Raw genomic sequence first — 72,089 nt, forward strand, 5'->3', positions numbered from 1 at the left:
AGTGTTTAGAGAGTGTGATAAACTCATCTTCCTGGTTTCAAATCTGGCCTCTGACACTTACTAGGGACAAGTCACTTCACCCAGTCTGCCTCAGTTTCCTCATTTGTCAAAGTGATGAGTTTAAACTCGCAGGATGGAGGTTTGACCTCTAGGACATCACTATAATCTCATCACTTTTACCACATCAATTTTCTCGATGGTAAAGAATACTCAAAGACAGTAAGAATAATGAAGGAAGAAACAGGATGAGCCTGAGGGTCAGATGGATCACATAGTTTTAATTTTGGGGAGGAGTGATGCTTGTCCCTGATTAGTTTGGGAAGTTCCTTCTTAGGAGATAGGTAGTACAATGATAAAATACTGGGAGCCCTGAGTTCAAATCTAGCCTCTGACACTATGTGGGTGACCCTGAGTGAGTCCTTTAAACTCTGCCTCATTTTTCTTACCTATAAAATAGAGATAAGAACAGCATCTACATTATCATGAGGATCAAATGAGATGATATTTGTAAAAAGTGTTTAGCCCAGTATCTGGTATATAGTTGGTACTATATAAATGCTTATTCCCATCCCCCCGAGACTAATTTCCACTCTTCTTGGGGTGCTAGTTGGGTTGAGGGAGAATGCCTGTTATCCCCGCCCCGTTTATCTTGTTCCAATGACCTTGTGATGGAGAGAGCCATCTGCACCCAGAGAGAGACTGTGGGGACTGAGTGGGGACCACAACGTGGTGTTTTCATTCTTTTTGTTGTTGTTTGCTGGGATTTTATTTTCTTTCTCATTTTTCCCTTTTTGATCTGATTTTTCTTGTGCAGCAGGATAACTGTATAAATACATAGGCATCTATTGGATTTAACATTTTTTTTTACCATGTTTAACACATATTGGATTACTTGCCAACTAGGGGAGAGGGTGGGGGAAGGAGAGGAAATTTGGAACACAAGGTTTCACCAGGGTCGGTGGCAAAAAGTGATCCTTGCATATGTTTTGAAAATAAAAACTTCAATTAAAAAAAAAAAAAGAAATCTTGCTTGAAGTTCCATCTCTGCCAGAAAGTAAGACCAGAGGGAGCTAGAAGCTCAAGCATTTGCTTAAGGGGGTAAATCATGGGAAAGAGAGGCAAGTGAATAGCTGCCCTCCCTCTCTCCTTAACCTGGGTCCCGAGGGCCCTCCCCTCTCTTGCTGGAGATTTCTCCTTCTCCATGACTAGGCCCAAGCAAAGCACTAGGCTGAGGCACCACTTGGCACTTTTCTTCCATCCCCCCACCCCATCCCCTACCCCTGAGGCTGAGGAAGGTCCAAGAATGGACTTGCAGATGGGGTGGAAGGAGCTGTGGAGTTTCCCTCCATGCATCTTGCCAGGAAAATGTAAGCTCTGGGAGATAGTCTCAGGAGCAAGTGAGCCCCAGAGATCCTACAGTCTAGGGTGGTGGGGACCAGAGGGTGCAGGGTGCTTTCCTGGGTCCCCCCAGCACACTAGATAAAGAGACCTCAAAGATGTGCTAATGCAACCTCTCATCTAAAGCGAAAATCCCCCTTTTATTGTCATCCATTTTGTTTGAATACTTCCAGGGATGGGGAGCTCACTACTTCTCCCCACTCTTGGCAGCTAGTTCAGTTGTTAGGTCTAAGTCGATCAGTCAGTCAGTCAATAAACAGTTACTAAGAGCCTGCTCTGGATCAATAAATTCCTTCAGCACTGAACTGATCTTTGCTCGAGTCCCTTGGAAATCCCAGCAGGAAACAGGGGAAGGGGCTTCTCCTGCTCGCTGGCCACCTTCCTAGGTTCTATCCACCTGTCACGGTCCTAGATGGGAGGGGGATGTCGGTACAAGTCTAGCTGGGGGCAGACAGGCCCTTCAAAGGATTTCTGGTCCCGGTGCCCGCTTTATTGCCGGACTAATGATGGTGATTAGCACAGCAGGTGCTGCTGCTGCTGCTGCTGAGGAGGCTGTTTTCTGAATGGCTGGGTGAGCCCCGGCAGCCCGAGCCCAGGAGGATCCGCAGGGCCAGTCACCCTGATCTAAGCGGGCCCGGGCTGCGGCCACCATAGCCACAGATCTCTCAACAAAGGAGGAAGGGAAGAGCCGGAGGTCCCAGGCTGGCGTCCACCTTCCTCCCCTGCCTCCAGGAACAAGCCTCTCTTCCCTGAGGATCTCCTTGTGTTCTCCCTCCCCCACCCAATCCCATCGCATTTTGTCTTGGGACAAGGGAAAGGGAGAGATAAGCAGATGGACTCCTGCAGAGAAGAGCAATTTTGTAGTGCTTCTGAGACCAGATCCCAGAGGGACTGGGGACAATGGGCAGGAATTGGGAGGACCCACATTTACAAGAGAACCCCTTTTATTGGTCCAATGCTAGGCGAACTGATTTTAGCCTCATTTGGGATGGGAGAGCATTACTTTTTCAAACACAGGGATATGATAGAGTTTGGGGCTGCTCCTAAGGAGACCCCAGAGTTGGGGTAGCCCATTGCATTGTGAGCTTATGGGTAAGTTTTCCTTTTGGGAATAACGGGGGGAACAAGGCAGGGGGACTGAGTGAAAATGGAAAGCCCAAATCTGAGAATGGCGAGGGTGGGGATCCCATATCCCTAGCATGGGGGCTGTCCCCTACGGGGGTAGGGTTCCCAGGTGTGGCTGTGTCTCTGAGGAGGTGGGGGGAGTGATTTATATCCTTGTACTTCATGGGTGAGGAATGCCAGCCCCCAGGGACCGAGGACAGCTGGCTCCAGAGATCTCACTTCTCTGGGAATCTTGTGGCAAGTGCTGTCAGGATACACCCCCTTCACCCTCAGGGGACAGCAGCATTCTCCCCCATCTCAGCAGCCCCCTCCCTTCTCACCTCTTCTGTCTCCTCTCCCCCCCACCCCGCCCTGCCATGTCTCCTCCTCCGTCCAGTCCCCACTTCTGCTGGAAGTGATTGAAGCTGTGGTAGGCTGTGGAAGGCACAACAGGCTGGCTCTCTCAGATTGCAGCGATTTGGGGGCTCGTCTGCTTTCCTATCCATCCCCGTTTCCCTTCCTCGCCCCATCACCCCCAGGGAACAGCAGGAAGGACAATAAGATGGGAAGCTTTGGAGGCTCCTGCAAAGGGAAATGTGCTTCAAATGACATTGAGTGGCAAAATACAGGAGGTGAGAAGTAAAGTAGAAGAAGGGACTTCCAGAGGGCAAGAGATAATAAGAGTGACAGATGATAAAAGGGAAGTAATCCGGGAGGCCAAGCAGGGGAGAAGGGATTATGTGATCTGGCTGCCGGGCTTTGTTCTGAGACAGTTTTATAGACTCCTGGATCTAGGGATGGAAGGGACTTCAGAGGCCATAGTCCAACCCTCTAATTTTATACAGCAGGAAACTGAGGCTTAAGGAGGCAAAGTAACATCTGAAGGTCGCAAAAATGAGATTTGGAGTCCAGAGTCAATGTTCTTTCCATTGTGATGCATCAAGTCTGGACTGTAGCACCCCAGCTTCAAATCCTTCTGTACCTTAGTTTCCTCATCTGTCATCTGGCAGGGGTAGACGGACCAGGAGACTCTTAAGATTTTCCTTGTTTTAAAATCTCCGAGTTTAATCTGCACCCGGAGAGAGGACTGTGGGAACTGAGTGTGGCTCACAGCATAGCATTTTCACTCTTTTTGTTGTTTGCTGGCACTTTCTTTTTTCTCATTTTTTTAATCTGCTTTTTCTTGTGCAACATGATATTTTTGGAAATATGTACAGAAGAACTGCACATGTTTAACATAGATTGGATTACTTGCCATCTAGGAATTGGGGTGGGGGAAGGGAGGGAAAAAATTGGAACACAAAGTTTTGCAAGGGTCAATGTTGAAAAATTATCTATATATGTGTAATAAAATAGTATAAAAAAACTCTAGTTTAGATTGAGCCTCAGTTTTCTCTTCTGTAAAATGGACATAATTCAGATCCCAGGCTACTGGACAGGCTCGCTGCTAGGGAAGTCCTTATTAAACCTCAAAGGGTCTGATAAAATGTTTACTCTAACCTGATCCTTCCTTTTCCTGTTCCTGTGCAGAGAAGCAGGAAAGGGGCTGCCTTGTAAACCATCATGCCCCTTTCTTTTGGGTGGCACTACCTCCCCTCCCTGCCCAGGACCGGTTTTACCAGCCTGAGAAAGGGTCCGGATGACGGCGCTCGCTGGAGCTGGCAGGGATGGCGGGTTTTATGTAAATGGTGAGGGAGTGCTCTGGGAAGGGGTAGGCTGGTTTTCCCAAAGACAGGCAGGGACCGGCAGCTCCCAATTAGCCTGGCTGTGGTGATGTCAGCCCTGCTTTTCTTGGGTGGCTGCACCTACTCTGGTCGGCCCTGGCAGTAGTGCCAGGGCTTACCTTCTCTCTGTGCTATGGATGCCGGGGGAAAGGCTGGCATGGGGGCAGGGGGAGGGGCTGCACCCCCCCCCCCAGAGTTGGCCCACTGGTGTCCAAGGGTTCAGATCTGCTACTCTGAGCTCCCCCATTCCCAACAAGGCAAGTGAATCCTCCCCATCTCCCTTGGCTTCCCTTGGGCCATTTTTCTCTGGGGCAGCCGCCTGGGACGGTGGGTTCTTTGGAAAGCTGAACTGATTTTTAGAACCTTAATGCAGTTGAGAAAAGTTCTAGCTTTGGAGGCAGAGAACCTGCTTTTGAATCCTGCCATTTACTAGCTGTGTGATGTTGGGCAAGCTATTTCTCTCTGAACTTCATCTGTAAAATGGGGGTGCATGTAGGCCAGGTGACTTCTAAAGGCCTTTCATTCCTTAAGCCTATGAGCCTGTGACTGAGAACAAGCACTCAGAACATCACCTTCTCCTCCAAGCTTTCTTCCTTCCCTCCAGCTCTTATCTTTCCCCTCTTGCCTCAAGTTCTAGAATAGATTTTTAGATCTAGAAGGAACCTTAGAACACATCAAGTCCATGGCTCTTTTCAACAATGCGGGTGATTCAAGGCAATTCCATTAGCCTTGGGAAGGAAAACACCGTTTATATCCGGAGAGAAAATGATGGAGACCAAATGTGGATCGAAGCATAATATTTTTACCTTTTTGTTGTTGTTTGTTTGTTTTATCTTTTTTTTTTTATTTTGATCTGATTTTTCTCGCACAACACGACAAACATGGAAATATGTTCAAAAAAATTGTACACATGTTTAACCTATATTGGATTACTTGCTGTCTAGGTGAGGACGGAGGCAGGGGGGGGGGGAAATAGGGAATATAAGGTTTTGCAGGGTGAATGATGAATACTATCTTTGCATGTATTTTAAAAAATAAAAAGCTATTATATCTATATACATATATAATGGCTTTTATATAGATATAAAAAAAATCACACATATTTAACCTATATCAGATCATTGCAGTTTTAGGGAGGAAGGGAGAAGGGAGGGAAGAAGAAAAAGTTTTACAAAAAATGAATGTTGAGAACTATATATTTACATGTATTTGGAAAAATAAAATACTATTAAAAAAACTCATTAAATTCAATCTCCTGAGATTAAAAAAAAGGTAAGATAAAAGAAATTAAGGGACCTCGAGGGCCATCTAGGAGATAAACTGACACCCGGAGAAGTGGTGGTTTGCTTCAATTGCCCCAGGGATTAAATGGCAAAGGCAAGATATGAATCCAGATCCTTCGAGGGGAGCCAGAATCTTCCCAGTGATCTCTGCTGTCTCCTAAAAGTCTCCTGACTAGAATAAGGATGTCTCCAGCCGCAGGACAAAGTGCTCCCTCTCCCCTCCTCCCCAGCCGTCCGAGCTCCCAGAACTCCGGGGCCGAACTCTGGTCGGAGAGAGATGCTGAGGTAGTCTCCTACTCCAGCACAAACAATCTACAACACAGAAAAGTCTTTAATGTGGCGAATCCTCTCTCCCACCCCACCCCACCCCCAGACTCTTCAAGGGAGGAGCTGTCCAGCCGGGTGCTGGAATTGCTTAACTCCTTCCAGAGGGGCTGAAATTCAAGTCCCTCAGCAGCCTGGGAACTTCCCACCAGACCCTCCCCAGAGTCAATAAATATAGTCCAAAGGGGCCGTGGCCATGTCTTTTGAGACTGACACAAATACCCTCATTTGGCTATCTCACACACTCACACTCACACACACTCACACTCACACTCACATTCACACTCTCATACTCACACTCTCTCTCACACACACGCACACTCATATGTACACTACACACTAACGCTGGGACGACTTCTTTGCCCTCTCCAGCCCTGCCCAGGCACACCTAGGTCGAAAGGACCTGGAGTCTGTGTCCAGCCAAGATCCCCCTTGTTTCTCAGAGCCGACTCCTTCCCCGGGGAGGTTTAAGGGGAGAAACCGCTTGAGTTGAACTGGCCATTGACTTGGCAAGAGGTAATGTTGGGGTGGGCCCAGCTCGGGAATTGGTCCAGTTTGAAGATGGGGTAGGCCCATGTGTTGATGGCCAGGGAGATGGTCAGCACGCCGATGATATTGAGAAGGAATCCTGCTTTAGCCTGGAAGAGGGGAGAAAGATGGTGGTCAAGAAGGCTCAGTGGGATTCCCACTCCAATTAGAATCTTTTCTTGGTATCCTTAACTTGTAACTTATTGATTCATTGATTGAATAGAGTTGGACCCAGCAATACAGTGGTCATAGATTCAGAATTGGAAAGGATCTTAGAACAGCAATATGTGGAGCCCAGAGGCAGCTAGTTGGGCTGGATAGAGAGCTGGGACAGGGGTCAGGAAAATGGGAATTTAAATCTGGCCTTACTAGTTAAGTGACCCTAGCCAAGTTATTTCACTGTTTGCCTCAGTTTCCTCATCTGTAAAATGAGCTGGAGAAGAAAATGATAAACCACTCTAGTATCTCTGCCAAGAAATGGGGTCATGAAGAGTGAGACACAATTGAAAAACAACAGAGAGAACTCTAGCCTGACAGTCTGGAAGACCCGAGTTCAAGTTCAGCCCCAGATATTCACTTGCTTATTAATTACCATATTGCTTAATATCTGTTTGCCTTAGTTTCCCGAACTGTAAAATGGGAATAAAAATGGTCCCTACTTAACAAGGTTGTTGTGAAGATCAAATGAAATAATATTTATATAGTACCTGGTGCTATATTTATACAGTACCAAATAATATTTATATAGTGTCTGGCACACAGCAGGCACCCCATAAATGCTTGTTTCCTTCCTTCCTTAGAGGCCAGCCCCTACTCCATTTTTGTAGACACAGAAAATGAGGCGCAGAGATGTTAAATGATCTGTCTTGGGTTTGAAAACCAATAGGTATCTGAGGCAAAATTTGAATCCAGTTCCCCTCACTTCAAGTTCAGCAGAGGAATAAAATGTTAGGAATGAAAAGGCAGCTGGGCCACAGGAAAGGCGGGTGCTGCTGGTCATGTCGTCCCCCTCTCCCCCACTCCCCCCATCCTCCCACCCCCACGGAAAGGGGAGCAGATTCTTCCCTGAGACTTCCCTGTACCTCTGGGAGAGAAGTTGCTTAGAGTCTGTTCCATTGACTCTGGAGACAAGGGAGGTCATGTTGGAAAACTGCCCTTTCAGTTCTGTCTGTTCTAGGGCAAATTCCACAACCAAATAACTAACAACTAACCTTTGGATAGCACTTTATGATTTCCAAAGCATTCTACATGTTATCTCCCTTGAGCCTCACAACAACACCTTAGGATGAAGTAGATGCTATTATTATGCCCATTTTACAGATGAGAAAATAGAGGCTAAGAAAAGTGAAATGACATGCTCAGGACCACGCAGCCAATAAGGATCTGAGGCAGCCTCTAATTTCCTGACTCCACATCCTTCTCTTCTCTGAGATAAGTAATCCCAGAAATATGATGTTTTCATTGGGAATGGTAGTCTATACCCCATCTATATTTGTATATGCTTCCTCTGAACTCTTTCCAAATACCCCAAATCCCTCTCAGTCAAGAGAGTCAAGATGGAGGCAGAAGTAGGGGTCCTTAATCATGACCTGAGGAGAAAACTCTCTTGCCTGGGAATAGGTTCAGGATAGAGAGTTTGTACTTTGCAGAATGCTTTCCTATAGGAAACCTTCCCCCCCCCCCCATCCCAATCCATTTTTTTCTCCTCTTCCTATTCCATTTCTGTTATATTTTATTATTTCCCTCCTCATCCCATCCTATCCCATCCCATTCTATTCTATCCTATCTCATCTCTTCTCTTTTCATCCCAACCTATCCTATCCTATCTCTTCTCTTCTATTCCTATCCCATTCCATCTTTTCTCATCTTTCCATCCCATCCCATCCTATCCCATCCCATCCCATCTTTCTCTTCTATTCCCATCCCATTCCATCTCATCCCATCCCATCCCTTCTCTTCTATTACATCCTATCCCATTGCTTCTCTTCCATTCCCATCCTATCCCATCCCATTCCATCCCATCCCATTTCATCTCATCCCATCCCATTGCTTCTCTTCTATTCCCATCCCATTTCATCTTTTCTCATCTTCCCATCCCATCCATACTAAGGTATGGACCCTGAGAATGGGTCTTTTCATGTCTTCTGTCAATCATTCAACCAGAGTTTCTTAAGTATGTGTACCAGACATCCTGTTAAAAGTTGAGGACACAAATAAAGGCAAAAATAGCAAATCCCTCCCCACCAAGTAGTTTTCACTCTAACGGGGGAGACAATATGCACATGAACTGGTATAGACAAGAAGTAGATGGAAGACAGAGGAGAGCATATGAGCTAAATCTTGTAGCCAGCTACTACTAGGACCCTTTGCTTCCACCTCTAGGCTGTTCCTCGGAGGAGGATACAAGAGGTGATGTGTGTGTATGTTTGTGGGATGGGGACGAGGGGGAGGGGCACCTTCGCCACTTTGGTTTTTCCCTACTCACCATATCACACACTTTGAGCTGCCCGAAGGAGAAGACAATCGCATTAGGCGGTGTGGCCACAGGAAGCATAAAGGCCAGAGAGGCTGCCATGGTACAGGGGAGCATAACATAGAGTGGGTTGAGGCAGATGGCCTGGGCCTGGCAAGGAAAACAAAAGGAAGGAGAGGTCAGAACATTCAGGGAATGGTAAGAGGGAAATACAAGAATTCCAGCCTTGGGATCATGAAGAAAAGGTGGGGAGGGGGAAGAAAGGGGAAAGGGGGCCATCCAGACCACCTGCTGCCATCCCTTCATTTCACAGGTAACAGGAGACTGATGGGGAATCCTAGAAAGTGACAGCAAGGTGGGGGTGGAGCCCATGTTCTCTGCCTGTGGGGAGCAGAGCCCCTCTAGTCAGGAGTGAAGCTCTCAGGAGGGTTCTAGGGATTGTTCCCCACTTGAGAAGGTGCTTCATGGCCCAAGAGGGGCCCTTCACTTCTTTGGGCCTTAGATCTCCTCAAGAGGATGACTATGCTGACCTGCCCTTCAGGTGTGGAGAGGGGAGGGGCCCATAAAACTGAACTCAAAGGGACCACAGGGATTCCATCAAAGGGTTGTGGGAACGCTCCCTGAAAGGGTTGGGGCCCAGGGACGCCCCTGATGAGAAATCTCGCCTGGTCACTTTGGGGGTGACCATATTGGGAGGGGTTGGGGGGAAATGACAGAACAACCAACTGGATTCTCATCTGGTGATGTCAGCCAGAACAGGGAATGGGGTGGGAGGGTAGGGGGTGGAGGTGAGTCAGGGGCCAAAGAGCCAGGCGGACAGAGGTCACTGAGGGCTGGCAGCTCAAGGAGTCTGGGAATTCCCTGCTCTCTTCCCCAAATTGCAGCTGTGGTAGGGTCCTACCCCTCAGTTCAAACACTCAGAGATCCAGGCCAGCTTGGGGTGAGGGGATGTGAGGGAAGTGGGGCTTCTAAAAGGCAGGAAAGGAAGACATGGGGAGGACGGGGTCTTACCATGGAAGCAAGGATGGGCAGAAAGAGGGTGGTGGTGGCCACATTGCTGGTGCATTCGGTGAAGGTGGCCACAAGGAGACTGAGGATGAAGGCAATGGCCGGAGAAGGGATGCTGTTTAGAGGCGTCAGCTTATCTCCCAACCATTTGGACAGACCTGATTTCTATGGAGAACAAGGAATGGGAAAAGAGAAATGGGAACATCATTAATTCACCCTGAAGCCCTGGGGAACCCTCTGAACTTTGGCATAATAAAGCCTCATTTCCCTTTTCTGTTTCTCCCCAAGGAAAATGGGTAATGGGAACTTGATTGGATTTTGGCAGGTCAGTGCAAGGCCCAGTGATTTGAGTAAGAAGAGAGAACACACCTGGATTCCAGGTCCCCCTTTCTCCTTGTCCCTTCCTTGATCTTGAGGAGAAATTGGGACGGGGAGATCAAAACATTATTGGAGGTCAGAATCCCTTGGCTCCCTATTTTCTGGTGCTGGAAAGATTTCTTGAGCCAATGGGAAACATTTCAGTGAGGGTGGAAGAGATGGGGAAAAGAGAATTCTTTAAAAGGGGGATCATGAGTTTGTCTCTGTCCCTACTCCCTGCTTTTATCCCTGAGCTAGTAGGGACTTCTCTTCCCAGCATCCCTTTGTCTTTGGGCACACAGAGCATGGAGCCTGAGGGGCTGAGCTGGAGGAGAAGGGGAGTATAATTTGGCCCCTTAAGCAGGAAGGGATGGGACCCCATCCTTCAGGTCAAGACCTTCTCGATCTATTCTTGCCATTTCTTCTCAGCCCCCCGACCCTATAACCCATTCCAGCCATCTCCCTGCCACCTAGAACTCGGAGAAAAAGGAATGGTTGGGACCACTGAAAATTGGGTCCACTCCTTGAGGTCGGTGACTAGGAAATACTCCCTTCTCCCATCAAACACACAGACTCCCCAACTATATTTAAGTGGGGGGAGCTGTCTAAGGTTCTTCCAGCACAAAATTCCTAGGCATGTGTCTCCTTTGCCCCGGTGCATGGTGGGAACGACAAGGAGCTCTGGGCTTAGGGGGAGTCAGTTCCGGGGGTCCCTCGAAGAAAAGTAGGGGACAGGGGGAATCCCCGGGGCCATATAGGACTGGTGCAGCTGGGACACACTGGGCTGAGTGTGATTTTGTCGCCCCCTCGTGGCTATAACAGGCAACGTGGAAGCTCCAACTCGACCAGATAGCAGTCTTTTTGAGGTGGATTAAGCTGAGCAAGAGGTACCTGAACCTGACCTTCTGACCAAATAACAAGCTCATGCTTTCTTTTCCTGGAGGCAACTGGGTGGTGCAATGGATAGAGCACAAAATGCAGAGTCAGGAAGAACTGAATTCAAATTCTGTCTCAGACTCTATTCAGGTGACTCTGGGCAAGTGACTTCATCTTTACGGGCCTCAGTTTCCTCATCTGTAAAATGGGAATAAAAATAGCACCTACTTCCTAAGGACCAGAGGAGCACTATAAAAGTACTTTGGAAACCTTTGAGAACCATGCAAATGCTTGTTGTTCAACTCTTTGTGACCTGCTTTGGGCTTTTTTTGGCCAAGATACTGGAGGGGTCTGAGATTTTCCTTTCTAGCTCATTTTATGGATCAGGAAACTGAGGCAAAAAGAGTGAAGTGATTTATCCAGGGAAACATAGCTAGCAAACGTCTGAGGCTGAATTTTATGAAGAGCCGATGAAAAAGGAATATATTTGAAGCACAAGGCCATTGTTATGTTATTTAGCCATATCTGATTGGTCATGACCCCATTTGGGGTTTTCTTGGCAAAGATACTGGAATGGTTTTACCATTTCTTTCTCCAGCTCATTGTACAGATGAGGAAACTGAGGCAAGCAGGTTAAATGGCATGCCCAGCGACACACAGCTAAGAAGTATCAGATCTGAACTAAGGATGATGAGTCTTTCTCACTCTACTTCACCCCCCGCTGCCTTAATATAAAGGGGATTTCGAGTGGATGCCCATCAATTGGAGAATGGCTGAGTAAATTGTGGTATATGAATGTTACGGAATATTATTGTTCTGTAAGAAATGATCAGCAGGAGGATTTCAGAAAGGCCTGGAGAGACTCACATGAACTGATGCTGAGTGAAACGAGCAGAGCCAGGAAATCATTATATACTTCAACAACAACACTATGTGATGATCAATTCTGAAGGACGTGGCCATCCTCAGCAATGAGATGAACCAAATCAGTTCCAATAGCGCAGTAATGAACTGAACCAGCCACACCCAGCAAAAGAACTCTGGGAGATGACTAAGAACCATAAGAACCATTACATTGAATTCCCAATCCCTATATTTTTGCTCGCCAGCATTTTGGATTTCCTTCACAGGCTAATTGTATAATATTTCCGAGTCAGATTCTTTTTGTACAGCAAAGTAACGGTTTGGTCATGTATACTTATTGTGTATCTAATTTATACTTTAATATATTTAACATCTACTGGTCATCCTGCCATCTGGGGGAGAGGGTAGGGGGAAGGAGGGGAAAAATTGGAACAAAAGGTTTGGCAATTGTCAATGCTGTAAAGTTACCCATGTATATAACTTGTAAATAAAAAGCTATTTTAAAAAAATATAAAGGGGATTTCCTAACTAGAAGTTCCCTCATTGATGAAATCACAAGTTTGGACGTTATCTCCCCCCACACATATAATACAAATGCGTACATGTAATATATTGCATCCATCACATATACAGTATATTATCATTGTCGTCCCTTAGACTACAATCAAATTCCTTCTTGTCATCTTCTCCCGCAGATTCTAACCTCTGACCAGAAGTTAGTTCTTCCTCTGTAGTAGGTGGGCTTCCCCACCCAGTTAATTTCTCATTCCCCCAAGTTCTGTCTGAGAGCGGGACAGAGCTGATGGGGGGTAGGGGTGAGGGGTACGTACCTCACTGCCTTTGGCCAGGGCGAAGCCTCCGCCCAGCAGGAAGACAATATTCCAGGGCATTTTCTTATGCACGGTATTCCAGTCGAGGAGGGCAGGTGGGGCCTTGAACTTCCCCTCAGCATCTGGAAGGCCAAGGAGAGAAGCTGGGTCACTGAGAGAACCCGGGATGACATGTTCTCTTCTCCCTCAACCCTGTTTTGCTCAGTCTGTTCAGGTCTTGGGAAGAGCACCAGACTTTAATTCCCTCCATTGTAAGGAAAAGGAACACAGAATCAGGACCTAGAAGACCTAGAACCTGAGTTCTGGACCTTCCCACCTAAAATCAACCATGTGACACTTGGTCTTTTCTTACCACTTCTATAAAATGGACTTAAAATTGGGAGGAAGGATAGGGGATGAAGATCAGATAGCTGAAGTTTCTCTCTTCTCTAGAGTTTGCTGATTTCTGCCCCATCTCTCCTTCCCCACCATCCTCCTTTCTTCCTCAATCCTCCACCATCAAATGCTTACTTGTTTCCAGGGAGAGGCTAGGATTCTCCGAGGGCATCATAAACAGGATGATGCCGATGAAGAAGGCCACGGTACCGTCTGAGACCATGCTGCAAAAGGCAGTGGGAGAAAGGGGTAGACAATGAGAGCAAAGGCATGCTGGAGGGGCTTCTTTCCCAGCTCTAGCCTTTCTGCCTTTTTCTCTCCTTCCAACCCATCCTTCCTGAAAACATGCTATTTTCAACCCTTCCCTAGCCTTCCTCTACATGAGATTTCTCCAGTGCTTACTGTGTATAGTAACCATGTACCTCCTCATCTCCACAGCTAGACTGTAAACTTGTAGAAGGCAGGAAGCACACCTGGGACCTGGGCAACCTTTAATTGCCTAGGAGGATGGTGTGATATAGTGTAATGTAGCAAAGGTTAGATCTTGAGCCGGAAGATTTGAATTTGAACATTTACCAGCTGTGTGGCCAACCTCTATCTCAGTTTTCTTCATCTGTAAAAGGGGATAACAATGCTCACTTTACAGGGCCAGGAGATCACTATATACTTCAACAACAATACTATATGATGATCAATTCTGATGGATGTGGCTCTTTTCAGTAATGAGATGAACCAAATCAGTTCCAATGGAGCAGGAATGAACTGAACCAGCTACACCCAGCGAAAGAACTCTGGGAGATGACTAAGAACCATAATATTGAATTCCCAATCCCTCGATTTTTGTCTGCCTGCATTTTGGATTTCCTTCACAGGCTAATTGTACACTATTTCAGAGTCTGATTCTTTTTGTACAGCAAAATAACGGTTTGGTCATGTATACTTATTTTGTATTTAATTTGTACTTTAATATATTTAACATGTATTGGTCATCCTGCCATCAAGGGGAAGGGGTGGGGGGAAGGAGGGGAAAAATTGGAACAAAAGGTTTGGCAATTGCCCATGCTGTAAAATTACCCGTGCATATAACTTGTAAATAAAAAGCTATTAAAAAAAAAAAAGGGTAGTTCAACTTGTACAAGGAACAAAAAAATCATTTAAAAGATAATTTCATATCGCCATAAGTTTTTAAGTCATTAAAACATCGAAATGTTTAAAGGACTAAAAGATAAAAAAAAATTCCCATGCATATAATTTGTAAATAAAAAGCTACTTAAAAAAAACAAACAAACAAACAATAATGCCCCTTTACAAGTTCGTTGTAAAATTTAAATCCCTTTAGACATGTGAGATTCCTGTTGTCTATGGGATGGGAGGTTGATTAACTGATTGACTCAGTCCCAGCCTCACTTCCTCCAGGGAAGTTTGAGCCCCACCACAAGGTCTCCTCTCTCACCTCGGACCTCCTCAGAAGCTGGGGCTTTAGTGGGTGGGACATTAATTCTGACCTATTGATCTGCAGTTCTATACTTGTGGTTTTCCATGTGAATGTTATCATCCCCCTGGGATGGCCCGATACTGGGTCTGTCTCCTCCTTTATTATCCCTTCCTAGTATGTTGAACCAGTTTATAGCAACCCCTTGGTATCTTAAGTGTCAGTCAACATTTATTAAGCATCTATTAGGTGCAGACATGACATCAGAGAGATGACATGCAAGTGAATTGGATTTAAGGGAGGGGCTGTACAAAATCACTTGCTTCATTTTCTTCTTCAGAACCATCTCAGTCCAGTGGCAAGATATAGATCTTTAACAGGTCTGTTTGATTGAGGCAACACCCATTCAGTGAGTGGGTAAGTAGTCCAAATCTGGGAGAGGAAGACTCTCAGGGTTTTTGGCTAAAACCAAAATAATCACTATTAATATTCACTAAGCGATACAAGGACACTCTCAAGGTCTCGCTTAAGAATTTTTAGAATAGATTATATGACACTGGAAACACTGGCACAGATCCACCCATGAGCAAAGCAGAATTAAAGTAAAGAAACACGAATTACCCATACATATAACTTGTAAATAAAAAGCTATTAAAAAAAATTTAGAGAGTCTACCCTAATGTTCGTAGGGACTATTTGTGTTCAACCTGTGGCAGAGCATTCTGAGCTCGTGTTGGTCTGATCAGTTGGACACAAGACAACTCGACTCTCACATAGTGATGCCATTTTGCTCGTCTTTGAGAATGAAGGACAACAACTAACCAACCAAATATGACCAAGTAGGGCTTGCTCTGGTACCTATTATTGGCGAATCACTGAAGACCAGAGGGATTTGGGTTTAAGACATGGTCTTCAAGAAAGAAATCTAGTACTCCTTGTAAACCCTTAGATATCTTATGAGATTTCAGAGATCAGAGTTTATATTTCTTTAGGGAGAACACCTGTAAGTAAGGGTGTCCTATGTAGACAGAAGGAAGAGAAGGGAAAGAAGAAGAGAAAGAAAGGAAGGAAGGAAAGAAGGAAGGAAGGAAGGAAGGAAGGAAGGAAGGAAGGAAGGAAGGAAGGAAGGAAGGAAGGAAGGAAGGAAGGGAGAGAGAAAGAAAGAAAGAAAGAAAGAAAGAAAGAAAGAAAGAAAGAAAGAAAGAAAGAAAGAGAGAGAAAGAAAGGAAGGAAGGAAGGAAGAAAGGAAGAAAGAAAGGAAGAAAGGGAGAAAGACTGCTATACTTAAATATAGTTATCAAAATATCAATTAAAAAATCATTCAGTAGTAATATTAAAGTATTAAAAATCAAATATTAAGGAAAAAAGCCAAATATTAAGACAAAAACCAAGTTAATCCCAGAACAAGAATCCTGGAACTGGATGATATACAAAGCCATAGTCTTCTCATCCTGTTCCATCTCTTTCAAGCCTTCTTCAGTCTCCATAAGGATCACTTCTGGGCAGTTCTTCCCCGTGTCTGACATCCCTCCTTCCTTTCCTGCAGTAGAGGCGCCTCAAGCCTGGCAGGATCTACCCACTCCCCCTCAGGAAGCGCTGTTGTCACCCTCTTTCCTGACCCACCCGTGTCTCACCTTTCTCCCTTGCTGTTAGGAAAAGCCACGTTGCCCCAGCCTTTGAAGAAGCCCGGCTCTCGGGTGAACCACAGCACTACTAGGAGGAAGAACAGGATGGTGACGGCACCCTCGGCAAAGCTCAGGGGGCCCAAGTTCCTGTGCTCAGTCTGGATGATGCGGTAGGCTGCTCGCTGCTGTTCCCGACCCTTCCCTCCACAGTTGAAGTTCTTCCGGAAGCTACAAGCAAAAGGACATATTCATACTTATACATCCTTACTCAGAACTGCTCCAACAGCAAGAATGGGTTGATCTTGTTAATGTTCCCATTTTACAGACTGGTGAAGCTGAAGAAGGGAAATGACTCCCTTAAGATCACACAGCAAATCGCTTGTCTCCCAGTGTTTTCTCTTTCTTAAAGGAGGTCAAATTATTATTATTATTTGGTGTCCTGGACATCTAGAATAGACTGTCTGGTGAAGCCCATGGCCTTCTTCTCAAAACCATGTTTTTAAATGAATGAAATAAAATGTATAGGGTTACAAAGGAAGATAATTATATTGGTTATCAAATTGCATAGTTTTACTAGAATTACAATACAAGTAAATAGGATCGCAGAGGAAATCATTAACAGATCTATCTTTAAAAAAATAGACTCAATCATGAACTATTATTATCTAATAGAAATGTCATAGGATTCAAAGGTGGATCGTTCTAGAACAAGGGAAATGATTTGTCCACCATCACACAGCTAGCAAGTCGTACAGTCAGCATTTGAATTCAAGACCTCTTACTCCAAATTGAATATTCTTTTCACTAGTACCGCTGCACAAAGTGAGCTTGTCCTTAACAGTGCAAGGCAGGCTGAAATCTCCTGGGGAGGTTGCAAGGGGAGGAGAATGAAGGAAGGCTTTTTGATGAATAGACTCATATTTGGGGATTCTCAAAGTCCCTCTTTTTTTCCTGCCTCCCTCCTTCTCTTCCTCCCTTTTCCTTCCTTCCTTTCTTTTCTCCTGAGAGACCCATGCCACATAATAAAATATTGGCTGCTGTTTGTTTTTGTTTCTTTGTTCCTCTCTTTCTTTCCTTCCTTCTTTTTTTTTTCCAATCCTTCTTCTTTCTCAATATAACAAAATATTGGCTACTGTTTCCTCCCTTCCCTTCCCTTCCTTTCCTTTCCTTCCTTTTCCTTCCCTTTCTTTCCCTTTCATTCCCTTCCCTTCCCTTCCTTCCCTTTCCTTCCCTTTTCTTCACTTTCTTTTCCTTTTCATTCCCTTCCCTTCCCTTTTCTTCCTTCCTTCCTACCCTTTGTATAGGACCTTCCTTTCTATTCCCTTCTTAAGTTCATAAAATTTTAGGACTATATAGTTAGAATTGGAAGGGAATCTCAGAGATCATCCATCAACCTCCTCCATGGCCGCTAGGTGGCATGATAGTGCATCATGTGTGGGACCTAGTGTGAAGACCTAATTTCAAATATGGCCTCAGACACTGACTGTGTGACCCTGGGCATGTCACTTTACTCTTCTTGCCCCAATTTCTTCACCTGTTACATGAGCTGGAGAAGAAAATAGCGAACGAGCCCAATGTCTCTGCCAAGAAACTTCCTAATAGGATCACGAATTGGAAATGACTGAACAACAATCACCATCCCTTTCATTTCCAAGAGCCTGATGTCAAATACTGCTTCGTGCAAATGCAGACCTATTTTTATTATTTATTATATTTTAATTATAATGATATTTATTATATGATGGGAAGATCTACTACACTCATAAAGTAGAATGAACAGTCCAGTTGGGTGCTTCCTATTACTGACTTGGGGATTTTTAAGGATGGAAGAGCCTGTTTTCATTTGAAATCATAAGACAGCTGCAATTTCCAGCTCTGGGAAGATTACAATGGGTCAAGCTAGAGCAGGGAAACCATAGCTACAAAAAAAATTTAGAAGTTACAAATGATCTGTTCTGGGACTGGGTAATTTTCTTCTAGGATGTTATTTAATCCAATACTATCTAATGCAATAAGTATATTTTATCATTTATTTCATATTGTATATTTGTTATGCATTTTTTGAACCTATTGTTTTACATTATATCTTTATATAAAATTCTTATTTTATGCTATAAATTCATATGTATCATAAATTCAGTATATCTTTATTCAGACAATATCTTATAGTATACCTTTTATATAAAATTCTTATTTTATGCTGTATATTCATATAACACCATGATTTTATATAATATATTTGGTATATCTTTAGACAATATCTTATATTATATATTTATATAAAGTTTTTATTTTATATTGTATGTCGTGTAAAATTATTTTATATCACATAATTAGTTTATATTTATTCAAATCCATTATATTACATATTTATATAAAATCATTATATGCACTTTTATAAAAAATTCTTATTTTGTATTGTGTATTCATATAAATGCATTATTTTATGCCATGTTATTTATTCAAAGCATATCTTATAGTATGTATTTATATGAAAGTATTATCATATATTTATATAAAATTCTTATTTTATATTATATATTTATATAATATATAATATATATTTATAATATATAATATGTTATATATTATATATTATATATATTATATAATTTATATATTATTATATTATATATTTATAATATATATTTTCATATATTATATAAATATATAATATATATTTATTATATTATTTTTATATATAATTTATACAATATATTATATATTTTATATTATATATAATATATTATATTATATATATTTATAATATATATTAAAATATATTTGTTTATATTATATATATATATATGTTATATATTATTATAAATATATTATATATTTAATATATAAAATATATGTTATATATATTAAAATATATATTTATTATAATATTTATATATATATTGTATATTATCTATATATAATGATAATATATCATTAAAAATGATTGTTATATATTAACTATTTATATGAAACTATTGTTTTTACTGTATATTTATTCCATATTTACAAAAAATAAATTATTTTACTTTTAATTTTCTTCTATTCATCTTACCCTAGAGTATTTATAGCTACCTGGATGGTACAGTGGAGAGAGGGCTATGTATGGAGCTAGGAAGTCTCAGACACTTATTAGCTGTGGGACTCTGAACAAGTCACTTAACCTGCTTGCCTCGGTTTCCTCATATATAAAACAAGGATAATAAGTGCTTCCCTCCCAGGTTTGTCTGAGGAGAGAAATGGATAATAATAGCAAAATGCTTTGCCAGAAAACTATTACTATTATGACTAATTTTTTACTATTTTTTTAAAAAAATAAGTTTTCATGGCTATCTTTTGTTTTCTCTCTCTGTATTCCTTTCCTTCTCATTTCTGAGAGACCCATCCCACATAACAAAAGATTGGCTTCTATTTTGTTATTTTTTTTAATAAGACCTTATTTAGTTTTAGAAATAGGAATGACCTTAAAGATCATCTATTTCAGTGGTTCTCAAACTTTCATTCTCAGTGTCTTTAGTCTATTAAAAACGACTGAGGATCTGTCCAAAGAGGTTTTGTGTATGTGGGTTATATTTACAAATCTTTGCCATATTAGAGAGAACATCTCATTTTGAATTTGTAGACGGGATGCTCTGGACCACACTTTGAGAACCACTGATCTAGTTCATCCCAACTTTTAGAGAAGGGAACTGAGACACAGTGTATTAAGTATCTTGCCTAATATCATACAGATAATTATAATAAAGACACAATTTGAACTCAGACTCTCTGATTCCAAGACAATGTTCCTTCTGGCTTCTTATGTTCCTACTTGCTCTTAAGTCTGTAGTGTATGGGGGCAGAGGGAAGAAGATGCAGGAGTGCTTACGACCCAAGAAGATGACAGCTGCCCAGAAACAGGGCCCGTCCTGTCGAGGTGGGGCAGGCTTGTGAAGTCCTAGTATGGAGGAAGGTGGAAGCTGATGGATTTTTTGAGTTTAGGGGTTCTGACCACACTCAATCTGGCACTAATATGGTGAGTCCTGGGGAATTCTGGAGCCTCCGGATTGCCTGAAGAGGTATGGTTTGGTCCAGAAGAGAGGAAAAAAATGGGCTCAAGTTTCCCTGCTGATTAATCAGCATTGGGGCCTAGGCTCATAGGTGGCCTAGGTGAGATAGAAGACTCAGTCTCAAAAAAGTGGGGGAGGAGAGGAAGAAGAAAATGATGGGTAATTATAATCAAGCAAAGCAGGTTTTCAAATTCAGGTAATAAAAATGTGTTCTGGGAGTTCAATGAGCAGGGGAGTTAAGTGAGAAAACTTTGGGCATCAAAGACAAAGATCTTCTGTAGGACTCCAAGAAAGAGCACCATCCTAGGCCAGAGGCCCAGCCACAGCTTTCAAAGCCAGTTTGCAATTTGGCTTGAGAAAGGCGGCGGAGGTGGAAACTCTTCCCAGACTTCATCTGTGCCCCTTGTGGAAAGGGAGCTGGATCCCCTTGGATCTGACTTTTTCCAGGGGTTTCCCCAGAAGGGAAAGGCTGGATGAGCTAATCTCTCACTCCCTGAGACCCCCTTCCAGGTCAAGGAATAGTGGGATGGAAATAGGAACGAATGACCTAGCCTTGTTTCTCAGCCTGTACCCAACCCTAATGTTGTAAGACTTGAATTCCACCATTCCCTTTGTACAGAAGGACCCTCTGCCTTAGAGCTGGAAAGGATCCTCGAGGTCAGCTAGTATCCTCAAATCTGAGATTGGGGTTACAAGGGACCATAGGGCTCACTGAGGCAAAATATCTCATTTCACAGATAAAGAAACTAAAGTCCAGAGAGGGAAAGTGATCCGCTTTCAGCCATCAGTGGAAAAGGCAATGACTGGAGTCAGTGGATCTGGATTCAAATCCTATCTGTGTGAAGTGAAAAAAATCCCTTAAATTCTCTGGGCCTCAGTTTCTCCTTTGTAAAATGAAAGGGTTGGACTAGGGGATCTCTGAGGTTCTTTCCAGCTCTAACTTCATGATCCCATGATTCACAGAATGTTTGCATCGAGACTTCCTTCTGCAGAGATTGTTCTCCCTGTCCCTCATATGGGACCTTGCCCATCAACCTTGTGTTGGGTGCTCCAAGGCTCACTGCTTTATCATCGTTTTCATGGCAATTAACCACATGCTGTCTTGGGAATCTCTTATAAGGCCTTTTTAAAAAAATTTTTTTTCTATTGATATTTAATTTTTTGTATATTTGTGCCTTATTTCTCTGGTTAGATTAGAAGTCCCTTGAGGGATCATAGCATCTACCTCTTTGTATACCCAAGGAACAGACTTCTCATAATAGAAGGAACACTTTTAAATGAAATTAAAAAAAAAAAAAAAGAAAAAGAAAAAGAAAAGAAATCCAGGAGACCTGTTTCAATCAGGCCCCGATATCCAGTGGAAAATGGAGGATATGTTGATTAAGAGGGTCAGAGTGTCCACAAGTACAGCCTCTGAACCCAGATTCCAATGATTAAACTTACACTCAAGATTGATCTATCTGTAAGGGGTCCCATCTCTCTTTGTTTAACTTATAAAACCCCACAGCCCCTAAGTTCCGATGGTCACTTATGTATATAAACTTGTATATGATTACATCAAAAAATTATCCTTTACCAAGATCCAATCTTGTGGGACCACTTACATGTGGAACCTTTTTACCCTGGATTAAACTGAGATGGGGATCCAGCAGAAGGCAGAAAAGTAGCACAAATACGCACACATGCACGTGTGGTACAAGGTATGTCCGTGTCAATAAATAGAATTTATTGAATTCTATTCAGTTATGAGCTTTAGGGCAAGGACTGACCTTTGCCTCTTTTTGTACGTTGCCTGGCACATAACGGGTGTTTAATACGTACATATTGACCGACTGACTAATCAGGTCAACTTAGTGTAAGATACGGTCATTGTTTGGCAGCATAGCAGAAGTGGGAATTTAGGATGAAGGAATTCGGTTTTGAATTTCAGCTTGGCCATTTACCAAGTCATTTTTAACCCATCCTGGACTTATTTTTTCACTTTTAAAGGGGGAAAGGAATTAGACTGAATGATCTATAATTCAGGGGTCCTCAAACTTTTAAAATAGGGCGCCAGTTCACTGTCCCTCAGACTGTTGGGGGGCCGGACTATAGTAAAAACAAAAACTTTGTTTTGTGGGCCTTTAAATAAAGAAACTTCATAGCCCTGGGTGAGGGGGATAAACGTCCTCAGCTGCCGCATCTGGCCTATGGGCCATAGTTTGAGGACCCCTGAATTCTATATGGTCCCGCCTGGCTCTAAATCCCGTGGTTCTGTCACACTCCAAAATTGATTGCCACATGGGCATCTGAAATCCTGGCTAGACCATAAAAATGATCTGTTTATACTTTAACAAACTATCAGCTCTCTGTGCTAATCTCCTCACCTGTAAAATAGGTAGGATGATATTTGCGCTTCCTACCTCATTTGTGACAGTCCATTGTGAAGACTACATGAAATAAGAAGATCCAGAATTCTTTGTATCTACTTGAGTATTCCAATGATGCTATCTACAAATGTCAGGGATGGTTATCTCTCGTCTCTTCCAGGAGGGTGTAAGCTCCTTGAGGGCTGGAAGAGTTTCATGGAGGTCTTTGTATCCCGGACATCAATCACAGTGCTTGACACGAATAAATGCTTATTGATTGATTGATCCCTGACCTGCTTGTTTCATGAAGTTTAGCCCTTTTGACGGTATCTCTGGAAGCTTTGCACTAGTTCCCAAACTTACTTAAATCCCAAGAACAGGATCTGGAGCCATACCCAGGATAGCAGCAGTAGAATGATCATGGTTGGGAAGGCAAAACCGAACCAGGAAGCGAAGTTCACCACGCTGGGGTTATCTGGGAAGAGCCTGTAGGGTTGGAGATGTGACAGTGATTATTTCTATGGCAAGAAGGTCTTGTTTTCCCTGCCCACTTAAGTGAGATTTTGACTGTAGAGGGCATGAAGGGCACAGGAATGTAGCAGGGGCTACAGAATGTCAACTATCAGACCTAGGAGGCACTTTATTTATTCATTCATCCATCCATCCATTTATTTATTTACTGCTGAGGCAATTGGGGTGGAAGACTTGCCCAGGGTCACATAGCTAGAAAGTGTTATATCTGGGGTCACATTTGAACTCAGATCTCCTGACTTCAGGGCTGATGCTCTATCCACTGCACCACCTAGCTGCCCCTTAGAGAGCACTTTAGAACATAGCACATAAAAGAATTAAAGCCAGAAAAAACCTCAGAGACCATCTGGTTAAGACCACAACCACATTCTTAACTTTATCTTAGATTCCTTTGGCAGGCAGCCTTGGGCTCCTCATAATATGATTTTCTAAATAACTGAAAAAAAAAAGTTAAATTCTAGTTTGATGTGAGTGAAAATAAAGATGGAATTTTTATTCTTATTTTCTTTCTCAAAAATCTATCCCCAGACCTTGATTTATGGGCTCCACGTTAAGAACTCCTGATCTAATGTGCAAAAATGTTTGTAGCAGCTCTTTTTGAGGTGGCAAGGAATTGGAAATCAAGTGAATGCTCACCAATTGAGGAATGGATGAAGAAGTTATATGAATTATGGGATATCATTGTTTTATAAAAAATGATCAGCAAGCTGATTTCAGAAAAACCTGAAAAGACTTATATGAACTAGAGCTGAGTGAAGTGAGTAGAACCAAGAGAACATTGTACACAGTAATAAGATTATGTGATGGTTATCTGGAGTGGACTTGGCTCTTTTCAATAGTGAGGAGATTCAAGATAATTCCAGTAAACTTGGGATAGAAAATGCCATTCACATCCAGAGAGAGAACTATGGAGACTGAATGTGGATCGAAATATAGTATTTTCACTTTTTTGGTTTGTTTGTTTTCTCTTTTTTGGTTTTTTTTCTCTCGCTTTTCCTTTCCCAACATGACTAATATGAAATATGTTAAAAAATAATCATATATGTATATTCTACAGGAGATTATTTGCTTTCTTGGGAAGGTAAGGATCAGATGGAGAAAAAATATTTGGAACTTAAAAATCTTAAAACGGAATTTCTTTTTGTAACTCTAACTGTTGGGTTTTGTTAGTGATATATAAGAATGCTGATGACTTATGTGGGTTTATTTTGTATCCTGCAACTTTGCTGAAGGTGTGGGTTGTTTCTAATAACTTTTTGGTAGAGTCTCTGGGGTATACCATCATATCATCAACAAAGAGTGATAGTTTGGTTTCCTCACTGCCTATTCTTATTCCTTTAATCTCTTTCTCAACTCTTATTGCCAAAGCTAGCATTTCTAATACAATATTAAATAGTAATGGTGATAGTGGGCAGCCTTGTTTTACTCCTGATCTTATTGGGAATGGTTGCAGTTTGTCCCCGTTACATATATTTACTACTGGTTTTAAATAGATGCTCCTGATTATTTTAAGGAAAAGTCCATTTATTCCTATACTCTCAAGAGTTTTTAATAGGAATAGATGTTGGATTTTATCAAATGATTTTTCTGCATCTATTGAGATGATCATATGGTTTTTGTTAATTTGATTATTAATATGGCCAATTATACTGATAGTTTTCCTAATATTGAACCAGCCCTGCATTCCTGGTATAAATCCTACTTGATCATGGTGTATTATCCTGGGGATGATTTTCTGTAGTCTTTTTGCTAATATCTTATTTAAGATTTTAGCATCAATATTCATTAGGGAGATTGGTCTATAATTTTCTTTCTCTGTTTTCAACCTACCTGATTTAGGTATCAGTACCATGTCTGTGTCATAAAAGGAGTTTGGTAGGACTCCTTCATTCCCTATTTTTTCAAATAGTTTATAAAGCATTGGGGCTAATTGTTCTTTGAATGTTTGGTAGAATTCACATGTAAATCCATCTGGTCCTGGGGATTTTTTTTTAGGGAGTTGATTAATAGCTTGGAACTTTAAAATCTTACAAAAAATGAATGCTGAAAATTATCTTTACATGTATTTGGAAAAATAAAATACTATTAGAATAAAAAAAGGAAGAACCCCTGATCTAGTCCAATTCCCTCATTTTCCAGGATCGGAAAGGATCGTAGAGCATAAAATCCATAATATACTAGACAGAGAATGGGTGGGAGCATCAGGAGTGGAAAGGACCTTAGACAAAGAATGCTGATTATCAGGGCCGGGAGGGTGTTGGGAGATAAAGAGACATTTGAACTTGGAACACTGAATCTTAAGGTGGAGAGGACCTTGGAACAAAGAATTGAACATCAGAGCTGGGAGGGACCTGAGGACCCAGAACACTGTGTATCATAGAGCTGGGAGGCTTGGTCATAGGACACTTCGATTAGAATTATTGGCCCCACAAGGACATCCTAGCCCAAGAGGACAGCTGGCTTGGAAGGGATGGGGCTGGGGGCCCCTACTCACGAGTTGACTTGTCCCTGTAACACTAAGTTGGGAGTGGTGCCAGTCAGTGTGGCGATGCCCCCGATGCTGGCAGCATAGCAGACACAAAGGCTCATGCCTTGGGACAATCTGAGCTGCTCCCTCTTCTTCTGCTCGTTTTCTGCTGCCCCTGGGGGTGGGATAGGACTGCTGTCTGTGGGGTGGAGGAGAAGGAAGGGGGTTAGGGTGGCTGAGATGGGAGGGAAAGAGAGGTCACTTGTCAACAGTCACACTTTTCTGAATCTCGGTTTTCTCAGTTTTACAATAATGAGGGTAAAAAGAGCTAAATTTTCCAGCTTGGGGCAGAGAGAATGGGCCCAACTGGCCTTTTCAAGGGGAAAGGGAAAAAATTAGTTTGAGATCTGTTCAGAAATCGCTGGCTGCCTCTTCAGAGAGGGAATTGAGGGAATTAAGACAATAAGTGGTTAATTATGGGGAGTGAGTAAATCATACCAACCCTATCTTGTGACTCAATTCTGAGCTAACTCTATTCTCTTTCTACTCAGTCAGGGATTTAGTCCAACTTCCTTCCTGTGGACAAAACTTAATTTAGTGAGAAATCAGAAGACTTTGTTGTTTGAATCTTGCCCTGTGTATTATTTTATTTTAAATAATTAGCATTATTTGATTGCCTTTAATATATAAAATAACATCTCCCCCTGTAATTGGGGTCCAAGTCTAAGCTGAGGAGTCTGGTCCCATTTTGTTTGGCACTTGGCAATTAATTAATCGATATGCTCAGAAGCCTGAGCCTTGGCCATTTCATCCTCCACCTGCCACACGAGGCCTAATGGAGGCTGCTGGCCAATGGACCTCATGGAAGGAGGAAGGCTCCTTTTCCTTTGCTGCCCCCAAAGAGAGCCAGGAGCTCCTAGCTCAGAGGGGAATCCCACTTTGGGTTCAGAACGCCCAGGGAAGACTTGGTAGAATGACCTTGGAGTCACAGATGTAGAAACAGGATAGACCAGAGAACCAGAGTCCAATCTGGCAGTAAAAAGCTTGAAAGTGCCAGGTGGGTCTGGTTCCGGGCCTCCCGTCTCCCATCCCCCATTAGGGCACTGCCCTTTGCCCCCTCTCCTTCCCCCGAGGGTCACACCAGCTGCCCTTCTCTTGGATGGCCTTGGGAAGTCTTCCTCCGGCTCGTAGGGAGCCAATACGAGAAATCAAAGGCATTTAGGAAGGGGATCCCTGTCCAAGGCTCCCCCGGCCCTTCTCACCCAGCTGAGGGATTCCTTTTGTGACGATGGTGCCATCGGGCTCCTGCAGCTCAAATGCCATGTTGTTGCTGCCCGCCTCCACATCCTTCTGCTCTGGGGTTTTGTGCAGCTGCTCCAGGACGGCATGGGCAATGGGCACCATCATGGCCGTGGTGGCGGTGTTGCTGATCCACATGGAGAGGAACGCCGTCACGACCATGAAGCCCAGCATCAGACTGGGGAGAAGCACAGAGTTAGGTGGCTTGGGCCCCTCCCCATCTCTGGAGAACAGAAGCCCAGGGCAAGCCCAGCCCCATCCCCGTAATCTGGTCTAACTAGCAGTGACCCTGGAGTTCTCATTGTTGCTCGTTCCTTGTGGGGAGAAGTTGTGTGTGGGAGTCCCACCATCAGGTCTCCGGCCAAACCCCAAAATCCAACAAAGGCGGGAGAGTCGGGGGTCTCACTGTTTGCTCTCACCCTGAAGCACCCCCAAGTAATGTGGAGCTCACCACTCCCAGAGTGGCTTCCAATTCCTCCCTGCAGTGCTCCCTGTCTCCCTGACACCCTGAGAACACCCCTGTAGAACTGCCAAAATTAGCTACTATATTATGTGTGTGTATGTGTGTGTGTGTGTGTGTGTGTGTGTGTGTATGCATATAAATATACACACCTACATAGGCACATATACACATACATAAATATATGTGTATGTGCATGTATATATACACACAGGAACATATAAATAAGTATATATGTGTACACACACATATAGGCACATATGTGTACATACATGTATGTGTGTGTATATATAAAGTCAATCTCTAGGAAGGAAAGGAACAAGTGAGACTAGAACTAGTTGAGTTCAATAACCAGTCAGCGCCTATTGCATCAGGGGAGCTAGGTGGTGGAGTGGATAGAGCACTGGCCTTCATATCAGGAAGATTCATCTTTATGAGTTCAAATCCAGTCTCAGACACTTATTAGTTGCTGGGCAAGTCACTTTACCCTATTTGCCTCGGTTTCCTCATCTGTCAAATGAGCTGGAAAGGGAATGGCAAACCATTCCAGTATATTGGCCTGAAACAACCCCAAATGGGACCACACAAAATCAGGCACAACTGAGCAACAAAATCGCCCTTCCATTAAAAGTAAGTGGGCATCTTCCTGGGTAAGCACTGATATTTACCCCACATCCCAAATTCCTGGCAAATGATGGTAGAGGAAGAGATTGAGGGTCACAAAATTTAAGTGATGTGCAGTGATATGTTGAGGTGGTATTTGACCCTAAATCTTCAGTCTAGCGCCTAATCATAATCCCCTCCACCTCCCAGCCTCTTTTTTTTTTTTTTTTTTTTTGACTGAGGCAATTGGGGTTAAGGGTTAAATGACTCGCCCAGGGTCACACAGCTAGGAAGTGTTAAGTTTCTGAGGTCAGATTTGAATTCAGGTCCTCCTGACTCCAGGGCTGGGGCTCTATCCACTGCACCACCTAGCTGCCCACCCCCCCCTCCTCCCCCCAGCCTCTTTCAAAAACACATGGAGACCAGGGAATGATCCCTTGACCCCTGTCCACCCTCCCCACCTCAGTCCCCGCCATGTTAACTGCCCAGAACCTGCTCCTCGTCCTGGCATGTGGAATCCTTCTGGACTCACAATGCTGGTCTCACGCCAATGAAGAGGAGGACACGGAGAGCGATGCGCTTGTGTAGGTTCCATTTTTCAACAGCTATGGCCATCAGGAGGCCCCCGATGAAGAGGATGTTGGTGTCTTTCAAGTACTCGACGCAAACCTGATGTCAAGTCCCAGAGAGAGAGAGAGAGAGAGAGAGAGAGAGAGAGAGAGAGAAAGAGAGAGGAGAGTGAGAGGCAAAGGAGGGTACTATTTCCTGCCCATGTTCTTATTACTAAGAACTTTTTAGTTCTTAGGGCTTTTTAGAAGAACTAAGGACTTTTTAGCCAAGAATTTGTATTTTAACATGTCAACAGCAGTATTTCAATCTAACTGGCTTCTTGTGTAATCTTGTATATTTTGTATCACTTAACATAATTCTGGGCTCTTAGAGACTTCACCAGTTTGCTGCCAGAGGGTCCAGGGCACAGAAAGAGTTGACTCTCCCTCCTCCCAACCCCCAAATACCAGGATAACCATAAGTTTGGGGATCACAGCAGCTTTAAACTTTCAGATATAAGTCTGACCTCAAATTCATGCATTATCCAAGGGGAAATACCAGGCTGATTTCCCCTTGCCCCAAGCATGATTCTATATACTCATTGGAATAAAATATTTAAATTCTAAAAAGGACACAATGAAGATGATGAATAAGTATAATGCATCCCAAAGCCAATGTGAATAATTTTGGGATTTATCATTATTTTAGATCTCTCTCCTGAAGAGAATTAGCACTATATTTCAAGTGAAATCGAGGCAGTCCTTGTCAGGGAAAAACAACTTGTTTGAGTTTAGGGTAGTTATTTAAGTCTCATATGTAAAATGGGAGAGGTGAGACAAATTAGTCCAGAAGTGTCAATGGCCCCCAGTCCTGAGACCCCCTAAGATTAGGTCCCCCCACCAGATTAAAATGTAATTGGGAAATATTGGGCAGAAATAAAGAAAAATCCAACACAACATGAATAATTCTACATTTTAAAACTAAAATAATACACAGCTCACAGGGATAATTATATATTCATTGGTAGTCCCAGTTTCTATCTGAGTTTGATAGCACGGGTCTAATGACTTTGAAAGTCTCCTCAAGTCTTTAATCAGTGATCCTAAGAGCCAAAGACTAGCTTCATTAATCACATTTCTGCCAAATTGTGAAGGGTTTTGTCCAGAATCCATAAAATAGGATGATCTTCAAAGCAACTAAACCAATGATCCTGAACCAATGACATCTTTCCACCCAAAAAGCTTTTAAGGTAATGTCTTATGGAACCTTGATGTTCTTTGTCTGGTGAATAGGACTTCTGGGGGAAAAAAATTAATGGCTGTGATACTTTCCCTTCTAAAAAAGTAAACATGGAATTATGTATTTATCAAAACAAATGAATTATTTTCTCCTTTTTATTTTCAATCTTCCTTGGTCCACTCTCCCCATCCAATTATTCTCCTAGATATTTCCTGCTTAACCACTCTGCCCTTCATTCCCTGTTTATATGTACAAGTTCTGTCAGCAAGTTTCAAGCCCCAATGAGTTCCATGGTCAAATAAACTTGAGAAGATGTCAAGAATCAAGAAATATGAGTGTTATGAAGTCTTCTAACTTCAGGGTTAGAGTACAAAATGTCTAGATGGAATTTTTTTTTTCAGAGTCTATGGGTATTTGAAGTTGTACAAATTCAGCCTTGAAAACTCAATTATGAAGAACATTAAAAATGCCGTCCTGGGTCAGAGCTTCATGAACTTTCCTTTGGCTTAGAGATGGCCAGGGAGAAAGACATTGAATTTCTTTATGGAGCTCAACATAACCCAAGTAGGTCCAGCAACTAATAACAATGGCTACTTATGTAGCACTTTATGAGTGAAAATATTCCCATTTCATGGATAAGTTTCAGAAGAGATTAAGTGATTGGCCAGTGTTTACCCAGATGGTAAGTATTTGAGTATCTAGAACATAGGGGTCTCTTATTCCAAGTACAGCAAGCTGTTCATACCATCTCACAGGGTGGGACATGGGGACATCTCAGCTAATAGGATCTTCCCCTCCTAATCCTTATCTGCAGGGCACAATAGGAAGTCCCAGAGCTGTTTATCATTGCCTTAAGGGGGACTCCCAGAGGACAACTCTGGCCCCCTGCTTTTAGAAAAGGAAATTTTCATTATGCTCATTTTTTAGATGAGGCTGCCTAGGCCGGGACTGGTTAAAATGACAGGGGAGCCCTGACACTCTTTTTCTCTCTCTCTGACTTTGGAAACGAGCTATGAGGTAAAGCACTTGAAGATCCTTGAAAGAGAGATTCTCCTTGAATCCTGCCTCAGTGAAACCCTCCCCAAAGAACCAAGATAAAGCAGTTTATCTTGGTGGGACTAATTGAAGTAATCTCATGTGGCGAACCATGTAGATTTCTATTGACTCTTATTGTTGGCTCAAAACCACTCCCATTAAGTGGTCTCACCTGGGCCTGGGGGCAGTGCCGGCATTGAGGGAATCTCATTGGGTTGAAATTTTTGTCTCAGATTTCTTTATAAAAATGGCAACTTGGGGCTTAGTCCTTGCAGGGGACCTAATATACCATCCCTGTCATAGCATTAATCTCTGCCCGCTGAAATGACATTCTCTTTCAGCGTTACCTTCTCTTTATTCTCACCTATTTCCCTAACAAGACTTTATATTTCTCCCTTGAGATCTCTCTACTAGAAACTTTACTTCTCTGTCAGACCTTGCCACTAGGGAATTCAGTCTTTCTATTCATGCATAGCAAAGGCTGACTTCCCAATGTCTATAATAAACTTCTTTTTATCAGTTCAGCTTTTCAGCTTTGTAAACTCTTTTATGAAGGACCTCTGCATGGCCAGAAGGCGGTTCCCACAACTCCCTACCTTGTGCCAAATCCTAAGGGGATTGAGGGGAGCCAAACCCCTTCATTTGGTTCCCTGACTGGGAACCCCCAAATCTAGATCTTATCAAAATGACTTTCCCAAGATCATACAGCAATTAAATGGCAGGTGGTGGTGGTGTATGTGAGAGGTGGGGAGTTGGTTCGAGGGCCTAGAATCCTTTCTTCTCCCTACAAATTCAGTACTCTTTGTACTGAATATAAATGTACAATTTTAGAACTATGCCAGTATAAGTCATCAAGCTGAGGGATCTTAGGCAAATCTCTGACCCTTAGTTTGGTCATTTGAAAAATGAGAATAATTATGAGCTCTCAGTAACAAAGAAACGCACAAGTATTTTTTACAACTATGCTTCATTCATATATAAAGGTATATGGTTACTTTTCATTCAATAGTGTCATCCACCCAACCTTTTCTCAGCTCCCACTCACCCCCAAACACCTCTTGTGGGTATGGATGGGCAGGAAGAGATGGGAATAAGGAGAAAGACTCACCTCAGATGCATCCATGATGGACATCATGGGGAAGAGGATGAGAGGGAAAAAGGCAGTGACAGCCAGGGGCAGAACTTCTGTACACCACAAGAGGGCCATGAGGATGATGGCGTAGGCACATTGGGCTTCCTGGGGGCAGGATCGAAGAGAGAGAGCAATCAGGGATCAGAGAGACACTGTTATTTCTAGTTTTTCTAATAACTGGTTCAGTTTTATATTTTGTCTTTTGATTTTTTTCAATTAGACTTTTTTTGGGGGTGGGGGGTGAGACACTTGGGGTTTAGTGACTTGCCCAGCATCACACAGCTAGTAAGTCCTAAATGTCTGAGACCAGATTTGAACTCAAGTTCTCATCACTTCATGGCTGGTTCTTTATCCACTCTGCCATCTAGCTGCCCCTCAAAAAACACCTTTATTACCTGTGCCCCTTCTCAATAAAAAATCTCCCCCTAATTAACCATCTCTGCCTGCCCTTTCTCCCACACGATTACCCTCTGAATCCCATGATCCGATTTTCTTCTAGTCTTCACACTCAGAAATATGGGAGAAAGAGAGATTCAGGCCACTTAAAACTTTTAACAAGGGGAAAGAGCCTTTTGAATGGATTGGAAAATCAAGTTGAGGGTTTGGAGAGTTGAGGAAAAGGGGAAAGATCAAGCCCTGGTGAGCAGTTACAGACAAAGAATAAGATCTCTCAGTATGGAGGAGATATCCATCCATCCATCCATCTATCCACAATCATTTATTAAGCATCTATGTATCAGCCACTAGAGACACAAAGATGTACATTAGTTCCTGCCCTCAAGGAGTTTATATTCCAACTTTTCCTCAGGGAGCACACTTGTGAAGTCTGGGTCAGAGATGGGGTTGGGGTAAGGAGGGGGATTGGGGCCTAAAATCCTAGAATATCGGAGCTCTAGCCAAACTCTTTATTCCAAGAGGGAACTGGGGTTTTGCTGTTATATCCTAATAGAGGAAGATGTCCCTTTTCCAGTCTAGGCATCCAGCCCTGAATATATTACTCACTAGTGAGTGATAAATATTCACATCAATTTAGTTTGATTTCTCAGGAAAGAAGGATTCTGGGTGAGGGGATTGGGAGCAACGAAGAAGGGTGGAGAGAACATTGTGAGAAAAAGCAGGAACTGGAAGATTAAATTAGGGAAGGGGATATAGGGAATCCAGAGGGCACAAGTCAGGGACAGAAAGTACTATGGGGGGAGAAGATAAGAACTGAGTCTGTGAGATGGGAACTGCAGATTGGAGAGGATCAGCACTAATAACGGTTTGGGAGAGAAGCAGAATACAATATCAAGAAACTAAGAATGTGTATGATCTAAAGTTGTTTGGGAGGGATTAAAAAAAGTATTGGGAAAAGTATCGGGCAACCGGGTAGATAATACCAGCTCTAGAGTCAGGAGGACCCCAGTGTGAATTCAGTCTCAGACCGGATTATAATCCTGAGCAAGTCAACATTACTCTGCTTTACTCAGTTTCTTCATCCGTAAAATGAGCTGGAGAAGGAAATGGCAAACCACCCCAGTTTCTTTGCCAAGAAAACCTTAGACTAAATCAATATAAATCAATGTAATAGCAATTGGCACTCCTGCCACCCTGGGGTGCGTGCCATACTTTACTTAGAACCATAGTCTGGGACATGGGAGGAGGGGTGTAGCAGGAATGGGGAAGGAGAGTAAGATCAGTTAGTAAGAAGGCTAAAGGATGGGGACGGGAGAAAAGAGGAGAAATGATTTGTCAGCTGATGGGACTTCTGGTCCAATTGAGTCGGTATTTCTATGGTGGGAAGGAAACCCCTTGAATGCTTCTGGGTAAGAATTCTTAGCCAGAATTTCTAACCTGGTGAGATAGTTATGGCCCAAAAAGGGATTTAAGTCTCCTCCCTGCCAGGCCCTCTTTTGGCAGAAGCAAAGTGAAGTTTGTCTGCTTTTCCACACAGACTTAACCTCCTGCTGGAAAACAGGGCTGAGGGTGGGATTGAGGAACTGAGGGCAAAGCAGAGCAGGTCTTGAGAGGGAGGGGGCACTCATTCTGGGCCGGCTGGGCCCGGTCATGGGGGCAGATTTGGTCCCCCTAGTGTCCCCTCCCCAGCCTGGAAAGAGGCCAACTCACCAGCTCCAAGGGGTCTCCTGTTGCTCATCTCCACACATATCCACCTTCCTCTGGGGAAGAGGTTGGGGGAGGGGGGACTGCTTTGAACCTGGCCCTGTAACCCATCTCTCCCCCTCCCCCTCCCCCCCAACTCTAGTCTCTGTCTTCTATCCACAGGGTATGTGGAGTATCCTGCTGATCCCAGGGCTCCTCTCCCTCTAATTGCCTTTGCAATGATTGAACAGCTCAGTTACTCATCGGCCCAGTCCTATCCACTCTCCTGGCCCAATGCAGGCAGAGTGAAAGGGCCTCGGTGGACTCTGTGACCAGACCTTTCCCTCCCCCTGCCCTGCTCATCTTAAGAAAGGCTTGTCAAGGTCTCAGCTTTCAGTGGGAAGAGAGGCAAAGGGGAGGAGGCAATGGAGGACTGGAGGCTCAGTTTATTCATCAGTAAAATGGGAGTTTGATCCCTAAATTCTTACCCTTCTCCCTACCCTCCAAGATAACAGACCTGGGAAATGAAGCTTCAGCATGAAAGGGGTTTTATGGTCCCCTTTGTTCCCCATTCCAATGTAAGCTCATCGAGGACAGAACACTGCCTTGCTTGGAGTAAGTATCCCCAGATTATTGCATTCTCTGTCTCTCTGTCTCTGTCTCTCTCTCTCTCTCTCTCTCTCTCTCTCTTTCTCTTTCTCTCATCTATCTCTGTCTTTCCATCATCTAGATAGTGTCTACTGATAGTAAATAGATACTTTTAGACAATAGAAGGATATTTCCATCATTTATCTCCATCCATCCATCCATCCATTTATCCTTCTTTCTATCTATTCTCTATCTCCCTTTTTATATTTTCCCATCTAATTATGTATTTATCATCCATTTTCCTCTGTACTCATCCATCTCCCTATCTATCATCTTTTTCCTGTCTTCTATGCTGTTGATCTTTACAGAGAAAAGTGATTTCCCCTGAGGTTACCAACAGTTTAGTAGCCAAACCAAGAATGGAATCAGCTTTCAGATTTATAGTTCAGCTCTTATCACCCCATCTAGCATCTTCAGGGAGTTCTTAATCTGGGCATGAATCAGTCCCCAAGGAGAATGTGGCTAGATTTCAGCAGGTCCATGAACCTCTCATTGTTATTCTCTTTTATTAACCTCTCACTGAAATGTAGCATTTTCTTCAATTATGAATACAGGGCAACAGACATTGTTCTGAGAAGGGAACTATAGTTTTCACCAGTTGCCAAAGGGTCTGTGACACACTCCTGCTCTGGTCTCTTCAGACTCCTTTGAGTCTTCTCTTGATACTCAGCACCCAGGTCCTCATGCCCCAGTTTGGCCAAACTGAATTTAGCTGTTTAACCTCAAAGGGCCTCAGTTTCCTCATCTGTAAAATGGAGGGATTGCACTGAACAGCCCCGAGGTCCTAATCTTGGATTTTCTTCCTGTCTGCCCAACAAATATCTACTCCCTGGGCTTCCCTTTTCTTTTCCTGCCCTTACCTGAAATGCCTCTTCTCCACCTCATGCCATATTTTCCATGGTGGCCTTCTAACCTATACATTTGACCATTCTTTGAAAGCACTCCCATCATACCTTGTCTTTTGAGAAGCTCTTCTTAACTTCAGGCTTTTCCTTCATCATCCCTACCTTGTTTCATGCATAAATACTTATGGTATCAGTCTTCCATCTGATTTCAGGAGAATGTAAGCTTCTTAAAAGGGCAGTGTTTTCTCTTACTTATCTCCTTTCCCAGTCTCCTTCAGAATCTAGTAGAATTCTGGATACAGTGAGCACTGACAATTCTCTAACTCAATTCATTGTACACAGGCTTAATTATTACTGTTAAGTCACTTCAGTCACATCTGACTCTTTGTAATCCTACGTCTTGGCAGCCATACTGGAATGGTTGGCTGGTCATTTTCTTCTCCAGCTCCATTCGAGGAAATTGCAACAAACAGAGTTAAATGACTTTCCAGGATCACACAGTAAGTGTCTGAGGCTGGATCTGAATTCAGATTTTCTTGACTGTAGGCCCTGATGCTTTATCCACTGAGCCATTAGCTGCCCTGACACAGTAGGTACTTACTTGTATTAATGCTTATTGAATCAAACTGGTTCTGGCTTATTATCTCCCAGAAACCTTCCCTGATTACCATCTACCTGCATTTGTATGATGCTTTAGGTTTACAAGTCATCTTAATCTTACAGCAATTTTACTCCATGTTTTATCTTATGCTTTCAGCACATTGGCCAGGAGACCTGGGCTCTGCCACTAATACACTGAGTGATTTTGGGTGGCCAAGTGAAACTGGTCACTTTGTCAACTTCAACTTCCTCCTTTGTGCAGTGATGGGGGTGGGACTGTATGAGCTCTAAGGTCCTTTCCTTCTAGGAGCATCCCAAGCTTGTTAACATATACATTGATATACTGGTCCTTCCCATAACTAAATTAAGTTTTAAGCAGGCAGAGATGTGGATTTTTAGTTCTCCTCTATCTGGTTCCTTCCTCTTTACTTCTACTTCAGTACTCTAATATAGTAGACACTCTACTGATTGAATAACTGTATAGTGGAGAAGATCTTGAATTTAGAGTCTTTCTAAAAATCTTTATATAGATACACATGTAGAGGAGTTATATCTTTATACTTATATATTCTCTAAACCTCAATTTCTCCTCCATAAAAATGAGAATTGAACTAAATGGCATCTAAGGTCCTTTCCAGGTCTAAATCTATGATCCAATGAACTAGCCCAAAAAGAGTTCCAGGAAAAGAATACTTCCTCCCTCTCCTCAACAGTAAGGGAAGGAGAGAGGCAAGGAATGAAAGGAGAAAGAAAGGAAGAAGGGAGGGAAAGAAGAAAGAAAAGGAGAAAGGTTGTATATACTATGCAATTATAGTGAATTAATCTGGGCTCCAGAAAAGAGCTGAGCATTAGTTTCCACATCTATGAAATGAGAGGGGATTGAACTAGATGATCCCTCAAGTTTTTTTTAAACTCTAAATCTATCATCCTATGACCTATCTCCCAGGAATGTTCTGGGAAATATGGAAAAGATTCAATCTCTATAACTGCCTTCACCACACTAATACATTGTTGGTGGAGTTGAAACTGATCCAACTAGTCTGGAAGGCAATTGCTCAAAGCATTGTAAAACTGTGCATACCCTTTGATCCAGCAATACCACTACTAGATATGTATCTCAAAGAGATCATTAAAAAGGGAAAAGGACCAACATGTATAAAAATATTTATAGTAGCTCTTTTTGTGGTGGCAAAGAATTGGAAATTGTGGATGCCCATCCATTGAGGAATGGCTGAACAAGTTATGGTAGATGAATGTAATGGACTATTATTGTTCTGTAAGAAATTATGAGCATGAAGATTTCAAAAGAACCTGGAAAGATTTACATGAACTGATGCAAAGTGAAATGAGCAGAACCAGGAGAACATTGTACATTGTAGCAACACTGTGTAATGATCTACTAAGATACACTTAGATCTTCTCAGTAATACAATGATCCAAGACAATTCCAAAAGACTAGTGATGGAAAATTCTATTCACATCCAGAGAAAAAACTATGGATTCTGAATGTAAATTGAAGCATTTTCACTTTTTTTTTTAGTTTTAGTTTTTTTTTTTTCTTTTTCTTGTGGTTCTTCCCTATTGTTTTAATTCTTCTTTCACAACATGACTAATGTGGAAATATGTTTACCGTGATTTTACATGTATAAACTTAAAAAAAATGAACTGCCTTCACCAACTTCAATTTTAAGAGAAAAATTCCAAGGAATTGGCCCTGAAGAACATCAGATGAAGTGATTTGCCCACATCTCAAAGCTAGTAGGGGCAAGATTTAAACCTAGGTCTTCTTGTCTCTTAGTCCAGTACTCTATATGACCAATCAACATTTATCCAGTTTTTTTTTTAACATTCATATTTATTTATTTGTTCATTCATTTATTTGTTTATTTATTTATTCTTAGCACATAATACTTTATGAAGCATGCTGGGAGAGAAAAATCAGAATCAAAGGGTAAAACCATGTGAGAGAGAAAAAAAAAAACAAAAAAGAATTGAACATAGTTGATTTACCTTTAATCTCCATAGTTCTTTTTTTCTGGATGTAGATAGCATCCTCCCCCACCCACTGAGAAGGCAAGCACTATGATCTCCATTATACATGGGAAGTCATGCAAAACACATTTCTGTGTTAGCCATTCAACATGAATTTATTATGGGTTTACTTTTTGCCAAGCACTGCGCAGAATTCTGGGGATACAAAACCAGAAAGGAAACAGTGCCTTCCTTCAAAGAGCTTACATTCTAAAGCAAACCTATATACAAATAGGTAGAGTCACGATTGGCATGATACATACAGAGTAACTCTAGAGTGAAGTTCTAGAAGCTGAGGGTAGGGATGGGGTGGGAAGGACACCTGGAAGGTGCACCTTGAGCTGAAGGTGGAGGAGACCAGGGATTCCAGGAAGGAAAAGCAGCTCAGGGTGGCTTCTGGTAAGAGAGCAAAGTGCTAGCTACATAAATATTGCTCCCATTAAGATTAAGAGGTAATTGAATTGATGATGCAGTGGATAGAGTGCTGGCCCTGAAGTCAGGAGGACCTGAGTTCAAATCTGGTCTCAGACACTTAACACTTCCTAGCTGTGTGACCCTGGGCAAGTCACTTAACCCCAACTGCTTCAGAGGAAAAAAAAAAAAAGAGGTAACTGAACAAGGCATGTATGTGTTGGGGGTTTGGGGCCAAGAACAGATAAGAGAAGCAGGAGAAGCCACAGTGTCTGCTCTCAGAGATCCTCCAGCCCATGGGAGACAGCATCGTCCTTCAGAAGGATAATACAATTGGGATGAAAGATAGTGATAGAAGTGGAAATCTGCCTAGTCCCATCTCAGAGACACAGGCAATAAGACTGCCAGCTCTGGGGGGTGGGGTAGAAGGAGGAAAGAATTAACTGGGTGCCCCTGAAGGGCCTTTGGGAAATGACCCACATTGTGATTAACCATTACTAGGGCAAGAATAACTGGAGCATCAGCAGCAAATGCCCAGATGCCCCAGGGGCTGTCTCTTGGTTTGATAGTTAACTTAGGCTGGTAGAGACTGGTCCTACTTGGTGGTGGTGGGTAAGTATGTGTGTGTGAGAGGGGGAAGGGTGGGAACCACTTTCATACACATTAGCTCATTTGATTTTCACAAAAGAACCTTTTTAGAAAGAAAGGACAAGTATAATTAATCCCATTTTGCTGATGAGAAAACTGAGGCTCTCAAGCTTAGGTCCTCAACAGACTTAAGGGCAGAAAGGATATAGGACGAGCATATCAGATGAGAAGGCTTGAGGAAGGACTGAAGAATGCTCTCTCATCCCCACTATAGGGATAGGGAGGGTGGAGGGGTTTGGATTGTTAACAGTGGTTCTAGGCAGATCAATTTTAGAATTGTTTTGGTTGCTCTTGGTTGCCTTGGGGAACCACTGGAAGTCCTAATGGGAATGATGCCATCTGGTCCCTCCCCTTTTGGCATATTCTGGAATGTACTTTTAATAAACCATGCTGGATTAGTGACCCCAAACAAGTGCTGAATAAAGAGCTGGAAAGCTTAATAAATCCTTATTGAATATAAATGAACTAGAAGGACTTGTGGAGCTTATCTCCTGGAGTTCTTAATATAATTGAAAATATTTTCATAATTACTTCAGTCTAATTTATTTCTTTTCTAATTCTGTTTTATTTTATTTAAAAACATTATTCTGAGAAAGCATCTATAGATTTCATCGGATCACACCCAAGGGGTCCATATCACACAAAAGTTAGGGGCCTTTAATCCTCTCTTTTTTGGAACAAGACCTGACTGTGGTGTGGAGAAAGCAAGATACCTGAGTTCAAGTCTTGATTCTACTTACAACTTCACCTTCCTGAGCCTCAGTTTCCTTATCTGTAAAATGAGTAAATTGGATTATATGATCTGTAGAGTCCCTTTCTTGTCTAGATCTTTTAATTTAGGTCTCTATATTAAGTCTTTTCAGGTCTAAATTATATTAAGAACCTTCATGCCCTTGGGATCAAACAACTGTCCATTTGGGAAGCCTAGGATGAGGGTTTTGGAATCATGGGATCTGAGGTTTAGATCCATAAAGAGCCTTGGAGATCTAGTCTACTTCAGGAACACCTCATTTAGCTTCCCTCTAAATGATCATTCTATTTAGAATCATAGGATTCTTAAATAGGAAGCAACAGCTTGCTGATTAACATTTAATAATCAGTCTGGAAAAATATTTATGTGTGTGGGTATATAGGAATATATATCACATTTGATATTTAATCTATTTGAATCACATTTTCTGCATCATACTCTTAATTCTAGGCCACCAACAAAACAATAAGACCCTGATTTGAAATATTTGCCAATTTTGGAGTTTTAAATTGCTCACACAGAAAAGTTAATATCATGAGCTAGCGTCTGATGGCTCTAGAACACCTCGGCTGGAGTTCCAACTCCCTCATTCACAGATCAATAAATGGAGGTCCACAAGAAAGGCCATGTTTTGCTTAAAGTTCTTTGCAAATGGTAAAGCCAGGATTGAAATATATGTCCTGACTTGAATTTTATTACTTGTCTTGTCCAAGATCATGAAGGAAATGGTGACTGAATAATTACAGCTTGTATTTATATAGCTTTTGAGGTTTGCAAATATTATCTCATTTGATTCTCACAAAAACCTGCGAACTATTATTATCTCGATCTTGCAGATCAGAAAACAGAAGCTCAGAGAGATTTAAGGGAAATAAAATACACAGAATCAAAAAAGAAAAATCAGCTACATTGAACTACAGCTATTGAAATAATATTTTAAAAAAATCAAAAGTACATAGTACTTTTATACTATAGTACAGAATTGTACATAGTAACAGCAATATTAAGAAGGATGATGAATTGTGAAAGACTTAGCCACTATGATCAAAATGATGATCCAAGACAGTTTCAAAGGACCATGATGGAAAATGTTAAAATGTTATTCACCTCCAGAAAACTGATGAGTTCTGAGTGCAGATTGAAACATACTTTCTAAAACTTTCTTTTTCTATGTCTGTTTTCTTTTGCAACATTGCTAATATGGAAATGTTTTGCATGACCACATCTATTAAAGAAAAACCCTATATTCATAGATCCTTTTATATTATATATGATGTAATATATATAATTATTTTGTTATATTATATACATATATATATTATAAATCTTTCCCTTAAAGTGATTTGCATATATTATATCATTTTATCCTCACAAGCAGGTTATGGAATCAGTCTTAAAGCTTAGAACTTTGAAGGAAACTGAGTCAGAAATGGGGAGAAAATTAAACCAGACATGGGCAAAGGCACCGAGATGGGAAATGGGAATATTTTATACAGGGAATAACAGGATGACCAGTTTTATGGGAATGTACAATGGCTAAAATTGAGTAATATATTAATAAGCTTAGAAAGGTCACTTGAAGCTAAACTATGGAGGGCTTCAAAATGCCAAAGGAAGATTTTTTTTTTTCTTTTTAAATCTTATCCTCGAGGCAATAGGGAGTAAGAATGTATCCTAGTCCAACCTTTTGCTTCAGAAATATTGTTTTGGCAGCTGTGTAGAATATGAAGCAGAGAGAGACTTAGGCACAGAATCTAGTTAGGAGACAATTATAGTCATTATGATGAGGTTGTGGTGTGTGTGGGTAGAGAGAAGAGAATGGATGCCAGAGATGACCTATGGAAATAGGATCAACAAACTTGACAACTGATGTGATTATAGGGAATGAGTGAGAGTGACGCATCTGGGATGATTCTGAGCTTGTCAACCTAGTTGACTGGAAGGATGCTAATGCTCTCCAGAGAATCAAAAAGTCGGGAGAGGAGAGGGTTTGGAGGAAAAGCTAATGAGTTTTGATTTGGCTGTGCTGAGTTTGAGGTGCCCATGGGACATTCATTTGGAAATGTGCTCTAAGCAGCTACTAGAGCTCAGGAAAGAGACAAGGGCTAAATATGTTGATAGGGAGATAGAGGATAGAAACATAGAAAGTGATAGAGATTAGATAGATTGTAGCTAAATAACTAGATAGACAGAAGATAGATCTAGATGTCCTCTACATACAAATTATGATTGAACCCAAGGGGAGCTGAAACCTGCTGTATCTCTATGCATTTGAGGTAGTATTGGTACAGTCTTATCCAAAGGGAAAAAGCAAAAGTTCATGTAAACCTCTCAAGTTGCTGGTGATTGGGTACTGAAGTTCAGGAAAGAGAACAGGGCTAAATATATCAATAAGTATACAGGTAAATAGAAATATGGATGGCGATAGAAATTAGCTAGCTAGATGTGTAGGTAGATAGGTAGGTAGGAAGAGAGAAAGAGAAACAGACAGAAGGAACCAGAGAAAGATAGAAAAAGAAAGAGATCTGGGAATCCTCTACATAAAAATGATGATTGAATCCAAGAGAGTTGAAAAATGCTGGATCCTTATGCATTTGAGATAGTATTGAGATCAGTTCTATCCAAAGAGAAAAGATGAAAATTGATAAAAACCCTTCAAGTTCTTGTTCAGCCAAGGATTATAGTAAATCTTTCAGAAGTGCTCCCGAAGCAAATCATGTAGTTTTGAGAAGCCTCAGCACATCAGATTGCTCTGTTACAGTAAATGACCTTTCATTATAACTCCTGAGAAACCTTTATCCTAGAACCAGAGATTTTCCTCCCTCTTTATCTTTAAGAGAGGTGATTCAGCTTCTCAGCTATACTTGTTTTCTCAAGTAGTTGCGGTTGCCCAGTGAGAAAAGCACTGGATTTGAAGTCTTGAAAGCTTAGGTTTGAATCCTGGGTCTTCTAGGTACTTCTAGGGTTAGTCATTTAATCTCTATGAGTTTTTGTTTCCTCGTCTGTAATATCAATCAGGTTGGCAGAGTTGATTAGGTAACTTCTATAGCTCAAATATATATATCAAAATAATATAGTTGATTAGGTAACTTCTGTAGCAGAAAATCCTTTAATCCTGTAAACTGCTTGAAGTCAGTGAGCTCTAGGGAAAACCAGAGCTTTGAACCCAGCCTGGGTCATTGTTTAAATAATAGAAAATTCTTCTCTGAAATATAAGAGCACGTTTGAGCAAGGGCATGGATAATGGAGAGCATCAAGAAAAGAGTAATGGGGCAGTGAAAGGCATTGAGTGCATATTATAGAAGGATTGGCTGAAGTTATTAGCAGTTTCCATTCTGGAGAAGAGAAAGAAGACTCTGGGTGAGAGATGATAGTGCAAGTATCTGAAGAGTCACATAGAGAAAGGATGAGTCTTGTTCTTTAGTCTCCAGAAGGCAGACCCAGAAGCAATGGGTGGATGGCAAGAAGAAAAGTTAGATTAAATTAGGGAAGACTTCCTAAAAGTAGAGTTCTCCACAAATGCAATGGGGGTAGTTTGGAGATGGCATTGGTTTCTATGCATCGGATGTCTTCAAGCAAAGGCTAACTGCCCACCTCTTGGGTATACTGTAGAAATAGCTTGCTTTCAGGTACAGATTGGACAAGTTGACAAAGTTCCTTCTTGTAATATTCTTCTTTAAAATATAATGTTTTCTGGGAGCAGGTTTCCTTGGGGCTTCCTTGGGGTCTCTGGAGGCAGCCTTAATTTCAGTTCAGTATAATCACCCCAAATACAGCCAGGAGTTAAAGTCCAAATCCTTTATTTTCTCTTTCAAGTTTTGTCTCCTTCCTTGGGCCCAGTTACCTTTCTTAGAGGCCTATCTCTCTACTTGGTTCCCAGAGCTCTTGCCACTAGTCCTTTGCCTCTCCAGCTTCATCCTCTCGCTCCCAATGTCTCCAGCCAACACAAAGGTGGAAAATGGAATGAATCTGTCTCTGCCTCCAAAAGTGGGCTCCTCCTCTCTGACTTGTGAATCTCCTGGACTGAATCCTGGTTGAGGCTCGCTCCTAGCTTATATATGCTCTCTTAAAGGTGTGAATCTTGTCAAACTCCAATAAGAACTAAATATATTAGTGAACTAGAGAACTGTTAAATACCCTACTAAATTAGATAATTGACTTAATACCTTGTAAGAATCCTAACACCTGCTAACTTGAGATTCTGAGATTCTCTCACCAAAGAAAAGATCTAGAAGTAAAAGAGGACTTTAGAAGCAGATCATCTAATTCAACTTTTTCCTTTTTTAGAGATGAAGAAACTAGCATCCAGGAAACTTAAATGACTTACCTGAGATCACACATGTAGTAAGCCTCAGAGTGGGATTTGAATCCACCTCTTAGGGCCCAGAAGAGCAGCAATTATAATACCTCTTCCTGCCCAAATATTGATGGGATAGCACTGCCTTTGTGACTGACTGAAAATGACTGAGGTCTTCAAGACTCTAACTGCTTCTGTTAGCCAGTATCCCATGGGAACTCCAGAAGGAGGTAGCCCTCGTTTGAAATGTTCCGTCATTCAGATATTTTTGGCCTTAGCTGTCTTTGGCCAGAGCAGCACTTGCAATGAGCTTGGTCTGGTTTAAAGTAGGGGGATGTGAATGGAAGCTGGAGAAGGACAATTTTACTTTCCAGGTATAGTAGAAATGGATGTCAACTGCTCCCTTCAAGTTTGTTTTGAGCTCTCTCACCCATTGAATGAAGGACAATTGGGGAAGAAGAATATACTGGGAAGTGGATTTATAACTAATGGCTAAAAATAGTTTATTATAAGTGGAGATTGTTTCATTCTTTGCCTATCACTGTGTCTGGCATAGTAGGTACTTAATAAATGCTTGTTGGTTTATTTTGGTATAAGGTTGCTCTGCCTTAGCCACCTTTGCTGGTGATTGGGTATTGGAGTTTAGGAAAGAGATTAGGACTAAATATATTGGAAGGGATATAGATAGATAGAAAATAGGCCAAAGATGCAAAGAGAAGCCAGGAAGTTGCTTACGCTTTTCCAGTTTCCCTCAGAAACAACACGAAACCAAGTCTTTGTACAGATTTTTGGAATGACAGAACTTAAAAGAGAGGGACTGAGACAATTTTCCAGCTCAAGATAGCTTGGAAGGACTTCAGGAAAGCTCATTCTCACTTGGATAAAGATTATGTTCAGATAATGTCGGGATAAGTCAACAGAAGGATCTTAATCACAGCACAATCAGACATTGAAACCCCCATATTTTGGCTCAAAAGAATAGCAAATAAGTGGGGCAACCTTTAGTCCCAATGCAGAAGGCAAATTGTTAGCCCTGGAAACCAGACAATAACAGGTGGAAGTAGGTGGGGCTATCCTTGGTGCTGTAAGCAAGTCACCAAACACAAGGAACCTTTTGCGCAAAGGTGTACAAGAAGCTTGGGACTGTGCTCCAGGAGCAGAGCTCAACTTCAAAAGTCACAAAATAGGCAAAAAAGAAAGAAAGAAAATGACAAGATGCAAACAGGAACCTTGACTATAGAAAGCTACTATGATGATGGAAAGACCAAAACTAGGGTGGAGAGAAAAAAATTATAAACAGGGAAGAAAATAGAACGGAGAAAAATACACAGCTGGTAATCATAACGATCATAAAACAAAAGCAGATAGCAGAATAGATTAAAAATCAGAATCCTACAATATATTGTTTATAAGAAACACATTTCAAACAGAGAGATACACAGAATAAAGGTAAAAGGCTGGAACAGAATATATTATGCTTCAGCTGGAAAAAAAAAAGTAGGGATAGAAATAGAGATAGCAATAGAGATTTGATAGATAATTGGTGGGTAGGTAAATAGGCAGATATAGTAGACAAGTAGGTGAATAGATAAACAGATATATAGGTAGTTACATACATACATAGATCTGGGAGCATAGAAATGATAATTGAACCCAAGAGGGCAGCACAGCAAGCAGGGATATAGAGGTGTAAGGGAAATAGGGTCTTAGCTGAAGTGTGAGAACCTGCACTTGAATCTGGCCTTGTCTGATAATTGGCTGTTTTACTGTGGATTAATTATTTCCTTTCTCTGAGTATCTGTTTTCCTCCTGCAAAATGATAGGGGTTGGATTAGTTGGTCCATTGAGGCTTCGTTGAGTTCTAAACCTTATGAACCTGTGAGGGACTTAGCTGACAATGACTGTCCATCGGTCAGTCACAAGACTTTGTTACCCTCCTGAGTTGCCAAGAAAATGCAACTACTGGGGAAACTTCAGAGCTGGTGAGGAGGCAACACTGCCCAGGGTGTTTCTGTAAAGAATAGGTTCTGAAAGTGCTTGGGGTCTCTGAAACTCTTTTTTGTCTCTCTCTCTCTCTTTCTTTCTCTCTCTCTCTTTGATTAAAGCTATTTTCAAAACATATGCATAAATAATTTTCAAAATTCACCTTTGCAAAACCTTGTGTTCCAATTTTTTTCTTCCCTTCCCCCCACTCTGTCTCCTAGACAGTAAGTAATCCAGTACTTTAAACATGTGTAATTCTTTACATATTTCCACAGTTATGGCTGCACAAGAAAAATCTGAGATTCTTTTAGGGAGTCTGAGGTAAAAGCTATATGCATAATACTGAGATATTGAAATTTCTAATACAGTAAAAATTGATTGATATGACATAGCATAACAAAAGTTCGTGGGGAGGGAGGGGAAGTCTTCAGTAATTTTTAAGAGAATAAAGGGGTCCTGAGGCCAAAAAGTTAAAATCATTGTGGTAAAGCATTGTACTGGGAAATAGGAGCCTTGAGTTTTCTTCCTGTGCTGGTCAGCAATGAAATATTGTGGATTAAAGTTCTTATGTTTTATCTAAACTTTATTTCTACCTTCTCACCTAGCAGGTGCACACTGTAGGTACTTAAATGTTTAATGAAAAAACTTTCATCCAGATCCTGCATCTAAACTCAGGCTCTGAACCTCAGTTTCTCCCTTCCTTTATATATGCACAGGATCTGGAATGCTATAAACCCTGTGCTTTCCTACCTCCAAACCATTTCTAAAATGTTCCTTCTATCTGGAATCCCCTCTCACCACCATCATTCCTACCAGGAGAAATTTTTCAAGGAGAACCCAGTAAAAATAGTCCCTCCCCAAAGTCTCCTTTGGTCTCTCCATTCAGAAGGGAGGGAATGTTTAGCAGGAAGACACCAGGATTTGCCTTCAATAGGCAGGGTTTCAAGTCCTGTGTGATGTTGCGCCAATCACATCACCTTTCTGGGTGATTTCCCTCTTGTAAAATAAGGATCTATGTGAAAAGTCTTTGATTCCCTTGTGATCTTTCCTCACTTTGAACTTCTATAGCATTTACTTGTACCTTTATGGTGTTTACCATAGATGGCTTGGTACCTAAAGTTGCTAGTAAACATGGGGCAGCTAGATGGCACAGTAGAGATCTAGACCTAGAATTAGGAATATCTGAGTTCAGATCCTGCCTCAAGACACTTGCTAGCTGTTTGACACTGGGCAAGTCACTTAGTCTTATTTGCCTCAATTTCCTCATCTGTAAAATAAGTTGGAGAAAGAAATGATAAACTGCTCTAGTATCTCTGCCAAGAAAACCCCAAATGGGGTCACAAAGAGTGGTACCTGACCAAAATGATGGAAAACTAACAACAAACTTGTCTTATCTAGACAATAGATGCTTACTTGAGGGACTTACTGACAGCTAGACCATAAATTTTCTCCCTTCAGGTTTTCACTTTACATGTAGTCTATATTCAAGAATCACTCCTTGCATCCAGTCTTCCCACCTATTACTTCATGTCCCTATAACCTCCATATTTTTCTTCTCTTTTAGAAACGGGTTCAGAGTGGCTTACCCAATGGCCAAATCAGAACTTAAATCCAGATCTATTGACTAAGATACCAAGCTCACTATTTCTTAAATGATTGGATGAGAGATTGGATGAATTCCATGCCCTGGGAGGCCCAGGTTTGATCATGGATCTATTTGCTCTGTCTTCATTGCTTCCCTGTTGGTTCCCCTGGATCACTACCTTATGTGTCAGGCACACTGTCTACCCACGTACCTGTCTTCCAGCATTCCTGAGTGTGTGTACTATACTAATGCTCAAAGTTCTCCCCCTCCCCCACCTTTGCTTTGTACTTATTAATTTTTTTCCTAATAGTGATTTATTTCCCCTTAAGTAGAATGCAAACCACTTGAGGTCAGGGACTTTTTCCTCTGTTCTGTCTGTGTGTCCCTAGTGCCTAGCAGAATGCCTGTCACCTAAAAATAACAGATACTTTTGAAGGAAGAATGAACAAATACAAGGATCGTACATGTTTAATCTATATCAGAGTGCTTGCTGTCTTGGGGAGGGGGGAGATGATGGAGGGAGGAAGAGAAAAAGAATTTAGAACTCTAAAATCTTACAAAAATGAATGTTGCAAACTACTTTTATATGTATTTGGAAAAATAAAATACTATTGAGAAGAAGAGTCTGGGGGGGGGGGGTAGAGTGAGGGAGAAAGCTCAAGTTTAGGGATAGGTGGATTCCATGGGCAGAATCCAGGGTTCTATGACAGTCAGTCTCAGAAATAAGTGAAAATCAGGAAGTCCTCAGCATTGGATATGGGGGGGGGGAGTGAATGAGTTTGGGGTTAGGGCTGTTTTATCTGATTAACAGCTAAGTTTCCTTATCTGACAATAGAACATCCTGCCTGGCACGGTCCACAGGCTTGTTAGAGAGGAAGTGCACAATACAGAGGCAAGGAACTGGGAAGGCAAGAAAAATCAAGATGGTCCTTCTATGCCTCAAACCAAAACCACTCAGATTCTTATGGATTGCCCACCAATAGATACCAGGCCAAGCCCCATTTGGACATTGTTGGAAAGGTTCAGGTTGACTCAGATTGAATGTAAATAATAGCAATCATTTCTGGTTTGGTCAGAAACTCTTGAGGAGCTTCCCTTCCTAGATTGATTGATTTTGATAGATTTAGATTTTACTTTTTTCTTTTTTTGCTTTTGCCTAGGGAAAAGAAGCCATTCTTTGCCTCAATTGCAGCCTAAATGGATGTGTGTGACCTCAAATTGAGACCTATAGAAGACCTAAGCTTAAAAAGATCAAGGTCTCCCATTACATCTGGGGCCATCTCCAGTTGTCCTGATCTCTATCTGGCCCCTGGACCCAGATGGCTCTGGAGGGGAAAGTGAGACGAGTGACTTTGCACAGCCCTCCCTCCCTTCTATCCAGGTCATTTGTTATGGTGTCACCTCCCTGATGTTGTGGTCCTCTTTGAGAGAAGGACAAACAATAGTCTTAAACAATAGAGTAAACTATAGAGTACTTAGAGATACTATGACATACAAGATTTGACTCCCTTGATTTTAGAGAAAATAAACTTCGCCTCTGCTGAAGTTTTCTATTTTGTTGAAACCTTGTACCTTGTTTCAGCTTGTTTCTGAAGAGGCTATAGGACAATTGTTTCCTTCATCTTTGATAAGAGGCTACTAATGATGCTATTGAGGATTTTGAAGTATCCCTAAAATGTAGAGAGATTGACATTTCTGGGATGAACAGGAGAGGAGGCTGCCCCTATTGGTCCTTGGATGGTTGGGGGAGGAGGAAACAGAAACTTTAGTTCCAGGACACTCTGTCCCATAACTGGCTTCTTGGAGTTGCTCAGCCAGACTCTGCTCCACCCTGCCCCCATTATCAAGATTCCCCAAAGTCCAAGAAACAGATCTCTTTGGGCTATGCTTGTTCCTGCATCTCCATTCCTTCTTATCCCTCACTCTACTTTGGAAGTCCCTGTCCTGAACTCCTGTATTCCCTGTTCTTCAAGGAAAGGACCAGAGCTGGGATTGACTCATCTCCTAGCACTTCTTTGCTTCGGGGTGCCTGCCATCTGTTAAACTTGTCAGTCAGCCTAAAGACTCTCCTCTCTTTGTACCTTCCAGACTGATCAGACTCTGTCTAATTTGGGAACCTCAAAAACCCTAGTTCAGGTCTCTTAGGGGTACCTCAACCTTAGTTGTTAACCCAGGCATCAGAACCCAACTACACAAACCAAACTTGATTTTTCACTTTCTTCATGCTTTGAGAGCTTTTAACCAAGGAGAGAAAGGAGACCATGTTACTCTACTTCTATCTCCCCCATGCCTCCCACTCAAGACTAGTATCTTTCATGGATCAGCTGAACCTTCTCAAAGCAAGAGCAAGTTGAACTGTGTGCAAGGTCAGCGTGTAGAGCACTATATAATACCCAGGTTCAAATCCAGTCTCTAGTGCTTCAAATCCTGCCGCAGACACTTACTAGCTGTGTGGCCCTTCCAAAGTCACAAGTTCTCTGCCATCGTTTTGCAAAAAATGAAAGGACTGGATGAGTGTCTTTGAGGCTCCTTCCAGCTCTGAATCTTTGACCTTCAGGCCCCTCATCTATAAAATGAGGGGATGACTTTGAAGTCTCTTCCAACTATGCATCTATTATGTTTCCTGCATCCTCAACACAAACACGTGATTCCGGTAGTTTGTGTATATCTGGGGCCAAGACTGAGAAAGAGTCTACTCAGGAGAGACAGCAGCCTAAAAGCCATCCTCTTCTCCTGGCAACTGGGGGAAAGAACAGGAGACTCATCCTCCTCTTGTGGCTCTGCCCACCCCATCTCTACCCTTCCTTTCCCTCCCCCCTCACCCCAAGCCTTTCCCAAGCTCTCTCTGCCCTCTCCCAGAAAGCAAAAACTTTTTACCTTGCCCGGGACCAGGAGGGGCAGGGGCAGCAGCAAGATGGGAAACAGGACGGACATCAGATACTTGCGATAAGCCCATAGGAGCTGCTCCCAGTTTGCCATGGTGGCGGCGGGAGCTGGCCGGTGCTGAACAGAAGAGTCTGCCCAGCGGGGCAAGGATTATATAAAGCTGGTCAAGTGTTAACCATTGACTACGGTAAACCAGGTGTTGTTTTTGGAATCTTAAAGGTGAGAGAACTTGTACTCGGGGCAGGCTAGAGGGAGTGAGCGGGGAGGAGACTTGAGGAGGCGGAGTGACCAGGAAGACTTTGTAAAAAGAGGTGGGGAGAAAAAAGAAAAAGAAAGGAAGCTTTTATATTCTCTTAAGGGCGCGAGGTGGGGTTAACTCCTTGTGTACTTTTAGGATGTTGGCTCTCTGGTTAGTTGAAATTGTTTTCTTTGGCTAAAGGGAGAGCAGTTAAGCCCAGGCCGTCTCTAACCCATTAGATCCAGCCCTCTGAACAGTTCGATGTGGCGGGCAATTATAAAGTGCCTACTGTGCGCCGGCTACTGGGCGGGGGTGGAGTGGGGTGGGTGGGGTGGGGGGAAGGGAAAGATAAAAAGCAAAGTAATCCCTCCGGTCAAGGAACTTGCATTCTATCCAGAGTAACCGTGTCGGTTTATAATTAATGAATAATAACTACACATAGCCATACAGGGATGAATGAAGAAAGTAGAAAGTGCTGACTCGGAAGTCCGAGATCATCGTTCAATCGTGTCAGACGCTCTGTGACCCCATCTGGGAATTTCTTAGCAAACATACTGGAGCACTTGGCCATTTCCTGCTCCAGCTCATTTTACAGATGAGGAAACGTGAGCAAACAGCTCAAGTGACATCACGCAGCTCGTGAAGTGTCCCAGGCCAGATTTTAAAAGATGAGTCTTTTTTGTTGTTCTTGTTGTTGTTGTTTTTAAGCTTTTTATTTTCAAAACACATGCATAGATAATTTTCAGCATTCACCTTTGCAAAACCTTGTGTTCCAAATTTTTCTCCCTCTCTTCTCCCCACTCTTTCCCCTGGACAGCAAGTAATCCAATATATGTCAAACATATACAATTCTTCTATACATATTTCCACAATTATCATGCTGCAAAAGAAAAATCAGATCAAAAAGAAAACAATGAAAAAGAAAACAAAATGCAAGCAAACAAACAACAAAAATGTAAAAATACTATGTTGTAATCCACACGGACACTCCCCTCCCATCCCTCACCCCTCCCCCAATTCTCTTTCTGGATGCTTATGGCTTTCTCCATCACAAGACCATTGGAATTGGCCTAAATCATCTCACTGTTGAAAAAAGCCATGGAAAGGATGAATTTGTAGGGGGGAGGAGGGAGTTTCTTCCTCCCAGACTTTCCTAAATCACAGATACAGTTCCTATTCCCATTGCTGGAGCAGAAAAACACTCAATTCAGTCACGAGCCTTGGGTTCCAGTGCTCGTCTACTCATTATTAAAAGATGAGTCTTTCTGACTCCAGGCCGTCTGTTTTGACAACTAGATGTCCAGAATCAGAGAATAGGTTCAGATTCGCACTCAGATGCTGACTGACTCTTCGCTTCTCAGAGACATATGTCCCCTTATTTATTTAATTTATATGTAGAATACGTCATGAGAAACCAGGTCAGGTTAATGAAAAACTGTAATTGAGGTTGCCAGGAGAAATGTCAACAAGCTCCGATATGCAGATGACACCATTTTGATGGCAGAAATGAAGGGGAATTAAGAAGCTTCCCGAGGAGATTGTAAAAGCTGTCTTGAAGCTTAATATCCCAAAACTGAAACAACCGTTCCCATCACTTCCTGACCAATAAAGGGAGAAGAAAAGGAAGTAAGTAAGGTCAGATTGTTGTATTCTTGGGCTCAAAGATCATTGCAAATAGCAACTGTAGCCATGAAATGAGAAGATGCTGGCTCCTTGGGAGGAAAGCTTTGGCAAATCTGGAATGCAGACTAAAAAGCAGAGATATCTATCCTCTTACTGGCAAAAGTGTTTATGGTTATGGTCAAGCTATGGTTTTTCCAGTAGCAGTGTATGGCTGTGAGATTTGGTCTAAAAAGAAGGATGAACACATGCGGTTGAATTGTGGTGCTGGAAAAGACTTGAAATTTTTAAAAAATTCACTTTAAGGGGGCAGCTAGGTGGTGCAGTGGATAGAGCATCAACCGTGAAATCAGGAAGACATGAGTTCAAATCTGGCACTTAACACTTCCCAGCTGTGTGGCCCTGGGCAAGTCCCTTATCCCCAATTGCCTCAGGAAAAAAAAATCATTTTAAATTTAAATATAAAACAAGGAAAAATATCATTTCCATGTATATAGCAAAACATAAAGAGAGGATTCAATATAAAACAATACATTTCCATTTCAACTTGTTTACTTTTTTGGAAAACAATGTTATAAGCACTACCCATTGTTTTTTAAAACTATTCAATTTTCTTGTTTTTTTCCCTCCAAATTTTCTTTTGTTACCTGTTGTGTACTTTTTTCTTCTTCCTTCCCTCTCCATCTAATTCTAGATAAAGCTACAATTAAACATGAATATATATATATGTATATAATGTACATATACATAACATAAACATATCTGTAAAACCATGCTATACATATTACATATTACATATGTATATGTATACATATACATAAAGACAAGAACTTTGTCTTTATATATTTGAGAGATGAGACCTTTATCTGAGAGACTTTCTATGAAAGTTTTCCCAAAATTTTCTTCTCTCCTCCTTTTCTTGGCTACATTGATTTTATTTATATAAGAATCTTTTAATTTAATGTAATTGAAATTATCCATTTATCCTTATATTCTTCACAATACTATCTCTTGTTTCTTCATATATTGTTTTCCTAGCCACGAGTCTGATATATAGTATGTTCCATGCTCTTCTAATTTTCTTGTGCTTTCTCCTTTTATATCTGGGTCATGTAGCTCATTTGAGTTTATCCTGTTTTAAGATATTGGCTTATGTCCAATTTGTGTCAAACTGCTTTCTAGCTTTCTTTATATTTTTTTAATCACATAATGAATTCTTATCCCCCAAACTTAAATCTTTATTTTTTTTAATAGTTTAATTAGGTTGCCTTGAATAAATAGGTTAGATACAAATGTCATTTTTATGACAATTTACCTGACCACAAATAATAGATAATTCTTCAATTATTTAAATCTGAGTGTTTTATAATTATGTTCATGCTGTTCCTGGATCCATTTTTCGGCAGGTATATTCATGTATTTATACTATCTATATTTATTTTAAATGGTGTAGAATAATATTGGTGACAAATCATGTAATTTTCCTGTTTATCTCTTTGAATTAAATCTATTTTAGCTTTAACTTTATATGAGCTTATGATTGATACTCCTGCTTTTTTTTTTTTTTTTACATACTATTTTCGCTCAGTATTTATCTTTCTGTCCCTCTCTTCAAGGTGAAGGCCAATATGCCTAGAACAAAGTAGGCATTTAATGCTTTAACAAGTATTTATTGGGACAGTTAGATGGTACAGTACATAGAGCACTGGCCCTGGAGTCAGGAGGAATTAAGTTCACTTAACACTAGCTGTGTGATCCTGGACAAGTCACTAAAGCCCAATTGCTTTGTCAAAAAAGGAGAAAAAGAAAAAAAATTAAAACCCAAGCATTTATTAAATGCCTACGCTGTGTGGGGTATTCAATAAGATTAGCACCTCTGATGTGAGGGTTCCTTTTCAGGGCTGCTCATCTATCTTTGGTGTCCACCTGTCCCCCAAATCTCACTTGTGGCTCCAAGAAGCTGTGCAGTGGCCACACCCTGGTAAACCATCTCCATAGATAGGCTTGAGGGTTGAGGGTGAGGGTAACTCATAGGTCATAAACCTATTGATTAGTTAGCGGGGTGTCTGTCCATTCTACCGGAGGAATGGGTGGATGAGAACAATTTGTTCCAGTGGTCATGAAGATGGCTGAAGCTTGTACTGAGGTAGGTGTAGTGTCTGAACTAGCTTTCCGAAGGATCTTGGGACCAGCTTTGGTCTTGGTGGAGGAGTGAAGTAGGCAGGAGAACCACCAGGATGGCCAAAGATGGAGAGTCTCTATTTCCAGGTCTTTCTGCCCTCAAATACCTTGGTATGATTACATCATTACAGCACACTAAGCATGTGGAACTAGAGAATCATTATGTCATCACATCACACTGAGCAAGTGCTAACTATAAGCATCCTGCTATTGATATGTAAATGCCTCTTTACAGTAAGTATCCCTTACTTCAAGTAGAACACAGATGGTCACACCCTCCCTGACTTCTTAGGAAGGGATGAAGGTACCAAAGGGAGATGGGGAGCCAACCCAGACATTGTCCGCAGGTTCCCTCTGGGCTGAAGGATCTTATACCTCACCCAGAGTTCCCCAACTATGTGTGGCCCTCTACATGGTTGGACATTGAAGGGACCAAAGTGTAATGACCGCGTATTTAAAGTCAGCCGGAGTCAGGAATTCAGGTTAAGGGAAAAATCTTCAATATTTATTGAAGTGAAGAGGTGAATAAAGATTGCTATAGCAAATATAGGCAAGAAAGATTGCGATAGCAAATATAGGCAGTTGCGCAATGGCAGTCCCAAAAGTCTCTCCTCCCCTTCCTTTTCCACTCCCTGCCTCCACCCACCAAAATCGTCATTTCCTATACAACACATCAAGACTTGCACAAAGAGTGGGTGGGGGCCATTCTCTCTCCAAGCTTACATATTAATAGAGTATGGTCCAATTACTATTTAGCCTCATGTGCTTGGGACCTCAGTGCATCAACTCAAGCCTCAGCCCATTACACCAAAGTCATACGGTGCATCCTGGGTCATCCCCTGTCATCTTGACTTTTGGTTTACTACTAGACTTTGATGGCTCCAGAAGAGAAAGTCAGGCTGATGATTTTGTAGTTAAATCCAATTCACCAGAGAGAATCAAGACATTATCTGTGATGTCATTGGTCAAACAACAGCATTAAATACCCACTCTGTATTGGCTTCTTAAAAGCCACCCTGATTGGTCTGCCTTATTGATTGATTGCCTTTGCTCATGTACATGCCCTCCTCCTCATTGCATGCTAGTGCATGTTAATTCCCAGTGGATTGTCTTGACTTCTGGATTTGTTAACCTCAGTGTTTAGCCTAGGGAATGCTTTATAAATACTTTCCCATTCATTTAAATTAATTATTCAGCCAATTAATGAATGTCACTGTGCTAAACACCAAGGATACAAAAAGAGTCAAAAGACAGTCTCACAATCTAATGGGAAGAAGAGCAAATAAATAAGCAACATGCAAATAAAACAAGCTATAGACAACATAAATAGGAATCAACCAAAGGAAGGCATTGGAATTAGAGGAGTGGAGAAAGGCTTTTAGTATTAGGATTTTAATTGGAACTTAAAGGAAGCCAGGGATTGTTGTTGTTTGTCCTTCCTTCTGGAAGGGGACCATGACATTGGGAAGGGGATGACATAACATGCAAGTGAATTGGATTTGAGGGAGTCTTCTGGGTCCTGTGGCCAGATATGATTCAGGAAGACAGGAGATGGCCTTGGATGCAATGGGAGACCTTGGCCTTTTTAAGTTAAGATCTTTAACAGGTTTGTTTAACTTAGGCTAAATAGCAATCTTCTTTTTCACCAAGTCCAAAAAAAGAAAGTCTAAATCAATCAATCAATAAATATGGGAGAGGAAGACCGTCGGGGTTTCTGGCCAAAGCAGAAATAATCGCTAATTATATTCAATCTGAGTCAGTCTGGTTTCAGATAATGATCAAATGAGGCTTGGCTTGAATTCTATTGGTAACTAATCAAGGAGAATTTTAATTGAGACTTATTGGAAGCTAGGGAACTCAGGAGGTAGGAGATAAGGAGGGAGAGAATTCCAGGCTTAGAAGTTATGTTGTGTATGTCTAGTTATTTGCATGTTGTCTTCCCTGAAGAATTTGAGCTGCTTGCGGGCAGGGATTGGTTTGCCTTTATTTCTCAAGGTCTTAACTAGAGCAGCTAGGTAGATTGAACACTAACCTGGAGTCTGGAAAACTTGAATTTAAATCCAGTCTCAGATGCTTACTAGCTGTATGACCCTGAACCAGTCACTTAACCTTGCTTGCCTTAGTTTTCTCATCTGTAAAATGAATTGGAGAAGGAAATGGTTGTATTTTTGCCAAGAAAATCCCAAAGAGTCAGAAAGAGTTGGAAAAGACTGAACAACAATAACAAGAGCCTCTCTGCATGAAGAAGTTTCTCAATGTTGAGAATGCTTTTAATCCAGTGTATTTTTGATGTTTCTTTAGAATATTGATTCCCTGCACTCTTCTGTGTCCTGTTAGTTATCACAAAGTAGTAGCCAATCTGAACAGACGGACTATATCTTCTGACTGAACAACTAAAGGATTTCTCACGTGCCTGGAACTTAGAAAGAGTTTAATAAATGTTCAATGACTTACTAATTGGAATCAAAAAGGGAAAGCGGACCTCAAATAGTCTAGAATAGCTGCTACTTTCCCCAGGGGCAAGGAAGACACAGATAATCAGTACTCTGGAGAAGGAGGAGACCAAGAACTACTTGGCTTCTGGGATTAGGGTGATAACTTGGGGTCTCTAATAGCAGAGATAGGAAACTGCTATTGGAGACAAAGGCAGTTAAGTGATGCAGTAGAGTGCCTGCTCACAGTCAGGAAAATCTTCCCGAGTTCAAATCCAGCTTCAGATATTAGTTGGGTGAATCTGGGCAAATCACTTCACCCTGTTTGCTTCAGTTTTAACCGCACCAGTATCTTTGCCAAGAAAACCCTCAGATGAAGTCACAGTGAATCAGAGAAAACTGAACAACAAAAAGAAATCACTGCCATTTGGGAGTTTACCTGCAGGACTATCTTTGCTACACATTCTAATCTACACAAATGAATAAACCAAAAATAATTGGAGGAAGGAGGGAGAGAACAGTAACACTCAGGGGAACCAGAGTTGAGGAGACAACATCTAAGTCAGGTTAAGGTTTCTAAGAAGCAAGAAGGAAAATACAACATATAGTCATTCAAATACATACAAACTAGAGACAATGTAAATATAAGGAACTTTGAGGGAGAGACATGAAAATCTGGGGTAAGCAGGAAAGAATGTGTGACATTGAGCTTAGTATGAAAAAAAGTAGGACTTCTAAGAGGCGGTGGTGAGGAGGAAGGGCATAACAGGACAGCCTTTGTCTGTGAAAAGGCATGGAGTTAGGAGATGAGAGACTCTTCAACCCATGGGGAATTCCCCAAAGTTTCTTGGGAAGCAAGTTAGAAATCAGGGACATGTTGATCCAGTTTTCCCTGCCCCCCTTCCTCTCTGTCTCCAAATGCTGAGAATCTGACCAGAAGGAAGTCTGACACCATGATGACTTTTTTGAAAAAGAAATGAGGAAGACTCTTCTCTGGAAGACACTCAGCTTGAGTCAACATTCTCTCCTCCAATACAGGGCAGCACCATGCAAAATTCCCCAGGCTGGTCCGAAACTGGGGTTAGACCTGTTTATTCTGTTAGGAACTGCTCTGGGTTTCCTCATTCTAAAGTATTAATCAACACCAACTGGAATTTTGGGAGGGGAGAGTAGCTGAAAGCCTAGGGCTCCCATTGAGATTTACTGTTCTAGAGCTTCAGGGAATCATGAAATTCCAATTAATGCCTCACTCCCCAAACTGGGATTAGAGCAGTTTGATTAAATGATTAGGATGGTCACTTGGAACTGGGAAGACCTGAATTCAGATCCTATCTCAGATATTAACTAGCTGTGTGTAGCTGGGCAAGTACTTTAGTGCTCTGTGGCTTGGTTTCCTTATTTATAAAATTTGGAGATTCCTGATCTGTTTGGGATAAATTGGGTGAAGACCTCTCAGGGAAATATGGCCTTAAACTATCATGACTTGAGACTATAACAAGTTGAGTTATAGCTAAAATGTTGCAGGAGTTTGATTGTCTTAGATGAACATTTCTCTTCCCGTTTACCACCACTCTTAATTAGTATTTAATTGGATAAATGATGGACAGAAACAGCTACACCCAAAGAAGGAATACTGGGAAATGATTGTGAACTATTTGCATTTTTGATTTTCTCCCTGAGTTATTTTTACCTTCTGAATCCAATTCTCCCTGTGCAACAGGAGAACTGTTCGGTTCTGCAAATATGTATTATATCTAGGATATACTGCAACATATTTAACATATATAGGACTGCTTGCCATCTTGGGGGGGGTGGAGGGAGGGAGGGGAAAAAATGAAACATAAGCGATTGCAAGGGATAATGTTGTATAAAAATTATCCTGGCATGGATTCTGTCAATACAAAGTTATTATTAAATAAAATTAAATTTAAAAAAAATTAGTATTTAAGTACTTCTTTTAAAAGCTATGGTGGCTTTGGGAATTCAGGTAGGAGAATTCTCTCATCCAAGGATATGTGTTCATATAGCAGTTCTCTTTAAAAAAAATACTTATTTTATTTATTTAATTTTAATTAATTATTTTTTTGTTTTTGCTTTTTTGTATAGCAGTTCTTTTAAGAAAATTTAAGACTTAGTTAATATCCTTTTGTTTCTGGGATAGATTTCTGTGTTGAGGATGTAAAACTGGACCCCACCTCCACCCCTCCAAACAGTGGGAGAAAAGGCCCAGTGCAAGGACTTCTGTATTCAGAATCTAACTAATTTTGTGTTTTGCATTTTGTGCTTTACACTCCTCTACTGATACCTTATCTGTTGGGAGTTGCCCTTTCTCACGAAATCATAATAAATCCTTTTTTGCTCTTTTTTTTTTTTTTTTTAAACTACTAGAGTCCCCAATTCAATTATCCTGATAATCCATCTGTATGATGGCAGAGTCTGTCATTCTGAGATGACCACTTGCTCTAGCCATTCAAGTTTTAGATGTGGAGTTAAAGCCGCGGATTTGAATCCTTTGAAGTCCCCCACTTACTATCTGAGAGAATGCTGCTGGCAAGTAGCATTGGTGGAGGTACTGATGAAGAGAATGTTGATTCAAGGCTAAGTGTCTTCAAAAGGAATTTCTTCAAGAGTTTTTTCATTTCTTTTTGAAGAGAGGCTTCATAGTTTCAGACTTTCTTCTGGCTAGATTCCAGGCATGTGGAGAGAGATTGTGGAAACTGCAGATATGTCGAGGGGATGGGACAGCAAAAATTGCCTCCTTAATGTGACCCCGATTTCTAACTTGCTTCCCTAGAAATAGACTTTATGAACTTCAAGTTGCTTCACGTATAATTTTTTTTAACAAAATAAGTTTTGAAAAAAATTGCTAAATTTCTCATGCGATCCCTCAGTCTCCCCATCTGTAAAATTGAAATAAGGTGAGATGAACTGACCCCATATAAGATGGCAATCTTAATCAATAAATGTTGTGTTTTCTAACTGTTCCATCTGCTTTCTCCAGCATCCCTATTTCCTGAGACACAACATTGAAGAATATTATTGCAACTTAGTTGATAAAGCAGACTCAGAGTTTGAGGGGATTAATTCCAATTTTGAAAGAAATTCTGTTGTGCGTAAAATGCTATCAAACAGCGTCACATGCTACAGAAAAATCTTTTCTGAAAGAAAGAGTCCATTAATGAGGCAAACTTCATTGTCTTATTTTAAAAGATTACCACAATTGTCCCAACCTTCAGCAACCACCATGAATTAGCAGCCATCAACACTGAGACAAGGTCCTCCACCAGAAAAACAATCATGACTCAATGAAGGTTCAGATGATAGTTAGCAATTTTTAGTAATGAAGTATTTTTAGTTAAGGTACAAATATTGTTTATTAACCATAATACGACTGCACGTAATAGACTACAGTATAGTATAAAAATAACTTTTACATACATTGAGAAATAAAAAAATCCTCGTGGAATCTTTTATTGTGCTATTCACTTTATTGTGGCAGTCAGGAACTAAACTCACAATATTTCCAAGGTGTGCCTACTAAGTATTAAGTGTCTGAAATTTGATTTGATTTCAGCTACTCTGACTTCAGGGTCAGTGCTCTATCCACTGTGCCATCTAGTTTTCCCCCTATGTATTCTTTCGCTTTCACAATGTCATTTGTATTCAGGAGGCAACTGGTAACTTTTGGACCAATCAATGACTGAATCACAGGATTATTAGACCTGAAAGTGGCCATTAGGATCATTTCTAATGGACTTATAATAATAACTAGTATTTATTTAGCACTTTAAGATTTACAGCATGCTTCCCATGTGTGATCTCATCAGTTTCTTACCCTAAAAAATAGGGACTATTATTATTATTATTCCAATTTTACAGATGAGGAGACTGAGGCTGAGAGGGTCTTACCTAGTCACACAGCTAGTTAGTGACTGAGTTGTGATTAGAGCTGAGAGCCTCCCAACTGTCTATTATAATAAAAGGCCAGATTGGTCCAAAGCCATCCAAAGGAGGAGGGGCCTTTGTGAGTGCAAAAAGCACTGAATTTTGAAGGACTCTGGGCTCTTCCAGGTCTAAATCCATGATCCAGTTCTAGGGTTTTCTCCCTTCAACTCACAACAACAAATGTTGATGGCATCCTGGTGACTAATGCCTAAACCTCATCCTAGGTAAGCACAAAAGCTTGTGGGTTCTGTGGCAATTGTAATTATTCATTGTTTGTTGGAGAGTGTGTGTTTAGGGAAAGAGAGGATGGTAATATTTTCTGTCGGGTTTTCTCTCCTAAGAGAGGAGGATCTTCTCTCCACTCTCTATTCATCCATCTTCCCCATCTGGGACTCCTATCTCTGATTTGTCAGGTCCACTTGGGGAATTTAGCAAAGCAAACTGGGGAATTGTGTTCAAGCATAGCCTTGTTTTTTAATAAGAAGTAGAATTCTTCCTCTTTCAGGAAGTCTTCTGACTAAATCTTCCTCTACCTGAACCTCTTAACCTTGTCAATTAATTGTAATCTGGGCAAACAGAAATGGGTGTGTGGAGTACAAGGCGGGCGATCGAGTGTCTGAGTGAGTTCTAAGTGATATCCCAGATTTAATATTCTGATCTAATTTGGGACATGATAAAGCAATAAAAATCAAGGAATAATTAACTCTGTCCCCACCCCCATGGACTTGGGGAAGATGGGAATTTGTTTTCAATTCGATTTCTTTTTTTGTGCTTTTTTTTTTCAATTTTTCCTATGAATAATTATTAATTTTTTTTCTTCCCTTCCCTCTCTCCCCCCAAAGGAAAAATGAAATCCCTGTAACAAATAAGCACAGAAAACAAAACAAATTCTCATATTGGCCACGCCCAAAAATATGGGTTTCATTTGGTGGAGTCCACCCCTTGTAGTGAGATAGGTCTTTTTTGTTTTTTGGAATTACGATTGATCATTCAATTCAATTTCAACTAATGAAACCTTTGTTAAGAGTCTATAATACACAAGTTCTGTGTTAGGCACTGGAGATACCAAGACCAAATGGAAAAAACAAGATAAACTGAGACTTGATTTGATATTTGTGTCTAGATATAAATACTCACACTGAAAATTTAACAATCTGCTCTCAAGAGATAATAAGTCAACCTAGCACACTCCTGTCAGAGATAAGGGGAAAGAACTTGGAGATTTGGGAAACAGCTGAGACAAAGGCACCTCAGGTCTCAGTTTATTTTATTTTTTCTCTAGAGATATTAACCATTAAACTTAAAAGTATGTCATATGGAGAGTCACTTGTTAAACACTTAACATATCACTCCTAAAACAGCCTCTTAGAATGCTTAGCTTTCTTTAACTCAAAAATTGGTTCCAAATGCTCATTGTGTGACCCTTGTCAAGCCCTCCATTTCACTCTCTGGGACTGGGTTTTCTTTATCAAATAATCATGCCCTTTACTCATGGGATGGTCTGGAGAGACAAGGAGCTGGAGGATGTGAGCTTGTTTGGAAAAATAGAAAGGGTTCTACACAAGTCATGGTGTAAGACTGTAAGAATCTGTCCTCGTGAAGCAAAAAATGTACCCAAAGACCATTGCTATCCAAAGCTCAGCCCTCAAATAAAAGAGAAGAGAAAAAGCAATGGAGGGAGGAAGAGGGCAAAGAGAAAAACAGAGAAAGGGAGAGGAACACAGATAAGGAGATTGAGAGAAACAGAGTTAGGGAGATATTCAGAGATAAACAGAGGCAGAGGCAGAGACAGAGAGGAATCAAAGTAAAAAAGGAGGAGAAAAATGGGGAGAAGAAAAGAGTGAGGGGGGAAAGGGGAAAGGGGAAGATAAAGGAGAAAGAGAAACAACAAGAAAAAAGACAAAAGAAGGGAGAAAGAAAAGAGAACAGAGTCTGAAAGTGAGAAAGATCCATTTTTCTGTATTTCTTGAGAACAGAAGCAGCAGAGGCCAGGATGCAGGCACTGTCAGGTCCCTGTACTCCCTCTTCAATAAAACTCTTTCCTCCTTATACAAAAATGGTATTTGTTGACCAAACTGAGATTAAAGGTAGAAAACAGCATTCATCTTTTCTCTTGTGGTGTTACCTAGTCTCTGTGGGTATGCTGATCACGTTTTCTTAAGCAAAAATCCAGGTACATAGTGTGCCAAAAGAGAAGTAAAATATCTTTGGAAGAGTACTTTCTGTCCTTGAAGTTGGAACTTTCCACATCCGATATCTTGTGGGATCACATAATCTGGGTAATCCCTAAGTCATCATTGTATCAGAGGAAAGCAGGCTGATAAGCCTTGGAAACTGGGCAGACCAAAAGCAAACCCAAGTGTTTAAGGTGCTTCTCAGCCTTGCAAGTTGGTCTATGATCTGAGAGGAGGAATGTGTTCCCTGGAATTCAAAGGAAGGAAACAATGGACAACGTTGTCCCTACCTAGTCTGCTAAAACCAGTTCCTTTTGTAGGGATTGTGGATATAGATAACAAAGGAGTCAAGGAATGGAATGGCTTTAGGAAGAAATTAGGGGAACCAGCTGAGAACCATCAGATTACTAGGACTGGATTTCTGAAGAAACGGGAGGATTCGAATTCTAAACCCTATCTTCTTCACTGAAAGCACCCTAGGCTTTTAGAGCACCCTGTCAGCATCTGAACTTTTTTTAGGAGAGGGATTGACAAAACAGAATTTGTCCAGAAGCAGACAGCCAGAAGGAGAAATCATTGATTGAGAACTAGAAAGAATATTACAAGTCACATTTTCCTTCAATTTACAGAGGAGGAAAGTGAGGCTCTCTAATCCATAGTCCCACAGATTGGAGAATTGCTCCAATTTAATTTTATCACATCAGCTTCAGACCGTCCATCTAATCTGTCAAGATTCTTCAGGATCAGGCTTCTGTCATCCAGGAATTAACAGTTATCTCCATCCCCTTAATCATGCTGCATAAAACATGGAAAGCAATGTGGTAGAGTAGAAAGATTGATAGATTGGAGGGTAAAAGGACCTGGGTTCAATTCCAAGTTCTCTAGACATGGGGTACATTAGATAGAGGAATGGATAGCAGGTTGACCAATACATGTTAAATATGTTAAAGTATAAATTAAATACAATATATATCTACATGTCCAAACAGTTATTTTGAAAGTGTACAATTAGACTGTGAAGGAAATAAAAAATGCAGGCAGAGAAAAATAGAGGGATTGGGAATTCTATGTAGTGGTTTATAGTCACCTCCCAAAGTTCTTTCGTTGGGTATAGCTGGTTCAATTCATTACTGCTCTATTGGAACGGATTTGGTTCATCTCATTGCGGAAGAGGGCCACGTCCATCAGCATTGATCATCATATAGTATTGTTGTTGAAGTATATAATGATCTCCTGGTCCTGCTCATTTCACTCAGTATCAGTTCATGTCAGTCTCTCCAGGCCTTTCTGAAATCATCCTGCTGGTCATTGGAACATACTCTTTTATCTTTCCAGCATCTAGCACAGTGTCAAGCACAGAGGAAGGGCTTAATAAATGTTTATTAAATTATATTAGAAGGGACCCTTAAAACCACCTTCATTTAATGGAAGAAAAAAACTGAGATCCAGATTGGGATTCTGCTTTTTGCCCCGTGGCAGTCAGGTAACCAGTAACAATGTCTGTTTTTTCAGTGTTTTTCTGGCTCTGGAAGGTACTTTATGTTGTGAGATCAACCTATTAAATTGCCAGAAATGTTTGCTACTGATAGGTTGTAAACAGGAATCTTTTAGAGCACATCCTTCTCTGATGTCAAAGGGAAAAATACATTGCTAATCATTTTAGTGACAAAAGTGGCCTTTGTAGACAAAAATGGTCTCTGGGTCTGGGAAAATGAGGATTTCAGGAAGACCAAGAAGAAAGTCCTTCAAACCTAGAAAAAACCTTCCCTGATGACTGGTGACAATAAGGATGTTGCCAGATTTTTCTGTCCCTGAATGTTGAGAACAAGCAGGGGCAGGAGCAATGTTTGACTTGAGAGTCACAACTACCAGGGTGCTGCTCTTGATTTCTCCAATTCTCTTTCCCACTCCAGCCCACTCCCAATCGCAACCATTAGAAGACCCTCCTGAAAACTCAGCTTGGATCATGTCATTCCCCAGCTCAAAAACACCTTCCTGTGGCTTCCCAAAACCTAATGATGAAAAATGGGAGGCATGAAAGGCCTCCTACCATAGAAGACCAATTTATCTTTCCATCTTCATCTTGCATTATTTCCGCCAATGGACTCAAGTCAAAGTGGGATTGCCTCCACTCTAAAAGAGTGTATGATCTTGGAATAATATGGCACAAGTAGGGAAAAAAAGGATAGAGACAAAAAATGATGAGGAGACAGAATTAAAAAGACTACACAGCTGATTAGAAATGGGAAATGAAGAGATGAGGGTGACTCAGATTTCAAACTTGACTAGAAGAATTAGGGTAACCTTACCAGGAAGTCAAGAGGCAAGGTGCGTGTAGAGAAATACAAGTCCTATTTTTGACATGTTATGTTTTAAAAAATGACAACAGGGCAGCCAGTGTATTGGATGTGTGTTATTAAATTTTTTCTCACCAGAAAAGGTTCAAAGGTGGAAGGTGTGTATGTGTTGAAACGACATGATGTGAAGACAAAAGGCATCAATAGAACAAACATCTTTTTAAAGAACAGGTAATGCTGGACTAATCCTTTTTCCTTCTTCTTATTTCCCTGTTTTGATCAATGAAAGTCTATAACATTTACTTTATATCCTATATCCTATATATATATACTCTTCATCATTTTATACCGTCAGCCATTCTCCAATTGATGGGCATCCACTCAGTTTCCAGTTCCTAACAGAACTATGCCGCCACAAACATTTTTGCATATGTGGGTCCTTTTTTTCTCCTTTATGATCCCTTTGAGAGACAAGCCTAGTAGAAACACTGCTGGATGGAAGGGTATGCACAGTAGTATAGCACTTTAAGCATAGTTCCAAATTGTTCTCCACAATGATTGAATCAGTTCATAACTGGTGGTCACATTTTTCAGGAAGAAATTGATAAACGAATAATTTTAGGTTTTTTATTTTTATTTTTCCAAATGCATGAAAAGATAGTTTTAAACCTTCATCTTTGCAAAACTGTGTTCCAATTTTTTCTCCCTCCTTCCCCTCTTTCCCTCTCTCCTAGATAGCAAGCAATCCACTATAAGTAAACATGCAACTCTTCTAAACATATTTCCATAATTGTCATGCTGTGCAAGAAAAATCAGATCAAAAGGGGGAAAAAAAGATGAAAAAGAAAAAAGCTCAAGCAAACAAACACTATCACCACCCCAAAAAAAGTGAAAACATATGCTTTGATCTACATTTAGTCTCCATAGTTTCCTCTCTGGATGCAAATGACATTTTCCATCACAAGTCTATTGGAATCTCTTTGAATCAACTCATTTTTGAAAAGAGCTATGTCCCTCACAGTTGATCATTACATAATCTTGTTGCTGTGTACAATGTTCTTTTGGTTCTACTCACTTCACTATTGATCTTTTTTTTATAGAACAATAATATTCCATTACATTCGTATACCATAACCCAGTGGTTCTCAAACTTTTGTTTTCAGTATCTTTTTCTAATAAAAATTATTGAGGATCTCTCCAAAGTGTTTTTGTTTATCTGGGTTATATTTATAGACATTTACCATATTGGAAATAAAAACTATTTTTGAATTTGTAGACCCTCTAAAAGGGTTTCAGAGATCCCCAGGATTCTCTAGACCAGTGGTTCTCAAAGTCTGGTCCAGAGCATCCTGAGAATCTCTGAAATATTAGTTTTTATTTTTAATGTGATCAATATCTATAACTATAAACCACATAAACAAAAACTTTTTTGGCAGATCCTCAATCATTTTTAATAGGATAAAGATAATTGAGAACAAAAGTTTGAGCTAGACCATACTTTGAGAACCACTGCCATAATATATTCAGCCATTCACTACTATCCATTCAATTTCCAGTTCTTTGCCACTATAAAAAGAGCTGCTACAAACATTTTTGCAAACTTTTCCCTTTTTTATGTTCTCTTTGGGATACAGACCTAGTAGAGATACTGCTGGATCAAAGAGTATGCACAACTTTATAGTCCTTTAGACGTAATTCCAGATTGTTTCAGAATGATTGGATCAGTTCACAACTCACCAACAATGTATTAGTGTCCCAGTTTTTCTGCACTTCCTCCAAGTTCTTCATCTGAAAACTGCCTTTTCATATCTTTTGACCATTTATCAATTGTGGAATGGCTTGTATTCTTTTAAATTTGAGCCCCTTCTCTCTATGTTTTAGAAATGAGACCTTTATCACAAACACTGGATTCAAAAATCCCCGCTTCCCTCGCTGTCTACTTCCTTTCTAATCTTAGCTGCATTGATTTTGTTTGTATAAAAACATTTTAAGTTAATATAATCAAAATTATACATTTTGCAAAAAATTGATAAACTAGAGAGTGAATGGGAGGGAGGGGTAACCAGAATGGGAAAAGACATCAGAGTCATAGTGGATGAGAATTGTTTGGAAAAAGCTGAAAATGTTTTGCCTGGAAAAGACTAGACTTAGTTGGGGTGGGACAGTTCTACATGATGGCAGATTAATTAAATGCTTATCGATTAACCTGACTGAAGGCTTATTTTATGGAAGAGAGCTTAAGCTTGTTTTAATTGGCTCTAGGAGTAGAAACTTGAAGCAGTAAGGGAAAAAAGTTAAGTTTAGGTTTGAAGACAATCTTCTTAAGAATTAAGAGCTGTTCAAAATGGATACAAATATGAAAGATACATCTGTCAAGTTTTTTACAGATGAAATTTTGTTCAGAGCTGTAACTAGGGTGGAGTAATTGGAACTTTGCTTCAGGGTACTGAAATTTAGATAGTTTGTATGTTCTAGAAATAAGCAAGTTTACTTCCTGAATATTAGGAATAATTAGTAAAAATGGAAAACCACCTGATAGTAGGCTTCCTTTCTCCTTTCCTCCCACCTCAGCTACATCTCAGATAAATTCCTTCAAAACCCCATTTCCCATTCCTGAATCTCTCCTTCTATCATCTCATCTATCGAAGTTCTTCTGCTCCCTTTTTACTATTTATCTGGGCTCTCCTTATCTTCAAGATTGAAGTCAAATTCCATTGACTTCTTCTTTATGAAGTTTTTCTCTTTTGCTCTAGCTCTTAATTATTTCTCCCTTTTCTGAATTTATTGTTTGAATTATTCAGCAAAGATTTGTTTACCACCTACTAGGTTCAAAGGATACCAAGATGAACAAGACACGTTTCCTGCTCTCTAGGACTTCACAATCCAGTATAAGAGATAAGATATGTATGCAGATAATAATAGTACAAAGTAGAATGTCTTCAGTGAATGAAGAATTGCTAGCCAAAAGTCCTCAGGGTTCAGAAGATGGAGAAATGATTATTCTATCTGGAAGGACAAGGTGAAACTTCAAGGAGAAAGTAGGATTAGGGATGGACCTCTCTCTCTATGATCAACCTTATCTTGGACATTTAAGTAGAGCTTTAATGTATGCAGAACATTACCTACTTTTTTTTTCCCTCATAAAGAATTAGGTGAGATAAGTATTACAGGTATTATTTACACTTTCCAGAGGAGGAAAATGACTTAGTAAGATTGAAATGTTCTCTCAGTCAAATACCTTGTGTCATTGATCCCAAGTCCATTGCTCTATCTACTCTATAGAATTTTAGAGTTAGAATGGACGTTAGAAATTATTTAATGCAGAGGTTCTCTACTTTTTTGGTGTGTCCTACATTCCCTTAGCTGCAGTCTAGAGAAGCCTATGGACCCATTCTCAGAACTGTGTTTTTAAATGCTTAAGAAATGTTATATCAAATTTCAGTGGAAACCCAAAGATTCTTCATTTTCACTTCTCATGGCACAGTAATATTCCATTTCCTTCATATGCCACAATTCGCTTGGTCATTTCCAAATTGATAGGTAACCACTTTGTTTCTAGTTCTTTGTGACTACAAAGATGTTATGTATGTTTTGGTATATGTATGGGATCTCTGTCTTTAACTTCTATGGGGTATATGCCCAAGGTGGGATCGCATTTTAATCACTTTCTAAAAAGCATCAGTCTCTTTATTCACCTCCTGAAGTTAGACTCATGCCCCAGGATATTCATAAAACTGGAAAGGAGCCAATTAATCTCCCATATCCCCACAACACCGAGCTAGGACTGCTGAAAATAAGAAAGATGTGATGTATACCTGGGGTAACCAGGATTTGCTGGGACCTGGTTGAGGATCTTTTGGACAAAATAACATAAAATCACATTTTAGGATTTTGACAGAGAACTCCTGATACCTCATGGAACCTTTTGGCTGACTGATTTTAACCTATGTTTCCTAGATGTTTCTGTTTCTATCTTCCTGGGCTGTTTTTGATGAAGTGCGAAAATTGAGGGTAAAGGCAATGGTTTTGCAAACGAATTCTCAAACCCCAATAAATACAGGTATGAGATTTGTGGCAAAGAATGGGTTTATTTATGCTAAGACAGTATGCTAAGAAGACAGCTTTCTTAGTGGGCAAATTCCTAATTAGAAATTTAGCAAAGATGGGTTTACACTGAAAAGAAAATAGCTTCATCAGTGGGCTAAGTCCATAAGAGCACTTAGCAAAGAAGGGCTGACAAACCCTTGGTTACAGCAGGTCTGTCTTGGCCTGGGGCTGGGAGCAGTTTGAGCAACTTAATAGCCTATGTCCCAGGCTAAGATTTCCAATTGAATGAGATTACTTATTTTAGGAGTTGTCTGGGAAGGGTGTGCCCCTCCCAAAGGCCCAGAGGGTTTGAGAGTCAGGAGCACCCTTCCCCCCAATGTGGACTCAGTTTATATCAGGCCCCCGCCTCCCAAAGGGGATCCAATTTACATCAGGGTCTCCCAAAGATTAAAGGGGACACAATTTACATCATTTTTAACCACCTTAAGGAAAATGATTCATTGAACCAGATACAGATCTACAACCCCAATTAGACTCTTCCTCAACTTGTCTGTCCATCATTCAGCTGTCAAATTAGTATGGAGAAGAGAGTTGGGGCTGAGCTAGTCAGGACATCCCTCATCATTTAATTTCTATTGCCTTTTCTCCCTTACCCATTGATAAAGTCACAGTGAGGAGGGGACCCGAAACTCTGAAAATACTTGAAGGAAAAATCTCCTTCAACTCTGCATCAGTGAGGGACCCCTTCCCAAGGGACAAACCGTTTCATCCTTGTTTTCTGGGTGGGGTCATCTCAGTTCTGAAACTCATTGAATTCAATTCAAATTCTAGCTCAAGATGAAACCCAGCTAGGAGCCAACTTGGGACTCCACCCATGAGCCCCCTTCAGCTTGTAGCCAAAGCCCCTTAATTATAAAAGAGCCAAACTAAAATCCTCTTTTTGCAGAGGTTCCAAACATGCCAAGTTCCATGCTTGGCATGTCAAGGGCATCTGTCCACTGGAATTTAGGGTTAGGGTGCCATCCTTTCTTTACCCTCACCTATTTCCCTAACTACACTTTATGCCTCTCTGTCAGCATTTCTCACCTTACTTCCAATCCCCGTAATAACCCTCTTTTATCAATCTAGGTTTTTGGGTCTGTAAATTCCTTTACAGAGAACCTCTGCCAGAAGGGAGTCCCCCAAACTCTCTACCCTTGCGCCAAATCCCAAGGGGTTGCAGGGGAGCCACATCTCTTCTTATCTTTTTTTTTTTTTCTTGCTTTTTTGACTTCACCTGAAGCATAATAGATTCTGCTCCAGCCTTTTACCTTTACTCTGTATATATCTCCCTGTTTTAACTGTGTTTCCTGTAAACTGTTATGCCACAGTTTTCTTTAACTGTCCTGACTCAGTTTCCCTGTCTCAGTTTCCTTAACTGTTCTGTCTCTGACCCAGTAAAACTAAGGATTATTCCCTCAAGAGTAGCTCTCCTGACTCTTAGGGATTTACAATATTCCTTTAGAATATTCCAAGATCAACCCATGATATCTTTACTTCTTTGTCTCTGGAATTTTTAGGTTTTATGGCTTCCCCTCCCTGATAAAAACTTTCCCTCCCTTTCTCTTCTTTGTCTCCAAAAAGGTATTTAAGAAGTTGGGGTTCCTTCATTCATGGCTGGAGAATGGCCGCTGGCAGCTGTATGCTGGACGCTGGATTCTTTGGGTCCTCCAGCCCTGGGACCAATATGGATTCCTTGGTCCCAGTATACTTATCTCTGTCTGACTGGATAATCTGAGACGAGAGTCCTGTCCAGTCAATCTTACTCTCCCATTAATAAAATATTAAAAACTCTCTAATCTCTCTCCTGCCTCAGTTTCTCCGGCATTACAAAACAACAGATTGTACGGTTCTGACTTTTGATCCAGTCTCATATCCGCCTCCTCTTTATGGGAGAATTTATCCCATTCACATTTACGGTTAAAATAACCAATTCTGTATTTCCTGCCATCCTAATATCCCCAGATTATACTTTTCTTTTTCTTGCCCTCCTTCCCTTCTTCCCTAGTATTAAACTTATTGGTCCCACTAATGTCACGCAGCTCTCCCTCTTTAGTATCTCTCCCTCCTCCCTTTGAATCCTTTCCCCTTTCTTGTACCCTTCCCTTATTACTCTTTTTCCTTCTCCCTTTTCCTCTCCCACTTTTTAATGAAGTGAGAGAAGAATCTCTGTAAAACAAATGCCAATTGTTTCCTCTTTGAGCCAACTCTGATGAGAGTAGGATTCACACAATGTTCCTTCCCCCCTCTAAGTTCCCTCATATATGATAGGTTTCCTTTGCCTCATTGTTGCATGTAGTTTCCCTCTTTTTATCTCCCCTCTTCCCTTTTTCTGACACTATCCCCTTTCCATTTCTACTTCCCTTTTTTATGTTATATCGGTAAAATCAAATTATACATATGGTTTTTATGTATATCCACAACAGAAATATAGTTCTC

At 41.0% G+C, this 72,089-nt stretch overlaps 1 protein-coding gene across 1 annotated transcript; it reads right to left on the bottom strand.

The window, feature by feature from the left end:
* Positions 1-5,008: 5,008 nt before the first annotated feature.
* On the bottom strand, positions 5,009-50,909 carry SLC13A2 (solute carrier family 13 member 2). Its single transcript, XM_051992333.1, has 12 exons — positions 50,669-50,909; positions 31,890-32,018; positions 28,491-28,627; positions 26,859-27,073; positions 25,624-25,795; positions 22,962-23,084; positions 16,211-16,429; positions 13,280-13,368; positions 12,770-12,891; positions 9,846-10,007; positions 8,847-8,984; positions 5,009-6,471 (listed from the first exon to the last, which is right to left on the bottom strand). Exons 1-12 carry the CDS (start codon positions 50,768-50,770, stop codon positions 6,301-6,303), a joined length of 1,779 nt encoding a protein of 592 aa, XP_051848293.1. The 5' UTR covers positions 50,771-50,909; the 3' UTR covers positions 5,009-6,300.
* Between the last annotated feature and the right edge of the window lie 21,180 nt (positions 50,910-72,089).

The sequence above is a fragment of the Antechinus flavipes genome, chromosome 4 (genome assembly GCF_016432865.1).
Source record: "Antechinus flavipes isolate AdamAnt ecotype Samford, QLD, Australia chromosome 4, AdamAnt_v2, whole genome shotgun sequence".
Classification (NCBI taxonomy): domain Eukaryota; kingdom Metazoa; phylum Chordata; class Mammalia; order Dasyuromorphia; family Dasyuridae; genus Antechinus; species Antechinus flavipes.

Coding starts and splice junctions, on each gene's coding strand:
- SLC13A2 (XM_051992333.1), bottom strand. CDS start 50,770: ATGGCAAACTGGGAGCAGCTCCTATGGGCTTATCGCAAGTATCTGATG. Junction 28,628..31,889: donor CCATCATGGATGCATCTGAG/GTGAGTCTTTCT, acceptor ACTTGACATCAG/GTTTGCGTCGAGTACTTGAA. Junction 25,796..26,858: donor AAAAGGAATCCCTCAGCTGG/GTGAGAAGGGCC, acceptor TCCACCCCACAG/ACAGCAGTCCTATCCCACCC.